This window comes from Hevea brasiliensis, chromosome 16 (assembly GCF_030052815.1).
Source record: "Hevea brasiliensis isolate MT/VB/25A 57/8 chromosome 16, ASM3005281v1, whole genome shotgun sequence".
In the NCBI taxonomy this organism is placed as follows: Eukaryota; Viridiplantae; Streptophyta; class Magnoliopsida; order Malpighiales; family Euphorbiaceae; genus Hevea; species Hevea brasiliensis.
Window position 1 is genome coordinate 43,927,595 of NC_079508.1, and position 72,089 is coordinate 43,999,683.

The 72,089-nt window shown below is 33.7% G+C and overlaps 4 protein-coding genes across 7 annotated transcripts; 3 read left to right on the forward strand and 1 right to left on the reverse strand.

Moving 5' to 3' along the window:
* Positions 1 to 5,901: 5,901 nt before the first annotated feature.
* On the forward strand, positions 5,902 to 10,571 carry LOC110649284 (uncharacterized). Its single transcript, XM_021803797.2, has 4 exons — positions 5,902 to 6,386; positions 8,545 to 9,176; positions 9,470 to 9,985; positions 10,282 to 10,571. Exons 1-4 carry the CDS (start codon positions 6,077 to 6,079, stop codon positions 10,438 to 10,440), a joined length of 1,617 nt encoding a protein of 538 aa, XP_021659489.2. The 5' UTR covers positions 5,902 to 6,076; the 3' UTR covers positions 10,441 to 10,571.
* A 3,656-nt stretch (positions 10,572 to 14,227) lies between these two features.
* On the forward strand, positions 14,228 to 19,000 carry LOC110649282 (alpha-(1,4)-fucosyltransferase). The gene is made up of 3 exons (XM_021803795.2): positions 14,228 to 14,891; positions 17,939 to 18,112; positions 18,248 to 19,000. Exons 1-3 carry the CDS (start codon positions 14,403 to 14,405, stop codon positions 18,812 to 18,814), a joined length of 1,230 nt encoding a protein of 409 aa, XP_021659487.2. The 5' UTR covers positions 14,228 to 14,402; the 3' UTR covers positions 18,815 to 19,000.
* Positions 19,001 to 19,846: 846 nt separating this feature from the next.
* Positions 19,847 to 26,552, forward strand: LOC110649283 (protein disulfide-isomerase 5-2). Its single transcript, XM_021803796.2, has 5 exons — positions 19,847 to 20,212; positions 21,188 to 21,291; positions 21,478 to 21,848; positions 24,793 to 25,100; positions 26,001 to 26,552. The coding sequence occupies exons 1-5, from the start codon at positions 20,006 to 20,008 to the stop codon at positions 26,304 to 26,306; spliced, it is 1,296 nt and encodes a 431-aa protein (XP_021659488.2). The 5' UTR covers positions 19,847 to 20,005; the 3' UTR covers positions 26,307 to 26,552.
* A 12,836-nt stretch (positions 26,553 to 39,388) lies between these two features.
* Positions 39,389 to 45,934, reverse strand: LOC110634215 (receptor homology region, transmembrane domain- and RING domain-containing protein 2). 4 transcript variants are annotated; one of them, XM_058137570.1, is made up of 4 exons: positions 45,549 to 45,933; positions 44,898 to 45,119; positions 42,989 to 43,393; positions 39,389 to 40,372 (listed from the first exon to the last, which is right to left on the reverse strand). In XM_058137570.1, the coding sequence occupies exons 1-4, from the start codon at positions 45,679 to 45,681 to the stop codon at positions 39,771 to 39,773; spliced, it is 1,362 nt and encodes a 453-aa protein (XP_057993553.1). In that variant the 5' UTR covers positions 45,682 to 45,933; the 3' UTR covers positions 39,389 to 39,770. The 4 variants fall into 4 exon arrangements, with proteins under 4 accessions (XP_057993553.1, XP_057993552.1, XP_057993551.1 ...); XM_058137569.1 differs by having other exon boundaries at positions 44,898 to 45,122; XM_058137568.1 differs by having other exon boundaries at positions 44,898 to 45,128; positions 45,549 to 45,931.
* Between the last annotated feature and the right edge of the window lie 26,155 nt (positions 45,935 to 72,089).

Below are 72,089 nucleotides of genomic sequence, written 5' to 3' on the forward strand. Positions count from 1 at the left end.
TCAAGCTGAACAAAAGATACTTTAGTCTAAACCTAGATTGGACAATAACAAACCGAATAAAGGTGCAATGATTTGCTCACCCAACAAGCTGAATAAAACCTATATTGAGCAAATGTAATGCCAATCATGAATTAAGCTAGATTTTTGGGAAATAATCTCGTATGTGAACCTAATTTCTAAGGTTAAGATAATGACTATTTTTCCTAAAAAAGCCTACAAATACTGAAAACAAGGAGGAATCAGGTACGCACAAACTATCCAAATTAATACTGAATTATTCTCTTAATTTCTCCTTTTTAGACTACTATTTTCTGACTTGAGCATCAGAGTGGCTGGCTGAAAGGCCATCGACCTTACTTTTCTTTGTTTTAGAGGTCTACGTGGCAATAGGATTGGATCCTTGAAACTCACAGTAACATCAGAAACTGAAGGAGGAGAGAAGGGGGAAATCGCACACGGAGAGTGACAAAAAAAAAAAAAAAAAGAGAAGGGACTAATTTAATAAGCTTGGTTTAATTCAACCTCAATTGGCCTAAATGCTTTTTTTTTCCCTAATCTTTTTGCTCTTCCTGAAGACACAAAATAAATCCCAAAAAAATTAAAAAAAATTTTCAGAGGCGCAGAAAAATATTTAGAGCATGAAAACCATTTAAAATATGTCATGTGATCTAATCTCTTGAAATAAAAAAATATATATAAAAAATTAAAATTCAAAATTTTAAAAATTTCAAATAAAATGATAAAATTTCTATAAATAGAAATAACATAAAATATATTAAAAATACGAAAGAAAATTTGAGATGTTACAACTAAACCAAAATAATAAAATGAGTTATATTCGGTTGAAGACCCCAACAAGTATGAACACCCTTAACTTTTGTATTTATAAAATTAATATTAAATGAATTTTATACTGCAAATTAAAGTTTAGAAATGATGTTGCAATAATCTAATTTAAGACGCACAAGTGAAATTATGACACCCCTTACTCGTTTACAGTATAGCCGAGCGAAACATGTCACACTCGGTGCCGGAGCATTTAACTTATCTAATGACAATTTTCTAGAACTTAATTTATTTATTAAAAGGCTTTCAAATGCAGTTTATATAATGAATTGGAAATTTTAATTAATTTGTAGTTGCAAAAATTTTACAGAAAATTCGACAGAGTACCATCTAAAAATTGAAAAAACAGTTCTTCAAAAAACCTGTTAAAAACACTTTCCATATCTATATCGTATCCGCAACTCCAATACAATCTCATCAAATCACAATATTTCAAACTCAATATCATAATTTCATTCATAACATACTTAAATTCAATTTCATAAAGAAATACTCATATTTTATTAATTAACACACTTTACAGATAATTTATATGAGTTCATAATTACATGACAAATAAATATCTAACTATAAAATACATAATACAAAATACCAAATACATGACGTAGTCTAGTATCCTACCAAAAACACTGCAGATGTGGAGGTGACACCGGACTCTATGCAGATCAGAACTCTCACCTAGTCTGAGGTTTGCTGGGCTCCCGCTCGGTATCTCCAGTACCTACGCGTGGCAAAAAGCGACGTGGTAAGCAATACAGCTTAGTGGTGCCAATATAAAATAAAAATAAACTAAAATAATTGAATATACAGAGATTGTGGTATTATTTTATGTAGACTAAATTCTTAGTGATTAGTTGTAATATTATTCATTTAATACTTTTTATGTTCATTATTTGGTTATAATTTATTAAGACTTATTTTTGGTTACCCAAGTAACCTATACTAGTGACTGGACAGGATAAACGGGTAAATTGACACTGGGTACCAAGTACCTCGGGCTATCACACCATTGGTCACAAAGTGTTTACCAGGTGTGCAACAGAATGGCTAATAAGCCATGATAAGCATTGGGCATAAAGTCAAGTAAATCAAGTATGACAAAGTGGCCAAAAGCCATAATAACACAAAATGACACTGTATGCCATAAATCATGGAATGGAATGAAGCCATATGTAATACTGTTATCGGAACTCTATTGGCATACCAACCTATCCAAACCAATCATATTAGGCATACTAAGGCATATTACAAAGTTAATTGTTTGATTCTTTGCACTTAATGTTTGGTGGTTACTATTTATCTTACCATCCATGCATAAATGTTGACTTTTTCATACATAATAGATATGTTAATTCTAATTACACCAAAATTCCACATTTTGGATTTTACACTTGTTGGCATTAATTACCAATTTCAATTCAAAGTTCATTAAAAGTTATTTCAAATTTTCAGATTTCATGGCCAATGTTTACTGTTCTATTGGACCAATCTACAGTGGGAGTTTAGCTAAACTTCTTATATCAAAGTTGTTTCTTAATATATCTTCTTTAATTCTCTTTTTGAATCACTCTAATTGGAGTTTTATAGCTCAAGTTATGGCATTTTTACCATGACTAGCCGGATTGGTCATTGTCCAGATTTTCTAGACAAGATTTGATTCTGGCAGTTTTGGTATCCTAACTTTGGCTAGCAATTTGAATTGGTTATGGTCAGAATTTAGGTTTTTATTCTTCATGAAATTTGTTCTAAATTTTCTTATCTTTACATGGCCATAAAAATCAGGTCATTTGGACCTCTCTACACAAAGTTATGACCAATTGAGCAAACATTGTTCATTTGGTCAAATTTCCATGTCTAGAATTATTTTACCCGGATTTAGGCAATTTTTAGGTCAACTTAAGTTGATTTTTTGGGTAAGGTTTCTTCATAAAAAATGTGTCATTATATGTTTAGTTTTACCTCCAATTGGCCTTACACCAATTGAGGTTACACAAATCAATTTATTACTGCCCAAACACTCAAGTCTAGAATTTCTGGCACAAAAGAACAGCACACCAATTCTCAATTCAATGCCACAATAAACCTCATTTTATGGTCAAGCTGAGCCAAATGGTCACTAATTAACCATTAGAACATCAATTCACCATTAAATGCAAAACTCTAATTTTTGTCTCAACCCTAATTCCAAAAGTTCCAATTCACTCTCACATACACCAATTGAGTTGTCAAGTTGGATATTCTTATCAAGTTCATCACTAATCACTTAAATTTAATTGAAATTTCACTTAATCCTAACCTATGTCAAGGCTGCCAAAAATTTGAGGAAGCTCTAACATGCATAATTTGCTTCAAATTTCATAATTTCTAACTTAATTTGATGTTCTAACAAGGAACAAAAGGAGAGAGAGAGGAAAAGTGGCACTAACCTCACTTGAGAGATTTTCCAACTTCCAAATCATTCACTTTTTTGGCTTTTCTTAGCAACCAAACACCATAGCTAGAGTAGGTGGTAAATTTTTGTGAAGAAATGTATGGATTTTGTGGGGAGAATTTAAGGTTTTGCAAGCTTGATGAAGAAACATTAATGGAAAGGGAGAGAGAGATTTTTGGCCAAACCAAAGGAAGAAGAAGAAACAGATTTCCTTTTTAATTTTTTGACTTTTTTTATCTTTTTTAATGAGTTTTAAGTGTGCTTGTTAAATTTTGATTGATAGATAAATTTTTAATGACATCAAAATGATGTCATAATTACATTTTTGTTTCATTTTGTTTTAATTTCTTACTCATTTTTAATTAAAAATTTTCATCAATATTTATTCACATTTTATGTCATATACTTCTCTTACTTGAATGAACAAGTTGGCAAAAAATCATTTCTGAAGGTGAAATGACCAAAATACCATTCATTTTTGCTTAATGAGCTAAAATTATGTGTACCAATTTAGAAAATTTTATTAGCATTTTTTTGGCATTCTATTACCATCTAAGGCTCAATAACTCTTCACTTGAGTCCCAAAAATTATTTCACAAGATTTTCCCACAGGTACAGGGTCGACAACTGCCTTTACATTTGCTTTCTATTAGGTTACCCATCACTGGAACAACGGCTCATTTAACCTTAGTGCATTTCATTGCTTAAATTTTTCTTATCACTATTTCAGTTATTTATGACTCTTCACTTTAGTTTAAATATAGTTCCAGATATTCTGGCTGTCCAGATAGATATTGGTCACTGGAATAATAGAAAGTATGGACTATCTAAAGTGAGGGTGTTACATAAATATATTCTATTAAACAAAAATTACATACCATAAGCTTTTATAAAAGTAAAATTACAATTATAAAAGTTACAACAAAAGTTATACACCTTCTTTTATACAATATAGATAAGATTTTATGTTAAAAGTACTTATGAGACATATTTTTTCATTAGAAGAGCCCATTTCATTCAATTAAAACAAAGAGAGTACAAAATAAAAAATTAACTAAAGCATACTCAAACTTCCAAATAAACTGTACCGAGCACTCTTAATATACTAAATATTTATATAGCTTAAAAAAAGAAAAAAGAAACTTGATTATTGCCCAGTGAGGCACCTAAAACTAGTTGAGAATGCAAACTGAAGACTACCTATGAGTTCTAAAAGGAGGTGGAGTATACAAAAAGTTTGTTAATTTTTTAGTAGGCCGAATCAACCTTTTGAAAATATCTGCAATTAAGCTAGTAGTCTAAGCCACTTTGATGCTAAAGAAGCATCAGTGACCATGGAGGTAAATTGGATGTCGAGTAGATCGGTCAAAAGCATCATCTGATCTAGTCTTTTTTCTCTTCTCAAGCACAAAAATCTCCCTCAAGAGACTAGAGGGGAACTAACAAAAGAGAGCATAAAGCCCTTATTGAAATGGGTAAGACCCATATGAAAACTAAAGGAACAAAAACAAAAGAAAAGAAAAAAAAAGAAGAAAAAGACGAAAGATGCCATATAAAAAGAAGGAAAATGAGGTGAGAAAAAAAGGAGGGAAAAACAAGAAGGGAGGGAGAGAGGGGTTGTAACCAAGGGAACAACCCCTCCCCAAAGCCATTTTTGTGTTAAAAGAGTTTTTAATGAGAGAAAGTCCACCGAGAGAAAGAGCTGCCTATGGCTATGAGACACTTGATTAATACATGAAAGAAAATCATAAATAGAATATATGATTTTATATATTTATATTGGTATAATATGCATATTTGCCTCTTAACTTTATATGAAATTTATTTTTATATGTTTTTATTAATTTAAATTTTATATTTTTAATTTTTTTATAAATAATAAATTGATTAAGTAATAATTGGCACATATACTAAGCTATACGGTGATTTGTGAGATAGGAACTCATTTAGCACACTGGGGAAACACTGACAAAAATATGAATTAAATAAATAATTAATAAAAAAAAAAAATATTGTATTCTATGTAAGATTTATAACTTTTTTTTAAACAAGTAAAATTTATAAGTTAAATCAATAAATTACAACAAATCTCTTAACCTACCTTTCTCTAATTAATTTATTATGAATTAAATAAATAATAAATAATTATCATTTTAAAACCCAATCCATAAATAAGATTTTCAAAATAACTTTGAATAATTATTATTAACTTATGAAATAAACCTACATTAAGAAAATATATCAAAAACTAACCCATTTGTCCCAAAAATAAAGTGCTGATCACTAAAAAAATTGGGAAACAAAAAAACAAATACCATCTGGTCTCAACTTTGATATATGAAGAATTATTGCTTAATTTTTGTTAATTTAATATTTTATGTTTTTTTCATGATTAATATTTTTATGATGATAATAATTAATAATTTAGATTATATTTATTAAAAAAAATAAAAATTAAAAAATATCTCTCGTGTGACAAAGAGTCATATATATATATATATTTTACTTTTACCAAATCCAAAAGAAAATGGCATATGAGCCAAAAGCAAGGCAATGATTGGATTGGACTTCGCTTTCTGATTTCCAAGTTGGCTGGCAGCCAACTCCACTATCTAAACTTTGCTTTAAAGCAACAGGAAGGCAACGCCTTGACGAATGATAAGCCAAAAATTCTAACATGGATAACCTCACCACAAGGTCAATCCAAAATCTCCATCTTCTCCGTCTGCACAGGGACATCTCAGTTTCTTCACTTATTTAAGTCACTCGCAATCTCTCAGAGAAAGCTCTGCTTTTGATATGTCCAAACTCCAATTCAGTGAAGAAGAGAACATGGGTTGTTCTCTGGCTTCTTCTGCTTGGCAAATAATTTTGCTTCAAGTGTTTCTTTGGAATTTGGGTTTAAGCACAATAACTACGCCTGCATCATCATCATCATCATCATCAAGCAAGTTTATATCAGCAATAGGAGACCCAGGAATGAAGAGTCCAAATGTGAGAGTGGCATTTGAAGCTTGGAATTTCTGCAATGAAGTTGGCTTTGAAGCTCCCAAAATGGGCAGTCCCAGGCTGGCTGATTGTGCTGATTTGTATTGCCCATTAATCTCTGGTATACCCTTCTTCATGTGTTCTGTTATTTGATGATTAAAATAATTATTTATTCATTATTTACAGTTGAATAATTGATAAAATCAATTAATTAATTATAATGTAATTAGCCATTATAATAGTAATTTAAGGGTGGATGTTTCTTTATTGTGTGTTTTTGTAGCTTGTTAAGTAAAATCATGTTTTCTTAAACTAATTATGTAGTAAATTGTTCCTTTGCTATAATTGGGGTTATCACTATTATACTCCCATCAATTGTATAGATAGAAAAGGTGAATAATTTTGATTCACTTATGCTTTAAGCAGTTTTTAATGAGAACCCATTTAGATTTTCAAGTGAAATTTGGTTGTTTTGATTTTCCATTTTGATTTTCTTTAAAGTAAATTTAATGAATCAACTTGCTGAAATAGTTTGCTTAGGCTACTTTTGGTCGGATTCTATTGAATTTCAATAGAATATTTGATTATATTCCATTACGTCCTACCAAAAACCCAGTCAACCCTTAATGAATTGTGTTTCAGTTATTAGGTTGGTTCTTTTCTGTTCTTCCCGCTTCCCCTGAATTTAATAACTGTGTAGCAGTACCACTGGAGACGCTATCCTGATTTATGTGTTTCTAAAGAAGCATTGGGTTTTTTAAGTAGCTACTTTTTTCTTGTGATTTATGCCAACTACATAGAATGTTTCTTGGAAAAATATTGTGAATGTAGATCTGTTCCATTGCCAATTGATTCTTGAATCTAGAACATATGTTATGACCTGAATATTTTGAATGCTATAGGTGACTGAACCCAATTCAGTTCGTGTGGAACTTCGATATGATGCATTGAATTCAATGTTGTCACTCTGCTTTCCATTACACAGAGTTGCAGCTTTCTGTGGGATATTTTCACAAAATCTGGAAACATGGTCTTGTTTTTGGTTGGGGTCTTCAATCATGGACAGATCTGTGAAAATATGAACATCTGAAGCAGTTGCTTGTACAACTCAACTCTACCTAGCGTTAGTTCCAAACTAAAAGCCTCAGCCATATTAATATTAAGAGCTGCTATATCTGTTTTCACTAATTTATCTAGCATTATCTTAGGTCTGCCCATTTTTTTATTTTCTCTTGCAATTTCTATGTGCTTAACCAAGTATGGCTACATTTACCGGTCTATGATGCATATGTTCCTGTTTACTAATTGAACACTTCTTGTTCAATTTCATTCCTTGCTTTCTGGGCTACCTTCATGCCAATACCATAATATGCTTCGAAATGTCAGCCTCAGTTAACTTGAAATTGGTAGCATCTTTCCTTTTTTTTTTTTCGTGCAGTAATTTCCCAAAGTACTGCATTACATTTCATCAAGGATTTGGGCCATCTCCATTATCCAGTATTTTACCAATGTCAATTTCAAATGGATCATACTCCCTCACCTTATTTGCTTTGCTTTGATAACCTTTGAAAAGTACATCAACCTAGTCAGTTTTGCTTTCTATTTTCTCCACCTTTACCTCTTATATTAGTGATTACTTCTGCAACATCCTTCCCCTTAGTGTTTTCCTTCAATGTTGTTGATTTCCCTTTTTTCCCCCCTTTTGTTTATTCCTTCCACTTGCTTAAGGGTTGAACTTCATGCAGGCATTTCAAGGTGCTAGTATCTTTATTCCCAATTCCACTATTGTTGTTGTACTTAGCAGAACTCCATTCCTCCAATTATTTATTAATTAATATATTTATTCAATCAAACTATTCCATAAGTGCATTCTATTGCCAGCAAATCCTTTAAAATTTATGCTTTCCTCTATCTTTGCATAGTCTTGCATAATTAACTTCTCTCGTGTGGTGCTGATTTTTAATTTGTCAGTAAATGGAGCTTACCTTTTAGACTCTCATTTTCACATTTTGCATGCTTTAATCATTGCAGAAGGCTTTATTCCCATAATTCCATTATGTTGTATTGAAAAACTTGCATAACTGAGAATGGAAACAGCTCAGTTAATTTTGTGATTTTGTGAACTTAGTATACAAATCAAGCATATTTTTGTTAGCCCTTATATGTAATATATAGCACTAGCAAATCATGTAAATGCATTTGTGTGGTGTAAAATGGAAAATAAATAAAGTCATGACTTTCTCAAGAATCTTTTTGTAGCTTTGTGTTTCAATTTTCAGATTCTCCAAGTTTCAACTACTTTGATACTATAAGCAAGTGTGAAGTGCATCATAAAGTGAACGACTCCGACAACAACTTAGGGGTTGGTGATAAGTTTCCTACCCCAGAATTTGAATCCTATGAAGACCCTGACAAGTTTGCAGTGCAAAAGGAGCTATATCTTGCTTCTCTATGCGAGGTGCATGAATCCTCAAAACCATGGCAATTTTGGATGATTATGCTCAAGAATGGCAACTTTGACAAAAACACTACACTTTGTCCCGAAAATGGGAAGAAAGTCACTAAAATAATAACCGACAGAAACTTCCCTTGCTTTGGTGAAGGGTGTATGAATCAACCACTTCTTTACCATAATTACTCGCAGTTAGTTTTTGATGGGGAAGAAATGGCGTCTCTGACTGGAGGGTTCTATGGGACATATGACCTTAATGCTGACTTGAGCAAAGGTGTAGGGAATAACTCCTATTTTTCGGTCATTTGGCATAAGAATTTGATCACAGGGAGTTGGATTTTCTCGCACAGATTAACAACCTCCACAAAGTATCCATGGCTTATGTTGTATCTACGTGCTGATGCAACAGAAGGATTTAACGGAGGCTATCACTATAATGGCAGCGGTATCATGAAAAAGGTTTGTTAACTGGATAATCTTCTGAATCACTAGAAGTTCAATTTACCTATCATTACGCATGCTTGTTTATTATTTTATACCTATATGAAGAGGATTTGGAATTCCATATGAATTCAGAGTTTATGTTTTCATAGTCCTTGTCTCTTGAATTTGTATTCACTCTATAGGACACTCGAGAATCTTTCAAGTCCAGAAATTTGATCACTAATAGGCATCTTTGTAATGATAATTTTTGTATTTTCTTATTTTGCCATATGGATTGAAGTTGAAATTGCCATCAATTCTTTTTTCAGTTACCTGAGTCCCCAAATTTTAAGGTGAAATTGACACTTAATGTTACACGTGGAGGAGGGGGCAATAGTCAATTTTATCTTCTTGATATAGGAAGCTGTTGGAAGAACAATGGAGATCCATGTGATGGTGATGTTGTAACAGATGTGACTAGATACAGTGAGATGATAATTAACCCGGCAACTACAAGCTGGTGCCGTCCAGATAATTTAGTTTCCTGTCCGCCTTACCATGTCAGTCCTTCCGGTGAAATAATTTACAGAAATGAGACATCTCGATTTCCATATTCTGCTTACCATCTGTATTGCAGCCCAGGAAACGCAGAGTATCTGGAGAAACCATATGATATCTGTGATCCATATAGCAATCCACAAGCTCAGGAATTGGTACAGATTCTACCACATCCTGAATGGGCTGTGCATGGCTATCCTGAAAAGAAAGGAGATGGATGGATTGGTGACTCCAGGACTTGGGAGCTTGATGTGGGGGCCCTTTCTAGTCGTTTATACTTCTACCAGGTATTATTTGTAAACTTTATCTTATTGGCGGAATTTGTTAGAAACTGGAGAAGTGATCCTTTTCTTTATTTGTTTACATATATTTGGTCAGAAAGGGGTCAGGTTTCCCTGCACATTTTGGCAGCTGTAGTTGAAACCATATGCTCATTATTTCTCCAGACTCATTTACTTGATATACAATCTCTAGCAGCTTACAATACTCATTAGCAAATCATTGAACTTGTTATTATGATTTGAGCTTCATTGTTATAGTGAGTGCACTGCAAACTGAGCTAGAGGACTGATATATTGTGCAGGATCCTGGAACAAAACCAGCAAGGCGTGTATGGTCTTCAATTAATGTTGGAACGGAAATATACGTTAGCAAGATGGGTGAAACTGCTGAGTGGACTGTAAGTGATTTTGATGTATTGGTTCCAGAAGATGATGGTTATGGTGGTTATAGATCTTATTAATTTCTTGCCAGAACATCCATTTTCGTCTGGCAAAAAAGCTCTGGTTGAACCACAATTGTGTATATGATAAACTTCTTTGTTGTTCTTCAAAGAAGAAGATTTAAGATAAATATATTTATAGATTTAAAATATTAGTAAAATCTTAATATGTTAATGTTACAAAAGAAAGAAGGTGCAAAAATAAAAAAGTAAAAAATGTGAAAAATGTATGATTGTTGACTGCATTAATTCTTATTATAAACTTTTTACATTGGTAAATCAAAAAGAGAAAATTAAATTTTTTTTTTCATTAATGAAAGGAGAGAAAATACAGTTGTGAAAGAAATGAAAGAAGTGAGTGAAATGACGCTATTTATAAGTGTATATTTAATTTGTTATGTCAATGAGTAAATTCAATCAAATACACTTAATTGAAAAAATACTGTGTATCTTAATATTTTAAAATTACACATAAAGGTTTGGCCGAGTGATAATGTGCGCTTATGCTATCAACTCTTAGATATATGTCTATTTGAAAAACTGAGTTTATCTTCTCATTGCTGTACACGGAAAGATCTAAGGTTTTGTCTTCAATATTGGGATCATGCTCTTCCATTATTGGGTTTTATTTATTTATTTTTTATTATATTTGATGAGCTATTTGACAATTTAAAAAAGTGTAGATTTGTTCTCTTTTTTCATTGGAGACTTTGAATTTTCAATGATGAGCCTAACATAATATAAATAAATAAAAGAAATGAATTTAAACGGTGAAACCTTCTTCCCATTATGAGGTTCCCACACATCTATTTTTTCATCTCATCCGCCATTACACTGTCAATAGGAAACTGGTAAAAGGATTGCAGCCTATAGTCATGACTCAGTTGTGAATATCAAAGATTCGGAGGATCTCACAGAGACTGACAAAGACAAGGTAGAACAAGACAAAGACAAGCCTGAAGGCAGTCCATGATACCAACATATGTATAGGGACGTTGATTCAGACGAAGACACCGAATGTTAACGACACAAACTTAGCACTTGAAAATATATATATATATATAGCACTAGATATCCAAGGAGATGCATATCCCATACCTACAGTGAGTGTTGGTTTACTTCTGGTGACATCCATCGATCCCTCAAAATGAAGAGACAGGCTCTTAGAATTTGGCTCTTGAATTAATCTCTAAATGACTAAAGCCTAGTGTAAATTTATCGAAAATTGTAAAAGAATTTACTGCAACAATGATTGGATTCGTCGAAGAATGGTTTCAAAGTTTGAGAGAATGCAGACAGATACAATTCTCCTAACTAGTAAGAGCTAATATTGTCATTGATGTAATTCATACGGTGTTTATAGGGAATCTCTCTCCCTTATTGATAAGCAGATAAGGCCAAAATGCTTTGAGACCAAATTTTATTTAATAAAAAGAAATGATATTGAATTTCATTATCAGATAATGTCTCCACAGTATCATATTTTAAAGGCTACAATAATCAAAATCTAAGGTATACATACATTATTTCTCTCTCTACAATTTGAATTGTAGAGAACGATTCTTGCAACTCACTGGCTCGAAAAAGATTGAATATAGAAGAATTAAATTATTTATTAAGCTTGGTGGGTAGAAGTAAAAATAATTTCACTTTTATCTTTAAAAATAAATTTGAATTTAATAATCTCGTATTTGTTTTAAAAGAAATTTATATATCCCGATTGATATATATATACTAATTTTAAGATAAAAATATATCAAATAATGCCCTAATATTATCACGGATTTTTCTTAAGATTCAATTCATTATAAACCTAAAATATAAAATATATGATGAGATCCACTAATTAAATATATATATATATATATATTACATATTTATGTTTTGAATTTATAATAGATTAGCATAAGTAAGCATTTTCCTAATATCAAAATCAATATTTTATATTTAAATAGTGTATGATTTGACTTATATTCAATCACATATACTTATAAGCAAAAAATCAAGAGTAGATTAATATTTGATTTGACTTGTAAATTAAAAAATTATTTAAAATAAGTCAAAAGTCTAAAAAGGTATTTAGTTTGAGTAATTATTTTTATTTTTTTTAATTTTTTACTTAAAATGTATTTTATAACTTATAAGTTAATTTAAAAATAAGTAGTTAATTGTTTGATAAAATTATTTAAAGCTAACTTTTAAATATTTTAAGTGTTTTGATTAAAAAGTGATTAAAAGGAAGTTAATTTATCAAAATGACAAAAAATGATATATGATTGAGCGTCTGTTTGATTTAAATATTGAATACAGCTAATAACTGTTAGTTGATAGCCGATAGTCGATGATAGCTGATTTATATTAAGTATTTGGTAAAATTATATTTAGCTGTTACTGTTGATATGTGAAATGATTAATAAGGGTATATATCATATAATTTATTTTATTATTGAAATAAATATAAAATTATAAATTTATTATATTATATTATTTATTTTATTATTAAATTAAATATATAACTATTAAATTAATATATTATATCATTTATTATATTATTAAAATAAATATATAATTATTAATTTATTATATTATATCATTTTATTTTATTATTAAAATAAGAAAATAATTAATTTTTTTAAAAAATAATTTAATAACTTTAAAAATATAAATAAAATAATAAAGTAATTATTATTGTTGATAAAGAAAAAACTTACAATTAATTTTAAGTTCTTAGATATAAATAAATATTTTTTATTTTATGTTATTAATAAAAGAAAATTTTAACAAGATTGAAATGCGTTAATTAAAATACTAAAATTATAAATGAAAAAGATAAAAATATTAATAATATTAATTTTTAAAATTAAATAAAAAAAATAATACAGTCAAAATAAAAAATAAAACTAAATCAGTTATTGCTAATGAGAAACAGTTTTAAAACTAGAATTAATACAAACTGCAGCTGATCAGTACCATATCAATTACTCATTAGCTATCAACTTTATTCTTTTAAACTTACCAAACACTCTAATTCACATGTTTTAAAATCTATTAGCTATTAGCTGTATCTAACAAGTGAATCAAATACCCACCAAATGTTTTGATTGTTAAAATGATGATAATATAAATATTTTCAAAAATTATTAGTATAATATGATTTTTTTAATTGGTTGAACGATAGTTTTAATCAAACATAGTTTTAAAAAATTGTTAAGGTAATATATATTTTTTTAATTGGTTAAAATATAATTTTAAAATAATTTAGAAATCATTTATAAAGAAATTTTAGTTATAATTTATCTGTTTATTTTAAAATTATATTTTAAATAAATAAAATATTATATTATCTTAATAATTTTTTAAAACATTAATCCTATTCTCATTCTATTATTCAAACACTTAATGATATATTTTTTTAACCCTTTCAATCAATTAAAATATTTTTAAAACTATTTTAGTCAAATATTTAAATTATTTAAAAATTAATTTTTAAGTAATTTTATTAAATAATTAATTAATTATTTTTAAATTAACTTATTAATTAAAAAATATATTTTAAGTCAAATATTTTCTTAATGTATGCAAAATTTTAAATATTTAGACGAAATAAAATATTACATTTGATAATTATATATTTATTAAAATTAAAAAAAATTACATCATGTTAATATTTAAATTATATTTAATATTTATTATAAAAAAATTTAAAAGAAACCATGAATATTTATCTGGGTTTAATTAAAAAAAAAAAAAGAAAAGAAAATAATAGACGGCGAATACAATTACGGAAGAAGATTCAAACTTTAAAGGTACTGTATCTATTGCTTGGCTGCCCCATTGTCTTAACTAACTCTCTCTTCTGCGATCTTGTTTTCTCAACATTATGTAATACAAAGTCCAAAACCTCAATTCCAGCATCAAAGCCCACTGATCTCTCTTTCTCTTGGTAGAGAAGGAGAAGTACCCAATCTCAATTCACTCTCGCCATGTCCTTGAAACCCTTCAACACCTATACTATCGCCCTCATGATGTTCTTTACATTCTTGATCCTCTTTTTCTCTGGTTTCCTTGAGTTCCCATCTGTGACAACCTCAATTCCCTCCCCCATCAGGGATAGATTGTCCACCTCATCGTCCACACCAGACCCTTTTGTTGACCTGGTCATTGCTTACAAAAAATGGGACTCTCGAGTGGGTTGTAATCAGTTTAGGGAGAGGTACAGAGATTTGATTCGTGTGGGGTCTTCTGGGTCTAATAGGTCTGCTTCTTTGCAAGAGGCTGGTGGTGATTCTGAGTGTAATGACTTGAAGATGCGCCATGTTAGTGTATTGGTTAAGGGGTGGACTTGGATTCCTGATAATTTGGATAATATGTATTCGTGCCAATGCGGGTTGAGCTGTTTGTGGACCAAATCCCCAGTTCTCGCTGATAAACCAGATGCTTTGTTTTTCGAAACAACCACACCTCCATCTCGGGTATTTTGATTCATCTTTTTAAATTTGAATTCACTAGTTTGGAGATTTTCGATTTAATTGTGTGTATCCTGTTCCAGTTATGAGAGGTGATCAGAAATTAGGTAGATTTGGTGAATGCAATTTTAAGTTGTGCAGAATGGTGTGATGTTGATGTTGGTGTTGTTGATATAGGCACTAAATTTTATAGATAACCGCGTTTTTTTTATGTTTTGTACATCTTTGATCTGCTTTCTTGGTAGCTGATTTGGGATCAAAACATAGAATTGATTTAGATTGGTTTCTCAAACTTGTGGTTTTTTCATTTTTTATGCTTCACACCAGTGATATGATGTACCTTTAGAATATATGCTGCAGTCTATGATGTGCTCTCATTTTATCCAGTCATTATATGAGCACTTTTCCAGAAGCAGTGTGGGAGAGAGTGGGATAGAGACTAGAACATCAAGAGCAAGAGCAAGAGCATCAATTTATCAGAGTATAGGGACTTTTATCATGTTTATAATCCAATTTTGAAGTATACAACCTAGAGTAGTAGGATCATGAATGTTGCTAATCAGTGCACTGTTGTTTTTAACTTGAGTAATTGATAATGCGCTCTCCCACATGGAAACTAATGTAGACACGTGCATATACACACACAAGCTTGTGGCTTTTGATCTGTCATTTCTTAACTTTGGAGCTTGATGTGGACTAGCATCTTTAGAAATTGCAAGAAAGTGATATTTTCAGGCTTCAAAAGTTACAGTTAGGAGTGTGCAAGACTCTTATAGATTTGGTCGTATTAAGAATTTTAGGGGGTTACTCTAGAGGTTCTGTTTATACTTAGTTTTATTATGCCAAGGGATGCTGAAAGTGAAGTGAATGTCTATTATATGATTAAACAGGCTGTGGAAATAAGTGTATGGGGCTTATTGCAATCATAGCATCCTAACTTTGTTGAAGGGGAAGTTCTACAAGACTGAATCTTAATTTTGTTGAAGGGAAAGTTCTACAAGACTGAATTAAGTAAATATGATGTAGGATAGTGAGTTTTGGGAGTGAAAAAACCATGTCCATAAAAATTAGTCAGCTGAGATAAGAAGGCTAAGATGGATTTGGATACAAAAAAGATTACCTAATACAAAAGGACTGAAAGAATGCTTTGGTAAGAAGATGATAATGGCAACCTTTGAAACTAAGTCAAGAGAAACATAATTGAGATGATTTTGACATCTCCATAGTGTACAAGCATAGGCACTGGTGCTAAAAGTTGAGTGTATACAAATTGTGAAAGGGAAGAACAGAAATGGTGGATATAGGATGACTTATTGCAAAGAAGTGAAAATAATTTTAACAACATTAGAACTCACTGTGAACATAGTTCTAAACCAAGTGAGGTGTAGTTAGGATGACTTAGTGCGAAATACTGAAGAAGATTTCACAAATTAAAACTCTTTCAAAACATCCAAATAGAATAGATAGCCTGCTCCAAATAGATTAGAATTAAGGTTCCTTGAGTTAGTTATTAAAACGTCTAAAGGCGAGTGCATTTAGTATGCGAGTCTATATTCACTTGATAAATTAGGTACCTGAGCTTCAATTATGAATGGAGCCTTTTTGATAAATTTCAAAGTCAATTTTATATGTATTGTCATAATTATGCTGGCAAATGTCCACTTTTTTGAAATTCATTTAAAACTCTTTCAGCCTCCACTGGGCGTTGTGGATAATTTGAGGAGTGATTTGTAGGTGTGTCTTACTCCTGGATGCTTTCTTCTCAGTGTTTTAGGGTGTACACTCCATTTAATCCTCCAACCCAAACCAAACCTCCTACACACACACGCACACACACAAAAAGAAAAAAAAAAAGAAGAAGAAGAAAGAGAGAGAGAGAGAGAGAGAGAGAGAGAGAGAGAGAGAGAGAGAGAGAGAGAGAGGAGAAGAAGAAGAAGAAGAAGAACAAAGACACCCTTTGAATATTGTATTCATTCTACGCTTTTTTGTGCTGTTGGTTGTTATTGTGGTCAACTTATTCTAGAGTTGAATTATATATGTGTTTTCTTTTATAGGATGCTGGCCTTAAACAGGTAAATTTTGGAGTGAATCAAATGGAAACCCTTGGGATATATTTTCTGGTCATTGGTAATAAAATATATACAAGGTCACAGACATTAAGAAATGTGATCCAGGACAACTTGGAAATTACAATTTAGGGCTTTCTCTCTTTTATATATTGGTTTGAAAGCTAGTATAGGTAGGAAATTGTGTAGGTCATTTAAGGGGAATGAGCAGGGATCACAGTTTGAAGTGCAAAACAACAACTTGAAAGTAATTGAGGTTTCTCCGGAGCTATTTGATAGCAAAGAAAAATTAGAGTATGGAATTTTAGATGTTTGAAGGCAAGAATTCAGAATAGAATTATGTCAAAATGTGCACGCAGACTTGAAGAAAAATAATAAGATCCTAAACTTCAAATTTAGAAGTCTTTAGGCTGCACACTCAAGGTTTGATAGGCATTAAATTCAGGGTTCAATTGCAACATACAATCAAACAAGAAAAATTGTTGGAAATTTTCTCTTCCCATAAAACATTACAAACATGTTTATTCATGGACTAAAATGAACCAAACCATTGCTTCGTCTGTTTGTTCTTCCATTATGATAAAAGTGTTTCTTATTTTCATCACAAATTGCTGCCCTGTCTTTTATGGATCATAGGGTCATTCTCTTGGGAACATATCCCCTTTCCCTTCGACAAGAAGTGACTTGTTCCCACTCGCATTATTTCTGATTTGTTATGTCATTTTAACTGCATTGAGATGTTGGAGCAATTAACTTTTCAGTGAATTGACAAAGTGTGAGGCCTATATTGGCAGCAATCCTAAATTTTGACAAACAGCTACATGTATGTTATAACAACATGCAACTCATGATTACTCTTGCAATTATCCATTATGAACATGTCTTGATCACTCTGGCTGCAGTTTTTTTTTTGTCATATGCAAATCATATTCATCTCTAGTCTAACCTGATCTGCTAGCATCCCCTATATTATCATGCTTTTGTCAGAGGCGCAATGGGGATCCACTTCGTGTCTATATGGATCTTGAGGCTGGCAGGAAAAGATCAGGTCTTGAGGATATATTTATTAGTTATCATGCAGAAGATGATGTTCAGTCGACTTATGCTGGTGCACTCTTTCATAATGGTCGAAACTATCATGTGTCCCGTCGTAAGAACAATGTAAGTGTCTGGCTTATGTTTCTTGTTGTGCTTGTTTTCCATTAGGTAGTTTTAAATTATATTTTTCCTTTTGTAATCGTGTTGTTGCTGATGAAAAAGAATTAGTCACTGATTTGGATTTCCTTTAATTGTAAGGACACACTTGTTTATTGGTCTTCATCACGTTGTCTTGCGCAAAGAAACCAGTTGGCTAAAAGTTTCCTCACCTTAATACCACACCATTCATTTGGGAAGTGCTTGAACAATGTTGGTGGACTGGATATGGCTCTCTCTCTGTATCCTGAGTGTGCCAATGATGCCAGCGTTAAGCCAAAATGGTGGGATCATCTGCATTGTGCGATGTCTCACTACAAATTTGTGCTTGCGATTGAAAATACTGCGACGGAGAGTTATGTGACTGAAAAGCTATTTTATGCCCTGGACTCTGGTGCAGTTCCAATATATTTCGGTGCACCAAATGTGCACGATTTTGTTCCTCCACATTCAATAATAGATGGGACGAAATTCAGCTCCATGCAAGAACTGGCTTCTTATGTCAAGACCCTTGCTAATGATCCTGTAGCCTACGCAGAATACCACGCATGGAGAAGATGTGGCGTTTTGGGCAACTATGGAAAGACTCGTGCAGTTAGCCTTGACACGTTGCCTTGCCGATTGTGTGAAGCTGTTGGTAGAAAAGGAGGTAGAAATGCAAGAGCTTAGTGGAATTTTCTGGATATATATTCCATCTGGGTAAGCTGGCTGGCCACATGATTCCAAGATTTTGCTAATTGGGTGGGCTTACTCCTAGGTTTATACAGTCAAGAATGGCATGTTGTATAAAGTGAAGATTCTAATTGTGTAAAATTGAGAAATTCAGATAGTAATCTAAACCCCATCCTAAGCCCACATTTTTGTTGATCTATTTTCCAATTTTGAAAAAAAAAAAAAAAAAGAAATTATGCAGGATGGTTTGGTTTATATTAATTGAAAGATCATATAGTTGATATCTTTTCAGATTTTCTTTCAATATAGCAGTTCATTGGTATTATTGATGGTTTTTGTGCACAATCTTCTCTGTAACTCTTCCATTTGTTTGCCAATAAAAACACAAAAAGCTTTATTTCTAGCATCTTTGCGTTTCAAAAAGAAGCAGTTTTACTACAGAGTGAGCCATATGAAGTTGAATGAGGCTCAATTTAGCTTCTTCAATTTATTTCAAGCTCACAAGGGTTGTACTCAAATTTAATTTGTTTAGATTAATGGGGAGGGAGAATAAGTTTGAGCTTTGCTAGGCTTTTTGTATCTATCTTCAAGTGACAAGGATGAGCAAAACAACAATTAGATTATATATTTATATCTAAATTTATATATTTGTTATATATTTTTTTATTAAATTTTTATAAATATAAATATAAATATTTAATTTAATAATTTTTAAATTTGTTTTCATATAAATTTAAATTTATATTAAATATGTTTACGATAATCTGGTGATAACCACTGAAAAATTTATAAATTTAGAGGTATTTTAACATTAATTTTTATATACTGAAATTAAATTCTTTTTTAGACTATCATAAAATTTTATTTTGTGCATTGATTTGATATGTTCATAAATAATTTTAAAATATATTTTAACGAAATCGAATTTTAATTAATAAAAAAAATAATAATATTCTTATTAATTAGAGTAATCCATTTGGCTTGTAATGATTTAAATTTTTGAGAATGGATATTGCTAAACACTGGTGGATAATATAGTAATTTTGGGAGTAATTTGAAGAAGTTTTCTCAAAGACTTCTTCTCACCAGTAAACGAAGCTGTTGAGAAATCATACGTTATAAAAGGAAAACAGCGATCATCTTCGTAATACTAATAATCGTAATTGTTAAAGGAAAAAGGGGAAAAAAATGCGAAGGTTAGCTCTCACGCTCTCAATCTTGTCTCTGCTACTAGCGATTTCGCAATCCTCAGAATCCAATGAAAAATTCAAGATAGATGGGAAAGTGTTGGAACTCGACGAATCGAACTTCGATTCCGCCATTTCCACCTTCGATTTCATCTTTGTTGACTTCTACGCCCCTTGGTGCGGTCACTGTAAGCGACTCTCTCCCGAGGTACATAACCACTACTCTCTCTCTCTCTCTCTTTTGCTTTCTTGAGAAAATTTTGATTGGCTTCGATTTTGTACTCAATCTCGATGATATATTTACACTTCAGTTGGACGTTCAGTGATGAATGTGCTGGAATTGAAGTTAGTGTTTTGATGAGTGGGATCAGATTATCCGTTTTAATAATCTTGAGTCTGTTCTTGTTTTCAGTTAATCACGTTTAATAGTTAGATTCTAGATATCGTTAATTGGCTTTTAGGAATTTAGGTTTTTTAGCTAATTTATTTTACAGGGAGGAGTCATTGTACTTTAGTGGATGCAGGCGATGAGTAATAAGTCCATAAGTCCTGAAAATAGTAAACTTTTCCCAACAGGTTAAAATGCTTCAGTTTTCTGTAGTTTTTTTTTTTTTTTTAATTACTGCTTTTAAGAATTGTGAAAATTTTTTATGGCATCTCAATGTGTGAGAGTCTGATTTCAGCTTTTATACATACAATTAACTATTACGGCATAATAAAGGTATATCTCTGACCTTTGGCCTTGTAGAGATCTTTGGAGAGTTAAGTGTTACATAGGTTGGTCATTGCTGGAAAATGAACAAGGTCTTCCTGAATTGGGGATTTAATGATTTTTCCAGAATGGCGAACATGGATATGTACATTTTATTTTTATTTATTTAGGACAAGGTTTTAATGATGATGGTTAGATAACCTATTGCTTTGTCTAATTAGCAATTGATAGTTTAAGAGAATGATCTCAGCATATGAGAATTGCCACTGGGAATCATTGCCCATGTGTTGGGTGCAGGTCATCAGGTGGATGCACTGGAGTGGTGTTTGGTTGAGATACATCCAGAATTTTGGCCATTAGCTTTTCTGTTAGAATGAAAGATTTTCATTTTTTGCTACTTATTGTGAAATATTGTTGATTATTGAATTCCTCAAAATCTTCTAATTAATAAATTTAATTGTTTTATTGCAGTTAGATGCTGCTGCTCCTGTTCTTGCCGAATTGAAAGAGCCTATAGTTATAGCAAAAGTAAATGCTGACAAGTATACACGTCTTGCTAGCAAATATGATGTTGAGTATGTATACACTACCTTTATTTTCATTCCAGATAGTTGATAGTTTACACTTGTTGTTTGACATGATATTGGAGTTCTATTTTATTGCTGTTAGACAATTTAATGGTTCTACTGATATGCTTATCCTAAATGCTGTATCTCAAAGTTCACTCATTTCAATTTAATGTTCTCTTGAAACCTATGCAGTGGATATCCTACCCTCAAAATCTTTGTGCATGGTGTTCCTGTAGACTACTATGGACCGAGGAAAGCAGATTTACTTGTTCGTTATCTGAGGAAATTTGTTGCTCCCGATGTTGCCATACTTAGTTCCGACCTTGCTATAAAAGATTTTGTTGAAGCAGCTGGCACTAACTTCCCTATATTTATAGGTTTTGGCATGAATGAGACAGTGATATCAACTTTAGGCATAAAGTATAAGAAAAATGCTTGGTTTTCTGTAGCAAATGATTTTTCGGAGGACGTCATGGTACGCTATGATTTTGACAAGGTTCCTGCTTTGGTAGCCCTTCATCCTAGTTACAATGAGCAGAGCATCTTTTATGGCCCCTTTGAAGGTTAGTTTATTAAAGTCTATCAAGAATCATCCATTTATTTGTTTTCTCAATGCCAACACATTTTTTGCTCTTTTCTTCTCAGAATTTTGATTGTCAACATTTGGTTATTTTGTATTCTTCTTGACATTTCATATCCTTGGTTTTCGTAAACTTGGTCATTGTCTTGAGATTTCATTTATTTAAGGTTCAATGTTAAAAAAAGCACAAACTTTAGCACTTTTTGCAATTCTAGCATGGCCTTTTAATTTTACCAATAAAATGCTCCAATTAATCAAAATTACATAATCAAAGCATGTGCTTGGCTGGGGTCTTAGCAATCCTGGAAAGAAGATGACGTGTCAGTAAAATGGGATGAAAAAAAAATATATAAAATGCTCCTCCAGCTAATGTTCCTAATCAAGCCTTGTCTCATCCATTTCTTCTCCATTCTCCACCCAAAAGTTCACTTCTCATATCTTTCTTTCTCTCTCCTGGTGATGGTCATGGTGAAGGTGGAGGGGGGCCTAACTGGGGAGGTAAAGGAGAGAACAACCCAGCAGTGGAAACTAAAACGAGACTTAAGAAAGCAAAACTTCTATTCAGTAAACTCTCCTCACGGCAATGGTTCTGACCTGTTATGGCAGGCTCTAGTCCCCACTCATCCCCTAGTGAGCACATTAATAACAATAAAACCACTTCTCCATAAGCATAAATATGTCTTCCATATATTAAATAATTAAGAAAATTTTACCAATTTGCCATATGCTTCATAAGAATAATAAAAAAAAAAAACAGCTACACTTTAGTTCAGTTCTCCAGTCACACACGTACAAACCCAGAAACAAATAGTTTTGAGAGATGAGCATACATGTTTATTGGAACTACATGTCATTTACAATGCCTTTGCCCTCCATAATTGGAGGCAGTGTCACTATATTGGCTGAATTCCCACCATTATTTCTCTTCTGATCGGAGTCATTGAACCCCAAATCCTCAGTAGGCACAGTAGAAATAGCCTGCAGCTTCCTGTATGACACATTCTCTACTACCATTACTTTCCCCAATCAAATTCGCCCTCTCTAAGGCTACCATAGTAAAAGACCTTGGTTTCTAGATGGTTGGTTGGGATCAGGAAGAGCAGCAGATTGGGGACAGTTGGGGTCCTCAGAATCATCCACGAGGTGATTTTCGTTGTTTTTGTTGTTATTGTTCTCAATGGTGTTGTCTTCGTCTTCATCATCAGGGTCTTCATGTTTGGGGTGTTGTTTTTGAGTGATATGGGGCTTCTGCTTTTGCAGCTTCTATTTGACTCTGCCATTTGGTATAGAGAAAATTGAGAAGTTGAGAATTGTAATAAATAAAGAAAAGAAAAATTAAAATTTGAAGAGGAGGAGGGAAAGGGAAAGGGAAAAGGGAAAGAGGGGTTTTGGGTTTATGGAAGAATTAGACTACCTGAAGGGCAAGGAGAAGCTGGGATTGGAGTACCTCTCACGTTTTGTGTTGTATTCGAGTGATGAGGGAGAATGGAGGAGTGAAAAACATGACTCGATGAGTAACATTAGTTGGAGGAGTATTTTGTAATTTTTTCCCTCCCATTTACTGACACTTCATGTCCCTTTTCATTGCTATAACCCCAGTCAGTCATATGCTTTGATTGTGTAATTTCTATTAATTGGTGCATTTTATTAATAAAATAAAAGCTTGTGCTAAAATTGTGAAAAACACTGAAGTTACTATTATTATTATTATTATTATTATTATTATTATTATTATTATTATTATTATTATTATTGTGTTGACATTAGGCCTTTATTTAAATAGTAGAATTGAATTTAGGAATAGGAAATGGGAAAAATAAAAATAGAAGGGAGAAAATCCTATTATTTTCTCTGTTTATGGTTATGCTTGTGGTTCTGGTGTGTCACTTTGCCTGTTATGTTATTTGCATAAAATTGGGATCAGAGGCAGGGCAGAACAACTCAGGAAACATCAGATGGCTGAGAATTAAAAATTGCATGTCATTGATTTTAGCTAATAACCTTTTTCTGGAGTCATCTGACCTGAGGAATGAAGAGGAGGTTTCACTTAAATTCCAAATTTAAATAGGACATCAGTGTAAGGATTCCTGGAAGTTATTAATCTTAACCCGTGCAATGTGCATCCAGTTCATAAACAAATCACGTCGAAATTGGACATTCACTGAATTAAATTAACAGAGGTGGTAGTTTGCCTCCCAAAAAACTTATTTGGAGTTTCAGCTGCTGAATATGATTTTTCTGTTTGTATCCAATACTTTTTTGCAACTTTCAAAGTTTATCTCCAATTATGTCAAATCCTACCAAATGGCACATCAAAGTAAAGGCTTTCAATATTTGTGGTTGAATTGTTCAGCTTTCAATATCTATCAGGTTGCAGGATTTCTGATTGCTACTTTTATCTGTACATGCAATATATGAAATTTGTTTTCTTACCTCAAAGGAGTGTAATAAAGACTCTCTCAGATGCTTATAAGTCCTTTATCTAGATTCTAAGACATCATTTTTCATTTTCTCCCTTTACTCTCTCTTTTTCCCTCTCTTTCACTCTTTCATGTCAGAAGTTGAGAGGGTGAAAAAAAAAAAAATTATAGTTAAGATGGCATCAGCAAAGTTGAAGTGGAGCAGCTTCAGTAATATCTGCTGAGTGATCTAAACTTTACTGAGCTTGTCCATTAATTTCACCATTCAAGCTAAGCCTTTTAACACCCAAAAGCAGGGCTTGGTGTGTAGCGTAGTATTCCTTGAATTAATCTGCTTCATTGAGCACAAAAGTATGAACTGACTCCATAGTCATTTCAACATTGAAGTTCTGTTTTCTTCAATCTCTCTCAGCTAGTTGTCCACATTTTATCTCTCTTTAACTACATGCTTAATTTTTGTTGGCTGCATAAGTGTAAGCAGTTCTCACGTTCCTGTTAAATGTGCAGAGAAATTTTTGGAGGACTTCATAAAACAAAATTTTCTTCCTCCAGCTGTGCCCATGAACCATGATACACTGAAGATATTGAAACATGATGAGAGAAAAATTGTCTTGACCATCATGGAGGATGAATCTGATGAAAAATCACAAAAACTGATCAAGTTACTGAAAGCTGCTGCATCTGCAAATCGTGACTTGGTATTTGGTTATGTTGGCCTCAAACAATGGGAAGACTTTGCTGAAACATTTGGTGCCAATGAGGATTCAAAACTGCCAAAAATGGTTGTTTGGGATGGAGATGAGGAGTATCTCTCAGTAAGTGATGTTATAAAATTACTTTATATTCTCATTCATGAATTTATATGAAGCAATTATTTACTGTATGTGCTTCATGAAATTGGTTGATATGCTGCATAACCGATGATTTGAGCAGTCTGTTTATCTATAGGAAATCACAAATATGTTGATTGCTTGCTTCTTTACCATTTCAAAGATTTGTAGAGTTATATTCTTAGATGCAACAATGTTAAATTCTTAGAAAATATCATCTGTCATTGACATAGACCAATAAAGCTGTTTGTACTGATTTTAAGTGTATCCTTCTCACAAAGAAAGAAAGTACTATCTAAGCTGAATCAAGATATCGTGTTTCATAATTGCCTGTGAAACTTCTTCCTCTCTCTCTCTCTCTCTCTCTCTCTCTCTGCCTTCTTATTCTTTTACTCGACTTTCAATTGCTCTCTGGTCACTCAAAATCCAGAAGGATTTTGGAACATATTTTCCCTTTAACTTGTTTTGGGTGATATTGGTTGATTTAATCTACATGAGGATTGTTTTCCCTTTTACTTGATTTACGAGAAACATTATAGCTTTCGACTATTTACCATCATAACTGCATTCGCATTAGTTTATTTATCATGGTTAGCAAAATTTTGAAATTTGATTTATTTCCATTACTTGGGATTCTGTTTCCAACTTTTCCCTCTCTTTTCATTGAAGAAACAAAATATTTTGTGTTTACCATAATTACCAGAGCATAATTTAATGCAATTCTATACTATCATTCAGAAATTGTCCCCAAAAGAGTTGTGTCATTCACTTGTTTGCCACCTAAATGTAGCCTATTTGCCTATTAATTAGTTAACTGATGTTTCTGGCATGAGAAAAATAAAATAAACATTTGTACTGAACTTGTGCATTTTCTTTATACTGAAGGTTATTGGTTTAGACAGCATAGAAGAGGAAGACCAGGGATCTCAAATCACACATTTTGTTGAAGGATACAGAAAAGGACAAACGATAGTGAAAAAAGTCAGTGGTCCATCATTTATGGGCTTTATCAGTTCGCTAATTGGCATCAGAACTGTGTACATAATTGTGTTTTTGGTTGCAATGCTAATGCTTATTCAAAGCATTGGCAAAGAGGAACCTCTACGGGTTGGTACTCGAGACCAGGTTGACGAAGTCGCTAGTTCGGAAGCTGAAAGCTCCGAGTACAGACCAGGAGACAAGCAAGATTAGGTTGGATATTGCATTGGTAAGGATACGTTTTGAGACGAAGTTCCAGTGGAGAAAGAGATGGCAGACTGACTCCCCAGCTTCCCTTATCCTGCTGCTATAGAGAATGATTTATGTCCAGAGCACTGTTGTGCCCTAGTAGGACTTTCTGTTTTGAGAACCAATGTTGCATCAGACATGAATTTTTTCATACAACAGTTAATATTATGATTTGTGTTTAGGTTTAAAAGGTCTTTGTATTTATTTTTATCGATGATGCCTATGATAAATCTTAGTAATTGATAGTTGATTGTAGCATATATATCCTGATCATTTTATTTTATTATTAAAATAAATATATAATTATTAATTTATTATACAGCATGTATATAAATTAAAAATATAACATTTAAAATATGATATATTTTTAATGTATATACAATTTTTTTTTATCATATATGAATGAATTTGATAACTAGTTTAATTCTTATTTATAATATTTTATATTTATCAATTATTTCTTATAATTATAAATAATGTATTGATATAAGAAAATAATTTGAAGATACAAATTTTATAATTAATAAATTTCAAAAGGGTAATATAGTTTAAATAAAAAATAAAAATTGATGAAAAAAAGGCTCTAAAATAGATTTGATGTAAATTATAACTATTTTGGATATTTATCAATTATTTGCAGTTTTAATAGGTTTATTAAACAGGTAAATTTAACTATTTGAATGTCCAAGCAATTTTTGATAGGTTTACCAAAAAGATTTGATTTAATTATTTAAATGTTTATCAATTATCAATAATTTGAGATCAGCATTCTATTGTTTAAAACCTTCATCAGATGATAGATCTAGCAAAGTTTTTCCCCACTATTAATTCTAAGTTGGGGAAGCCTTTGCTTAGAAAAAACAAAAGATCGGAAATCTTTGAAAGGAAAGTTGAAAGATGATCCTCCCTGACCACTGCAAGTGGCTTCCTGCATAAGATGATAAGTTTGCAGGGGCAAGGCTCTTACAAGATTGTTTAAACAACAATAATTTTTCAACAGATTTAAGCTCAAACCCCCTCAGGCTTAATTTTCCAACTCTAAAGTTGACATGACTCAACAAAATCAGCCCCGATCGTTCTCTTCTATGAAATGAAAAGAAGGGGAAAAATCTTGGAGGAAAGGCCAGCTGGGCTTTGAACGAACTCCACCTGGGATTATTTATGGTTGTGAATCAGTTGAAAACTCTAAGCTGTGCATTCAAGAGGCCCATAGAATCCTGCAACAATGATCCCAATATCTCACTCAAAAGAAGAGACAAACAAATTTGAAATTTAAGTGCACTAGTGGAATTTCATCATAATAATTGATTATGGTGAATTTTACATTGTTCTCGCTATAATTAATAATTATAATTAAATTATTGTATATATAATAATTGTACAAAATAAAAGTTCGCACTAGTGACATACCCATGCGATGGTCGCGAGTGGACTTTTTTTTCAATATGAATTAAATCAATAAAAAAGTTTAAATATTTTTTCTAATTGCATACTAATAATGATATTATTTTTAATTTATATATATTAAATTATTATTTTAATGGGTTGTATTTCTCATAGGAATTTATTTATATAAGTGATTAACACCTTTTTATATTATATTTAAGAAAAATGGGATTTAAAATTTGATATAATTAATTTTTTTAAAATCTTAATAATAAAAGAAAATAATTCATTATGCAGTTTATAGTTTTTTTTTTACGTTGCATTTAAAGTTAATAGCAATTAAATATTTTACATAAATAAAAGTTTAAATAATATTTTATATTATATTTAAGGCAATTACGATTTAAATATTTGATATAATAAAATTTTTAACTTTTAATAATAGAAAAAAATATTTTGTTATGCAGTCTTTAGATTTTTTTATGTTATATTTAAAGTTAATAGAAATTAAATATTTTATATAAATAAAAGTTCATATTATATTCATTGCTTATTAAAAAAAAATTTTAATAGAAAGTATATTTAATTTTATTAATTTTAATATATTTAAATAATAAAATTATATATATTATGTTAAATAATGATAAATATTTATTAAATATTTTGTATTTAAATATTTGTTTTAAAACAATTTTTTTTTGAAATTGAAAATACAAATATTTTTTTAAGAGTAAAAAGGGAAATTTATTTAAAAGAAAAATTTTAAATAAGATACTGTCTAAAGATCCCAATACGTTCATATTTCTTGAGAAGTTCATCTTTGTTTTTCAACTTCCTTTTCCGTAAGAGATGTTCTGGTTGATTTCTTCAATTCTTCTAATTGGCTCTCATAAATCTCTATTTTGTCATTCTTATAATCCTTTTATATGCAACGTGTGATTGAGCATGTATTTTTTGACAGGTTCCTCGCGTGCTTTATTTTTTGCATCCTCCATTAATGTGGTGCTAAATTGCAGTTTTTCCACCTGGTGAACTGATTCACCCTTAAGTAAAGGTAAAAAGTAACAATAACAACAAAGTTATCATTATTTTCAGGATGAAAATACCAAAAAGTAGGCGGTAGTTGCAAGAAATTTAGAACTTCTTGTAGCAAGATTTTGTGAGATCGAACCAACACAGAGATTTGAAACATATAAATTTATATGTGCAAAATAGATAATATTATAATCACTTAAAGAAACAATAATTTGATTAAAAATGAAAAGATAAAATAATAGTTAAGCATATGAAATTTAACCTTCAAATGAAGATTTCCACCGTTGGAGCTGAACTTTGTTTTTAGAGAACTTGATATTGAAAGGTGTAAATCCTAAGATGATCAGTTGTATTGTGTGTGAGTGGCGTCTCATATTTTATAGTAAGGAAACTTGTAAAATTGGAGAAGTTGACATAAGCATGTAGCAGTAGTTAGCTTTTTTTCAGTTGATGATGCATGACTTGTTGCATATATTTGATTTTATCATAGATGATTATGATAATTTGAATAGAACTCGTATTTGTTTAAGTTTTTATATTTGTTTGCTAATAACAAATATAAAAGTATATTTCTTTTAAAATAATTAATAGTTTAAAAATTGTAAAATAAAAATAACATTAAAATGTTATTTACTTTGAATATAAAATATAATGAATATTGCCATGATTTTTTTAAGGAGGATGCTCCTGCCCTGAACCTCTGAGTGTACATGTCCAGTTTCGATAAAAAAAGACAAAATGCTGAGGAGTGAGCCGGTATGCATGTGTCTATGGTGAAAAACTGAGGGTGAGCCCATTTGTTAGTCGCTTGGTCTTTCGGAACCCTATGTCGGGTATAGATAAAAAATACAAAGAAATACCAATGTTAACTAATTTATTTATTGCTATACTAAATATAATAAATTTTCAATTGTTTTTTAATAATGTGTAAAATTGTAATGAATAAATTAATTAAAAAGGTAATGTATTTTAAAAAATATTAAATTGAAATTATATATTTATGTATGATTACTATTATAAATAATTAATAAAATTTTATTATAATTATTCTTTGTAATTATCGTAATAGATTGGGAATATAGTTGGTTTTGTTTTGCTCATAAATTTATTTTTTTCAAATGTCTATTTTGTAGATGGAGATGTACTTTTATTCTTAAAGAAGTTGTATAAAATTTATTTGCTAAAGACGTCAATATTTTTGGATTATTCATATGTTTTTCTCTTGTAGGTATATATGCTGCTGACTATCACAGTTGTTATTCGAAGTTAATTGAGAGTGTTGTTGTTGCAAGTAACTTCTACGGCAGTTGATCTATTTAATGTGCAAATGGTAGAGATTTAATAAATGCTACTGAATATGATGCGTATGAGAGTTTGAAACTTACAAATATATTTGCCTCTTTTTCTATTTATCTTTGGGAGATGTTTCCAATTTTTGTGTTCTAGTTCAAATCTTTTAGTTTGTTTAACTTATATCCTTTGTAAATGATTGTTATGTAAAGGAAATTTGTCTACAAATATATTTAATATATTATAATAATTATAAGAAAAGAAAATGAAACATATTTGATGATATTGTTACTTTTAAAACTAATTATCTTGAAAGTAAAATGTTTTTTTTTGATGGGATTTATAATACTTTGTAATGGACAAAATTAATAAAATTTATTAGGTTAATTATTAATTAATTTAATCACTTCATGCGATTCATTAATATTTTTTTAAAGTTCTAAATGATGTTCTTGTTTAATAGCTTACATTCATCGTAGTTGTACTTTGAGGATTTTGTTCGTAATAAAAAAAAATTAGAAGGAAGTTTAATACTCTATGTAATTGTATAATGAAATGTTAAATAGTAATAAAATATTTGGAAATACTATTTTTACTTATTCAAAGGTGAATTTAAAATTTTAAGGGATTTATAAGACTTTTTAATGGATTAAGTGGGAAAATCTTGCAAATTATTTCAATTTCTTTTGATTACTCTGTTGTGTGAATGTTTTGAAATGTTAGAAGTCACCTTTGTACACATAACTGTCGCAAAGGAATCTAATTAATATAAACTAACTTGTCAAATATCCATGGTGCAATTGTAGTTCTTTAAATTCTTTAAAAAACTCTCTCTCTCTCTCTCTCTCTCTCTCTCTCTCTCTCTCTCTCTCTCTTTGTTTATGTGTTTTAAAATGTCAGTGTAACATCCCATGTGAAAAGGGAAGGTCTTGGCTGGAGCGGTCCTCTGGGAAGGCAACGCTCGTTGGTGCCCTTGTCCAAATGAGGAGCAAGAATGAATCGAATAATGCATTAAAATGGGGGAAACTAATAACTAGAGGCGCCTTTTGGTGGAATGGCCTGGAGAGTTGGAAGAACTCTGGGGTTAAGCATGCTCGCTTGAGAGAAATCCTAGGCTGGGTGACCTCCTAGGAAGTTTTTTATTCCACCTATGGGACAGAACCGTGAGGCTCAGGATGGGGTGGGCCAATGCGGACAATTCCTCTAGTGGTTGGAGTAGGGGCGTTACAGATGGTATCAGAGCAAAGTAGGGATGGCAATACATAATGAGTATGATTCTTGGGAACTCTCACGCGTAAATTGTGGCAAAACGTGGCTCTCCGCCTAGGGGCTTGCAGGGATGGCGATATGTAATGCCTGCAAGTGCTTTGATTTGCTACCAAAGACAGTGAATTATGGTATCAGAGCCTAGGCTCAAGATTAATGGGAAATACGTGTCTAAGGCTTTAAGAAGAGTCTAATTAGGAGTCACATGCGGAGTATAGGATTCTGTTTCGTCTTCTTCTGTAATTCCTTATTTCTAGATTCTGCGTTATTCCTTGGGTATCATAAGAGTGCTTCAGTTTAGCATCTCAATTTTTGTGGAGTATCTAGTGATGTGAATTAGAGTTAGCAGGCGTGTTATGGTCTGCCATGGGAATACAAACTCTAAGAAATGTTATGTTTTGTCAGTATATGGTTAACTAGCGTGCCTATCTAGTGCAACGCATAAATACTTAAGGGTGAGTTATGATAGCATAACTACCCTAGATAGGAGTGAAGGTACCACTGCTGGTAGTTATCAGTGGATAGCCTGGTTAGAGTAAGTTATAAACACTTTTGTCACATAAGAGAAGAGACCGAGTTCACTTTCTAATGTTAATAAATGGTACACTTGGCCCTTAGAGGGAACTCTATATAACTAAATGCATAAGATGGGCAGAAGTTGGTCTAAGAACCTTAGTGATGACTCAAAGTAGATTTGAAGTATCATAGGATTGAGAAAATGCACAAGTGTTGACCATTGAGGTTATAGGATAAGTAAGGATTCTGAATAAGATACCTCTAACAGGTGCTACAAGAAAGCTTCTCATAGGATATTATAGGATAAGGAACATAAGTCATATCTTTAGGGAGCAAAAATTGTTGAAACAGAGAAGTGGGGACTGAAGCCACCAAGAAACGCATTAGGGCACAACGGAAGAGAGGTAAGCACCAAAGTTAATGGATGTTATGAGATATCAAGTCAAGCACAATGGAGGTATAGTGAGTACTTGAGATGTCAAAAAAAGGTCAATGAATAGTTAGAGGTAGGAGTTCCGTTACAGAATGATAATGATAGCCAGGACACTACAGTAGAGCCAAAGAAGCAGCGAATAATCACCTTCTTTTCCTCAACACTTTTTATTAAAAATTCGGGGATGAATTTTTCTTAAGGGGGAAAGAATATAACAACCCGATTTTTTTAATTTAATATATATATATATATAGAAAATTATTTTAAAATTTTGATTATAATTTAATACTATTTTATTTAAGGTACTAAATTAGTATTTTCATAATGATAATAATAAAAAAAAAATAAAACAATAATTAAGTTTCTTTAGGGAATATTTAATTTCATTACAAAAGTTTTATTAAATTTAATCATAATAAAAGAATTTTAGGCCTAATTGTAAACCTCAAAAAAAAAAAAAAAAATTTGCCCAATCACATGTAGCCAGCTCCCCCCTTTCTCTTTCTTTCCTTCTCCCTCCCTCTCGCAGCCCCTCCACCTGATGCCCTTTCCCCCCCTGATTTCCCCCTCTATCTAGTGACTCCCAGATGTCGGTGAAGCTTCAGTCAGCTTCAGGGTGACTGGCCGACCACCAGTGAACAGGAAATGGCGACGATAAGAATTAAAGAGAGAGAGAGAGAGAGCGACGACGAGGACTTTCAATGCTGTTTTCGGCCAGCTCCAGTGACCATTCAACTAGGGGAGGGTGGCGCTCAACTCCTGGGACCATCGGCTTCCCATCCCGACTGACTGTGCTCCGTTCCATGGAGGTTTCCAATGAGTTTTGAAGAGAGAGAAAGAAGAGAGAGAAAAACGATGGCAGTGGCTTTTCAGCCATTTTTTCAATTATCTGACGGTCAGATAGGAAATTTGAGACCACCGATGGACTCAGGGCAACGAAATCTTTGAGATGAGACCGACCCTGCTCCGATGGGACACCATTAGAAAAAGGTAATTATCGGACGGTCCAAATCGCTTTGTGAGATTTTTGAACTTTTTTAATTCCCAAAAATAAAAAATAATTTTATGATAATTATTAACAATTTTTTAGTATAATTTAGGTGCGATCGGATTAATAGTGGCTTACCGGCGCTGGGACCACATTTACGGCCAGATCCAGCTGCCCGGCGGCCCATCTCGGAACATAAGCGATATTATAGTCAATCCTAATATTTTTAGAAGTTCTGGATGCGTTCCAAGTGTCAGATTTGGCATATGTAAACCCAAATTCTAAATTGCTCAATTTTTTCCTCATACTGGGTTTAAAATAAAATTCATAAAATATTCGTGGATAAATCAGAAAATTTTGATTTCCTTTGCAATAGCCTTGTAATATTATTAAGGATCGTGGGGCAAGTTTATAAAATTTTTAAAGTAAGATTGGATAGTTCTTGAAAAATATTAGTTTTAAGCCTTATAATTGAATTGTTTGATATTGTGATTATTGCCTGGTTTAGAGGGCTCAAGAGGGGCCATATGATATTAATGAGATATGGGTTGAGTTTAGAAGTGTTATTTGAACCATTTTGCAGGTTGGGTAGGTCCTAAGTATAGGAAAAACTTTGTCGGATTTTCGACATGAATTAGGCTGTCTGTTGTCTTTTTAGAGTCATATTTTGAATTAGTACTAATAAATTTATAATATAATTAATTAGGTGATTGAGGTTAGCTATTTTTCCTCCACCCAGTAGCCATAATAGTCCCTAGTGTACAGTGAGTAGATATTGATTTTATTCATAATTTCAATATTATTATATATTCAAGGCATATGCTCATACATCACTTATATATATATATATATATATATATATATATATATATATATATATATATATATATATATATATATATAGTTAAATATTAGGCATTCCTTTTATTGCATTTGTACTCGTTGACATTGCTATAGTTGTTATTTTATGGCGATCTGGAGTTGTGTGTGTGAGTTGGTGTGTATGTGGATATGGGTAGGACTGGTAGACGCGACTGGAGCTTGACTCGCTGGGACCCGATCCTTATTATGGATAAGTTGGGGTAGACACGGTTTTGAGTTGATCTCGCTGGCAGATGTTAAAATTAAGAGAGCTGGGTAGGGGGATCAGCTCCCTATATATGTATGCGTGAATGCTCTAGATTGCCTTTGATGTGATTATTATGTGACTTTTCTGAATTGTGAGAAAATGTTGTATTTCATCCCTAGGTATGCACTGGACTTAGATAGTTATAGAAATTATACTTAAAATCAATATCTTACTCTATGAGTTGAACGTTCACTCCTGTTTACCCTATTTTTCTAGGACACAAGAGGAGTTCTTTTTCAAAATAATCTGCTTTCTCCCTCGTAGGTTTAACATTAGTTATTTATTGCTTTATTATTTTATAAATTTAAATCTAGAACTCCGCATGTATTGACAGTAGCACAGGCCTTGTTGGAGACTATGTTAATTTAAGTTTTTGATATCAATAAATGAAAGTTTTTATGATATTTATATAGTTTATAATTGATTGATTCAGGGTTGAGATGGACTCCCCTGGCTTTAGATTTTAATAGTTATCGGGTTAGGTTGACCAGAATAAAAATATAATATAATATTTTATCTTATTTTATTTGCATGATGGGCCTCAGTTTTGGGCCTTAATTATGGATTTGGGATTAGTAAGGTTTACTACGGGCCTCTAGGGCTTTATGCCTGCTCAGGTCCTAGTGCCGGTCCGGCCCGTGGGTTCGGGTAGTGACAATTATCAGAGCTAGACCCCCTCTAGTAGATGTGTGGTTTGAGGACGAACCAGGCGGAAGTTGGTGGGCTTATAGCATCTCGTGAGGAAAGGGAATGTCTCGGTTGGAGTGATTCTCTGGGAGGGCAAGGCTTTCTGGTGCTTTTATCCAAATAGGGGGCAGGAATGAACTAAATCATACATTGAAATGGGAGAAACTAATCACTAGAGGCGCTTTTTGGTAGAATAGCCTAGAGAGTTGGAAGAACTCCGAAGTTAAGCGTGCTCGCTTGAGAGAAGTCCTAAGATGGGTGACCTCTTGGTAAGTTCTCTGTTCCACCTATGGGACAAAATCGTGAAGCTCTCTCTCTTTAGTGGTTAGAGCAGGAGCATTACAGTCAATGTTCTCTCTCTCTCCATTATTTTTAGTAGTAGTAATTATTAATATAATCCAATATTAAAGATGGATTTTTCACACATTTGCAATCCAATCTATACATGCTTTAAAAATCAATTAAAATATGTGTGTAAAATATAAGATGATTCCAAGTTTGCAAGGTAGGCATATCTTTTAACATATTCTGTTTATGTATTTTGTAGTGTGCGCATGTTTTTTCTTTTTAATGGAATTGAATTTTTTATGGATCCTAGGCATGCCTTTAACATATATTTTTTTTTAATTTCCATTTGAGGAGATCAATTCTATTGGCTTTTTCTTTTAATGGAACCGTTGAAACTCAAATGGTTTGTAAATAAAAAAAGGGATTTTTTTGGAGAGTACAACCCATATTCAACTAAAGCTGTTCATGAAATAATAAATTTTTAAGAAAAAAAAAATGCATATACTAGCGTTGGAAAAAAAAAAGGCCAAGTTAAAATCTGTATAATAGATATCAATCAATTTACACCGTATATCAATATCCATTTGTGTACATGGGGAGGCTAAATGCATATCAATATCCACAAATGCAAGTCCCTTTAAAAATTCATTGCATATATACAACATAGAATGAAAGGGAAGGAAAATAAATAGGTGATATTACGCAGCTCGAACTAAGCATAAAATCGTAATATATAATATCAAATAAATCTTAAAAAATAATAGCATGCATAATATTCAAAGAAAAAGTTCATACATGATACTTGCTTTCTTTTCTTCCCGAAACACTGCAAGAGCTATAAGCATTTAATGATCAAAGATTGAAAACAATGCAAGAGATTGTAAAATGAAAATTGAAAATATGAGGGAATCACAATATTTATAAAAAAACAGAAAAGAAATTTAAGAGAAAAAAAATCAAATAATGCCACACTTATAAAATATATTTAAACTACACTAACCAACAAAGAAAAAAAAAAGAAATTTCCCTTTGCTCTTCGCTATCAACAGTTTGAAATTTAGAAGTGCAAAGTTTGAAAGTGGAAAGTAATTATCAACAGTTTGAAATTTAGAAGTGGAAAGTTTAGAAAATTGAAGCATGGACAATAAATAAAAATGGCAAAAGAAAGGCTACGCACCTAACAACAGCAAAATGGAACATTGAAGAAGTAAAACACAAAAAAAGAAAGAGCAGTATTATATATAACATGAAGAAACCTCCCATGCGTAGCCTGCTTTCTACATACAATCACTATCATGGTGGGTAGGAAATTGAAGCTATAGAAGTATAATGTAAGAATCTCTACAATGGTTCAAGGTTGAAGATACAAAATGATGGTGTAAGTAAATGGTAAGATGGTGCAAGAAGATGCTTAAAACAGCACAAAAGCATGACTAGCACAAAAGTATATTGGATAGAAAGAGAGATGGCTTGAAAAGAAAAATACCTTTACTTGGAGACAAAAGAAGGGTGGAAGGAAGTCAAGAGGGACAGTACAAAAGCATGGCGCAAGTGGAAAAGGGCATCTCATAGGCATGCATAAAGAGCAGGATTTCCACACATGCATAAATAGATACATGCAAAATTATGGAAACGCCAAGTTGAGGCACAATATGGCTTCGTTTTGCATGGAGAACGTGGGTTTAAGTAGTGGAATATGGTGGCTGCATGATACAAGGGTTTTTTTTTTTTTTGGAACAAAGGAAAGAGAAAAAGGAGATTGTAAGAGAAGACTTGGAAGTTGAAGTATTACAATATTGCCAAAGAAAGCTTACCATGCTATATACAGAAAACTTGTGAACAAAAATAATGTTATATAATGTATCGATCCCTTGTCTGTTCTTGCTGTTACTAAAGGATAGTCTAGCAGAGGAAGAAGAAAGAGACAATAAGAAATTTATAACATAAATAACATAAACAACTTCCTTAATCTTACCTTGATCATCCTGGCTAATCCAACAAAAGGGTTCCATTCCACTACAAGTCATTAAACAACTCCAAAATGTCCTATCAAGAAAAATAAATAAATAACACATAATATCCTGCTATTTTGCATTATTTTTCCTTATTTTCCTAACAACCAAGCAGAAGAGGTCAGTGGAGACAGTCATTCAGTAGCTGCACTAGTTTAATAAAGTATTATATTATAAACTATGAAAACTTCTCTTTTCTAACACTTCATTTGAAATAAATTATATAAAAAAATTAAATTGAATTTCTACATAATTATATATAAAAAAAAATTAAATTCTCTCATTTATTATATTTTTAAATGTGATAATTTAATTAAATTAAATTTTTACAAAATTTTAATTTTCAAATAATTGCTGCAAGTAACATGAGATTAATATTTTATAATGTCTGTTATTATATTTACAACAATTAGTTCATATTAATTTCAATTTCACATCTCAAATTCAACCTAGGCATTTTATACTGAAATTTTCTGTGGAGATTCTTTATACCAACAACAGTCAGGTGGAAACTGATCCTTCTATTAATTAATTCAACAAATAAAAATGGGAGAAAAAAAAAAAAAAAGAAGAAGAAGGAGATTAAACAGTTAGTGATCATTCATCACAATCAAGAGGGAACATTCCAGCTGATATTACATTACATCACTGTCAGGTGTAAGGGAAATTTTCAAATCATCAAATCAAAAGCGAAAGGATTTATTATTAATCATTTCTCTCCAGTATTGTCTCGACTTATTAGAATTTATGAGCCAATTAATGACAATTTTTATTTTATTTTATTTATATCGTTAATCTGAACTCTTTGGACTAATATATTCTCTATTGTGAAATTCATAGGATCTGTTATCTCTATATTCCTTTAATTATGTTCAATCTTATGTACTTTTTTATTAAATAAATTATTTATCATTCTATTTAAAAAAAAAAAAACCTTTTATAGTCGAAATATTTGGATTATATTCTGTTAAAATGAACCCCTCTAATAATCAAAATATTCAGTTATACTGGTACCCCTTTACCATCCCTTGAGAATTTATATTTTTAAAGTCTATAAAAAATTAATGGAAGGAAAATTTATCATTTGGTCTCTCTGAATTTTTTCTTATATTATATTTTAATTTTTACATTTTTAAAAATTAATTATTTAATATCTAAATTTTATATTATATTATATTTTAATTTTTAAATTTTAAAAAATTAATTAATTAGTTAATCTATATATTTTATATTATATCATATTTTAATCTCTATAATTTTAATATATAGAATAATTTAATTCTGTCAATAGATGAAATTTGTGTAAACATTAAAATTTTAAATATTAAATTATTTTATATATTAAAATTAAAAGATTAAATAATTAATTTCTTAAAATTCAACTAAAATGTATTATTGTACAAATTTGAAGACTAAATAATTAATTTTTTAAAATTTAGAAACTACAATATAACATAGAACATAATATAGGAATCAAATTGCAAATTCCCTGCAATAGAATATAAAAATTTCCTACAGTGTCATATTCATTGTATTAAGTAGATAAATAAAAAGCAAATAAATTATTAAAAATATGATTATAAAAAATAAATGAACTATTATTATACAAACTCAATAATAATAATAATAATAATAATAATAATAATAATAATAATAATAATAATATAAAAAAATAATAAATGAAAATATGTCAAACAAAGTTGAATCGTTAGAATAATTTGGAAGTCATGATAAGCATCCCATTTTAGTCACAAGTTGAAAATATCCGGTTTTGACTTCTGAAGTTCTGCATTTTCTTTTTCTTTTACATATATATTCCCAGTTACCAACTTTTGTTTGCTATATATATATATAAAAAAAAAAAAAAAAAATCCATTCTTTTGAGAGAGGGAGACACAGAGAGAGGGAGGGAGACAATAGCAAGATGAAAAATATTGCAGCAAAACAAGAGTCTGGTATTCAGGTCAATGAGAGCCAGAAAAGAAAAGCCAATTCATCAACATCAACAAGCAGAGAGGACCTCCAACTTCACACTCTTCACATATAAAGGGTTAGTGCCTTCAGGGTTAAACTATAATCGACCAATCCAAACTATTCAAACATCAATTTCAACATAGCTTGATACAACACACTCATAAAACTGTGTAAAATTTTCTGAAACCTCAACTGTAGTTATCGCTTGGAAATTAATACATGGTGCAGAATGGTATGATACAATGTACAACTCAGTCATCAGCATCTCATGTTCCAGGTATTGTGCAACAAGGCAACCATCATTTCAGATGAATCCAATCACGAACTTATACCCTAAGACATCATGAGGTTTGAAGGATGCAACGACTGTTGATTTAGTTGGGCACATACCTAAAAGCTCCCAATCATAAAATGAAATCTCAAATTAACATTCTGGGAGTGACTGTGCAGAGGCAAATGGGGAGAAACTTGCAGCAGACTCGCTACAATGAAGTGGGCGCGGTTGATGACTTGAAGAACTTATAAAACTAGGCGAGGCATTGCTTGGGCTAGGCATATATGGAGACAAGTATCTCGAGTTAAGAGGTGATATTGATGGGTAACCCAAGGAGTGGGGTGAAACTAAATGAGAAGCAATGGATCTTTGCGAAGAGGCATGCCTAAGATCTGCTGAGCTGCGACTTACGCTTAGAGAAGGTGATTGATGGTATGACCTAAGAGACTGCTGGACATATGGAGTGCTAGAAAGAGGAGGAATACGGGAAACTGAAGGGGATCGTGATGATGGAATATGAGAAACTGATGGGGACTGCAATGATGTAGGGGCAATTTGTATGGCCAGCGACGATGTAGATCTAAAGGATGACAACACAGAAGAAGAAGCCACAGAGGCTGGGCTGGATGAAAGTAATGGTGTGGATTCTGAGGCTGGCAGATCACCATTGCTAGTTCTTGCATCACGCTTGCATACTGGGCAAAAGGTTCTCCATGTGGTAAGCCAGGAGTCCACACAAAAAGCATGGAATTCTGTACAGGTTCCAATAAATATAATTCAGATACTAAGCAAATATTTATACAAAGAAGATAAATATTTTTCTTCAAATGCTTCAAGATACACGCATTACATATGAATGGTAATTTATCAATTCACAATTATAGCAAGAACACACATACAGGGCATTTCTACTCAGCTTCTATAAAGATGCATGATGCTTTAACTTTCCTATGCTAGGCGGCATAATAAGTTTTATAATGACCAAAACCATGAATACCTTGCCAATGCTAACCTGACCCCTAAATTCTTATTAACACAGAACAAGCTAAAATTTTATCAAATTTCAGAAATAGCATTGCAAATACCATTATCTTGGTCTGGCCAACTAGTCATGCTTGCTTGTTCCAGATGCGAAAATCAGGATCAATTACTTTGTTTTAAGATCATTCATATTCACTTTTGAATATATATTTGAAAATAATAATAATTGGTTTGACCAGGAACATTATTGCAGGTACTCTCCATTCTAAGTGCTAGACTGCTAGCAACGATCTTGACCAACAATATTTATAGTTTCAAACAGAGAAATGATGATTTTTTTTTCTTCCACAAGTCAGCATCCTGACTTTTGTGCAAGTCGATCAAGGCTTAGACATGTGTTCAAAGACATGATATTATCATTGTGGCATTAGACATGGGCCTGGTCAGGGTTTGGACTGGAAGCAGCCCGGTCAAAACCACATTGGAACCAGTAAATCCCGGATTTGACCATAGCCGTCTTGAACTACGTTGATTTTGACCAGTTCGGTCCGGTTCCAAATCAAGACTGGATTTTTCACCTTAACCAAAAAAAAAAAAAAAAAAAAAAAACACTTTTTGACTGTCGGATTTGATGGAACTGGATTGAACTGAACTGAAACTGAGAGGATCCCTTCAGTCTGGTCCAGTTCTAGTTCCGGCCGGAAACCAGACTGCACCCATGAGTTCATGGCATCACTGTTTACCTATCTAGCAGGGCTACCATACCATGCCTTCTTAAAGAGCTTCTTTCATTTAGCAGAGCAGTCAAGTGATAGAAATTTAAGTGTTGGCTTACCACCTAAATGATAATAGCAAAAGCTAATACTAAGCGCGCCTTTAATAACTATGCTACCATGCCTTCTTAAAGAGCTTCTTTCATTTAGCAGAGCAGTCAAGTGATAGAAATTTAAGTGTTGGCTTACCACCTAAATGATAATAGCAAAAGCAAGTATTAGCAAGTCAGTAAACAAAACATTTGAACATAATGTGATTCCTTTATTTAACGACTGAGAGCAATTCTAACAGTTAACTTATGGGCACATGGAGGAGCAATTTAGTATATAATTAATACTGATCTCACCCCTATCAATTTTACGAAAGTTGTTGAAAATAAAGGCTACTTTTAATCATTTTATTACAATATATGATACGACACCATGTGATTGGCCATAATCAGGTTTGGTTGGTGGGTCTTGTTTATGATGAGGAAATGAATTATTATTGAACGTAAATAAATAGAGAATATAATAAACCAAGGTGCCAAACTCTTCTGATTGAATATGATAAAGCCTGTAAAACAACAAGCTACTATCATTGGTTGAGATCTTCAAACTAAATGCACAAATAGACAGCATAGCAGCCACTGCAACTTAAATCCTTAATTGCAAACTACTTAAGACAAGTAACTTGAACTTTCTTTTTATAATACAACCAATGACATCTTTCATATAATAACCAAAACTTTGGTCTAGTGCCTACACCTTTGAGAGCTTTTTTAATAAAATCACTCTTACATAATGATAGATAAGAAGTTCTACATTGTAAACGAACAAAATCTTTGACGAACTAATAACCAAAACCTCCTGCAGTTAGGGGCAATGCTCAGCCTCAAGGCTACTAGCCCAAAGATGACACTCACATCTTTATCCTACTAAAACTAAAATACTAAAAACCATATATCAAATTTAGCTTGCTTAACCCAAAACCCTCCAACACAATTCTGATCTGTGATCAGCCCCAGCTTGCTGTTGATCATTAATCCCATAATTAAAATTATCTGAGAGTGTTAAATTTCCTTCTAGTTCAGGAATTCATGTCGCTATTGTCTGTATCTGGGTTTGGCATGGCCTGGAACAGTGCTCCACCAACAAGCTTCAACTGTTCCATAAATGCTATTATATGGTAACTGGAATGGTGAAGGGCCACCAACCTTAAAGTGCCCCCCCTTTCTTCCTCACTGGACTGGGGTGGGACCACACAAAAGGCATCTTTATGCTTCCAGTAAACTGTAACAGCTAGAATAATAGACAGCGACGGCTAGCTAAGATAAGATACCAAGTTATCAACCCAACTTATAGAAGTATTTAGTGCAACAGGTCACTTATCATAATTCTACAAGTCCTCGAGAAAAGTTGGGTTCATATTCGAAATTATAATCTAAACAGCAAAAGCCACCAATATAACACCTTGCAAGCACCGTACCACAACAATTAAAGCTCTCTTGCAAACTGGATATATATGAAACAGCATGCTGCTGTATAAAAGCATACACATTGAACATAATATGTAAGCATGAAATATCATTTTTATATGGTTGGGGAGGGGAGGGAAAGAGCCAGAAGACTTACTGTGTTGACATGGCAGAATCCTGAGCTTCTCTCCAACACTATAGTCTTCAAGGCATATGGCACATGTTCTTGAAGTACAGTTATCCTCTAGAACAGCTGTGAATATTAGGCTTGGCATTGCTTTCACCAAGCGGCGGCTCATTCCATGGAACTCCCGGACACGAGAAGAACGAGGCTGCTCTCTTCTTATACGATGCCTACGAATAAAGAAACAAGTAGCCAGCACTGCAGACATGGCCAGCAGAGAAATAAAAGATATTGCCATGATAGACCATGCAGAATTTTCAAAGCTTGGGATTAACCAAAGCTCCATGTCTCTCAGCCCAGCATACTTCTTGAGTGTTTCACCAGAAGATTTAGAAACAAATACAGCATGTATTTTTATACCAGTTGAAGTCCCTGCCACTGCAAATTTTGCAGGATGCTAAGTTAGGATTTGCATAGCAATGGAAAAAATTTATAAATGAGATTGACAGAGAGCGCAGATTAATTCTTGTCATCTGTATATGTGTGTGTGTGTGTGTGTGTGTGTGTGTGTGTGTGTGTGAAAGAGAGAGAGAGAGAGAGAGAGGAGACACTCAAAAGAAATTAACAAAATTAATGGCCACGTTAGCATAGCTTTTTAAAAATAACCTGAATGTTCTTTTACCTCAAACTTGTATATTTTCTTAGTAACTCAAGCAAAATTGTCATCACATTAAGAATCACGACAATGACAATATTATACGTCATTCGTCTACAGATGAACAAGAAATCTACTCATTGAGCTAGTAACCCCCGTCACATAGTGCAAGAGATTAGAGTAACCCCTGCATCCTCCTTCCTTTGAATAGTTGGGGAAAAAAATCATAAAACATATCTACATGCATAATGCAGAGGATTTCTAAAATGCATAAACTAGAATACCCAAAAATATGAAGAAAACATGTAACAAATAAATTAGTGTTCTATTAAATGTTTGCAATACATGAGTTCAAAAGAGAAGAAATTCTCACTATTTCAGTTTGAATCACAACTCCAATTCAGTTCAAATTACTCTTTTCCACTCATCTGAAGCAAAAATAGTGAAATGACACACAGGCATGAGAACAACTTCTGCACAGTTCTGATCAACAATTGAGTTCAGGTTTTTCACTCTTCCTCTAAACCTTTTTAAAGTTGAGCAAGAACAATCAGCCTGATCTAAGAAAAATGTTCATCCCTTCAAATTTCACACATCATTTTTTCCCAGTTGGCTGATTAGCCCACTAAAAATAAGGCTCCTAGTCAGCTAAAGCTGTTTTTATGCGGCTAACCACCAAAGAGATACAAAAACCTGCTCATCACTGATGATTGACAGCCAGCGTCCCATATTCACCAAGCTGCTCAGATGACAGTTAGATGAAACTGGTATATAATTGTGATTAATATTCCATCAAAACTAGATGCAAGGAATAACCATAAATATTAACTTTTAAACTTCCATGGTTTCCACCATAAGCGTCAAGATCAACCAAGGTTTACTTTTTTTTGGTTGATTCACCTAAAATAATAGCATAAAAATAAATAACCAAAGGCTTAACCAAAATAAGTTGCTAGCATACTTCCAAAAAACCTAGGTCCTGCTACTACAACAGAAAGCATGCCATGAAAGAGGAACCAATCAACTGTTATTTATGTAAAAATGAAGATAAAATCTCCAAAATTTTGCACATCCATCATGCAGGTAGCAATACATCATCCCTACCAAGCAAGCTTACTATCCCAAGGAATGACTGTATGATGTACTAAAATGTAAGTAATCAATATTGCTATCTAAAAGAAAAAGTAAAACTTATTCCAATGAAAAAACGAACTCACTATCCTTCACAACAGACTATTTAAGTGTTACGATAATTAGTAGTAAATTCACATGGGAAAGAGACATTACTTGAAACCAAGATGCCATCATCTTCATTGTCATACACAATTGCAGCTTTGAACCCAGCCTTCTGTGCTCTTCTAACTTTATCCTCAAAGCTACACCTTCCTCTTATAATTAAAACATATGGGGAAGTAATATTTGAAGCTTTTTCAACTTCATTTGTCAAATCTGAACACGCATCAAGGGGCTCTGCCAAATACAATAACCCACATTCACCGGAGCTCTTAACTGCTGGAGCTGAACATCATCAGCAACATAAGGAATCCGAACATGTATTTATGTACAGACATATTAAAAAAGAGAGAGATAGAGAGAGACAGAGAGAGAGAGAGAGACAAAGGATTTCACATTTTAACAGAAGCTCGTTTTCGTTTTAACATGAACCCATTAAGCTATCAATAACAAACTAAAAAAAAAAACGTATTTAAGTAACTATAAATCCAATTAATCTATCAAAGCAATAAAACTTCAACTTTCAACTTACACAACTATATATAATAAGCTTAATTGCATAGACTTCTCAATTTTCTCACTTCCTTCAATATTTCCAGATAAAAAATACAAAAAAAAAAAAAGCAATTTTCTTTCATTTCTATCACTTTCTAACGATAAATCATTAAAGAGAAAAGGGGAAAAAAAGAAAAAAGAAAAACTCACCGAAATTAGCTTCAACGTCATCGAAAGACAAAGTAACATTCCTGCCAATCAAAACCACACTCGCCGAAGTCATCAAACAGCATGCGGATAAAGAGAAGAAGAAAATCGCGACAAAAACAACACCACCTTTCATTTTCGATTCCCCAAAGAATCTCACAAAAGCCCAAAAAGAATTATAGAGAAAAAGAGATTCAGATATGCAATTTTAGGGCTTTGATTTGGAAGAAGATGGATACATCGGCTTCCATTAGAGAGAGAGAATAATTCTCTCTTGATTCTGATAATGGGTTTTGATGCTTTTTTGCTGTTTGATCAAAAAGCTGTCAAAATCCTAGATGGAGTCCAAAGATAATATATATTTTTTTATTATTAATTTATTACCATGAAGTGAGTGATGTTGTGATTATCCTTTGCCTTAAGAAGGATCGACACTAGTCTTGTGTGGACTGTGGGGTTGGAGAGTAGAATAAATAAAGAAAAAGTATCTTAATTATCAAAATAATGCTTAATAATATGTATTTTTACTAACAAATATGCAAAGAAAATCATAGTCAGAATAAGAATGTCAATGATTTTGATGAAGTTGTTTCTTCTAAAGGTCCCATGGCATGTATTGCTTTGCTTGTGAATCCATTCGAGAAGTTTGAAATTGAATTGAGGGAAGTTGATGGGTTGAAAGAGGTGGACTCTTTATCAAAAAAATTCCATTGTCAAATTCTAGCTCATTTATCAAAAAAAATTCAATTTTCAAATTCTAACTTTGTAGTTTAGAGGCTAGGAGACACAATTTGAAGAGAGATTATAAGATTATAAGGAGCACTTGGTATATATATGCATTTTAAATTTTTAATTATTATCTAAATAATAATAAATTATTATTATTAAATTAATTTTTATTAAATTTTTTCTTATTTAATGTAATAAATTTTCATCTATTATAATAGTAATTTTTTAATTAATTTATGATATAGTTAATTAAAATATCTTATTTAACTTTTTCAAATAAAAATTAATTATAATTTTTATGATTATTTTGTTTAAAATATAATAATTATTTTATTCAGAAAAATAATTTAAATATTATGAAATTTTTATATTTTATCTTATAAATTTATATAAAGTAATATTTATTTTTTTAGTACTTTAAATAAATATATTAGATTAATTAAAAAAATAATATTATTTAAATATTATGAAATTTTTATATTTTATCTTATAAATTTATATAAAGTAATATTTATTTTTTCAGTACTTTAAATAAATATATTAGATTAATAAAAAAAATAATATTATTTCAATTATATATAAATATAATATTTTTTATAATTAATAATTTTTTAATTAATTTATGGTATAGTTAATTAAAATATCTTATATAATTTTTTTATATATAAATTAATTATAATTTTTATGATTATTTCATTTAAAATATAATAATTACTTTATTAAAAAATAATTTAAATATTATGAAATTTTTATATTTTATCTTATAAATTTATATAAAGTAATATTTATTTTTTAAGTACTTTACAGAAAATATAATAAATTAAAAAATAATATTATTTTCAATTATATATAAAAATAATATTATTTTTTTAGTACTTTACAAAAATATATTAGATTAATTAAAAAAATAATATTATTTTCAATTATATATAAATATAATTTTTTTGTAATTAGTAATTTTTAATTAATTTATGGTATAGTTAATTAAAATATCTTATTTAATTTTTTTAATATATAAATTAATTATAATTTTTATGATTACTTTATTTAAAATATAATAATTACTTTATTCACAAAAATAATTTTAATATTATAAATTTTTATATTTTATCTTATAAATTTATATAAAGTAATATTTATTTTTTTAGTACTTTACAGAAAATATATTAGATTAATAAAAAAAATAATATTATTTTCAATTATAGATAAATATAATATTTTCGTAATTAATATAATAAAAAATTATTTTAAATTAATAAAAATAAATTGAATTATTTAAATTAATAATAATAAAAATATATTACATTATTATTAATTAAAAATAATATTTTATTATATTATTTTAAAAAATATTATATCTTTATAATTTTGCAAAGTGTTAAAACTATTTTCCTACTAATATGATATATTTTTTGTAAAATAAATTTTTCACAAAAATTATTATCGCTCTATATATATTCATGACATAAAATATAAAAATTTCATAAAAAATAAATTTTAAATAAATATATAATATATGTATATCATCATTTCTATTAATCTAATAAATTTTACAAAAATATACTCATGATTTTGATAAAATACCTTTTTTTTTCAATTAACTTTACTTGTAATTATAATCATATCTTTTTTTAAAATTTTACGACTATATAAAAATATAATTGAGAATTGAGAAATAATTTCTATTAAAATTATATAATTATTAACTAAAATGGGAAAATAATTTTGTTAAAAAAATAATAAAATGATATATAATCAAAATATTAGTCTGAAGTGTAGTTACATTATTCTTAAAATAATTCTGGCACAAGTCAATATCTTTTAGAATTTAACGGATTCTTTCTAATATTATAGAGAATCAGTAATAAAGAATTAGTAGAAATATATAATAAATAATTTTTGATAACCGAGACTAATAAATATTAATTAAAAACAACAAAATTAAACAAGTTGGAGAAAGAATTAAAGAACAAAATATGAGAAGAAAATTTTTTTTCCTAGGGAATTAATAATTTTATCGCAATTGAAAGCAATTGAATAATTATAATAAAAAAATGAAGAAAATTTAATGAAATTAAATTAATTATATTCTATAATTAGAGAAGTAATAATTTTATAATAATTGAAGACAATGAAATAATTATAAAAAAAAAAATAGATTTGTAAAATAATTTTTCAAAAAATTGTTATCACTTTACATAAATTTACGATATAAAATATAAAAATTTCATAAAAATTAAATTTTTAAATAAATAAACAATATATGTATATCATTATTTCTATTAATCTAATAAATTTTATAAAGATATAATTATAATTTTAATACTATAACTTATTTTTTCAATCAATTTTATTTGTAGTTAATTATAATTATATTTATCATTTATCTTTAAAATTCTACGACTATATAAAAATATAATTGAATAATGATTTATGCATAAAAATTTAATTATTAACTAAAATAGGAAAAAATTTTCGTTGAAAAAATAATAAAATGATGGATAATTAAAATATTATTTCGGGGTGTAGTTACACTATCTCTAAAATAATTCTAGCATAAGTCACTATTTTTTAAAATTCAATAGGCTTTTTCTAATATTATAGGGTATTTGGAATCAGAAGAGATTTTTTAAAAATCAAATTTTAAAGAAAATAATCTTTTAAATCATAAAAATTAAGGTAGTAATGTAAATAATAAAAAAGGAATAAAAAATTAAATAATAATTAGTATAAAAAAAGTTATTTATGGAAAGTGACACGTGGTAATTCTTCAAAGAGAGTATCACATGGCAGTATTACGGGAATGCATATATATATATATATATATATTGTCACAATTCAAATTCTGGGCCGGACCGGTACGAACACTTGGGTCAGTATAAGGCCGCCAAAACCTGAAGTAAGCATAACTATTCCTAACCCAACTATAAGGCCCATAATTATAATCCAATTTCAAGAAAATAAACGGACAGAGTTCGATTATAAATTAGGCTACCCAATGGGGGAGCAATACCTCACCCAACCTGTAATCATAATATATCTCAATTTGAGAAGCTCAGCTCACCCTCATAATCCCCAAAGAAATACATATAATCTAATAGGAGCTCAGCTTCCTCATCCAAGCACAACCACATAATAACCTTTACAACATCCAACAGAATAAGTTATTATAGTCCCAGAAAGTTTAATACACTAATGGTACATGTGGAGTTTCTAAAATATAAACAAAGAAATAAAAACGTAATAAATCTGCTTTTGGTAAACCTGCGAGGATGAAAGCAGGTTAAACTCAAAGAATTCTCCTATTACCTGAGGAAAAATAGTTGAACAAGAGTGAGCGCTCGACTCATAGAGTAAGATATTGATTTTAAATACAATTTCTATAATTATCTAAGGCTAATGCATCCCTAAGTATGAAATGCAACATATACAAATATATTCAACCAAATTCAAATAATACTCGCACAAAAGATAATTTGTAGTACTCACATACCTGTATGTCATACCACTGTATATAAATATGAGAGCTGATCTCATATATAGCTCTCTTAAACTAATACCTGATAGCGAAATCAACTCAAGCTGGATTTTCTCTTAATAATCCAAATGGGGGGTCAGCAAGATCAACTAAAGGCCGTACTCACCTCGACTTATCTACAAAAAGGATTGGGTCTCAGTGAATCAAGCTCTAGCCGTTCTACCCATCTTACCCATATCCAATATCACACCACACACACGCCGATACATGCACATAGCTCCAAATTACCTTAAGGCGACACCCATAATAATTTTATCAAATAAAGATACAATACAAATTGTGCTTAAGATTTAGCTATACATATATATTTATAAGTAAATGCTTGGGCATGCCTTGAATATATAATAATATTGAAATTATAAATAAAATCAATATCTACTCACAAATTCACCAGATATCACTACAGTGGCTGGGCGGAAGAAAAATACTAATTCTAATAACCTAAACAATTATATTAATGCATTCATCAGTATCAACACAAAATAATTATTTAAAAATTTGGGGTATTACATTCTTTCCCTCTTATAAAAAAATTTGTCCTTAAATTTTACACAAGGTAGAATAAAAATACATAATTATATATTAAACAAGTACAGGTACTTACTACGCATATCTCGCTCTGACTCCCAGATGTATTCCTTTACAGATTGGCTCCTCCACAAGACTTTAACTATAGGGATCTACTTTGATCAAAGCTGTGTCATCTGATAGTCCACTATGGCTACTAACTACTCCTCGAAGGTTAAATCCTCATTTAACTCCACTGTAACTAGTTGTAGCACATGAGAAGGATCGAGAATATACTTCTGAGCATGGAAATATGTAATGCTGGGTGGACATGATAAAAATTTGATGGCAACTCCAACTGATAGGCAACTGCTCCCACTCCGTCCATGATCTCAAAAGGTCCTATGTAACGGGGTGTCAACTTGCCTTTCTTTCTAAATCTCATAACCCCTTTAATAGGAGAGACCTTTAAGAACACATAGTCACCTACTACAAATTTTACACCTTTCCTCCTCAGATTTGCATAACTCTTCTATCTGCTAAAAGCTATCTTTAAACGTTCCCTGATCAAATAAATCATTTCTAAAGTGTACTACACTAGATCTAAATCATGTACTTTTGCCTCTCCAATTGCTGTCCAGCATAGAGGGACAGCAATTGGAGACCTACACTTCTTGCTATATAATGCCTCATAGGGTGTCATTCTAATACTAGAATAATAGCTGTTGTTATAAGTAGACTCTACTAGCAGTAGCTGATCATCCCATTGACCTCCAAAATTCATGATGCACATGCGAAGCATGTTCTCTAATATCTAAATTCTCCTTTCAGACTGTCCATCTGTCTATGGGTGGAAAGCCGTATTAAAATTTAGCTGTGTGCCAAGTGCTTTCTGAAGTTTCCTTTAGAACAGAGAAGTGAATTGAGGCCCTCTATTAGATATTCTGGAAACAGGGATCCCATACAATTTGACTATCTCATAGATGTACAACCTTGCATACTGAACAATAGAATATATGGTTGGTACAGGTAAAAAATGAGCTGACTTGGTCAGACGATCCACAATCACCTATATAGAATCATACCCTCGAGTAGTATAAGGTAACCCAGTCACAAAGTCCATGGTGATAATTTCCCACTCCACTCTGAGATGGGGATCTCCTATAACTTCCCTAACAGCCTTTGGTGTTCAAACTTTACTTTCTGACAAGTTAAGCACTTGAACATAAAATCTGCTATATCTCTCTTCATGCCATTCCACCAATACTTATCTTTCACATTATGGTATATCTTTGTAGATCTTGGGTGAACACTGTAGGGTATATAGTGTGCCTTTTGTATAAATTCATTTCTTAGGTTATCCACATCTAGCACACATACTCCAGAGCCTTGCACAAGGGTACAATCTCCATTAAACCCAAATTCATAGTGTTTCCCTTGCTATACTCTTTTCACAATCTACATTAATTGTAGGTCTCTGTATTAGGAAACCCTAATTCGATCCTGCAGATCCAACCTTACTTTGAAATATGCCAAAAGTGCACCTGAATTAGTTATGTCCAAGATCAAACCCTGATCCATCAACCCATGCAACTCCTGAATCAACAGTCTCCTCTCTGCTGACATATGTGCTAAGCTGCCAGAAGATTTTCTACTCAAAGTATCCGCTACTATATTTGCTTTACCTGGGTGGTATTGGATGATGCAGTCATAGTCCTTCAGAAGCTTCATCCATCTCCTCTACCTCAAATTTAAATTCCTCTATTGAAAGATATACTTCAAGCTTTTATGGTCGATGTATATCTCACACACCTCATCATACAGGTAGTGCCTCTAGATTTTTAGTGCAAAAACAACAGCTGTCATTTCCAGATCATGAGTGGGTTAGTTCTGCTCGTGCTTCTTTAACTGTCTTGAAGCATAAGCTACCACTTTACCATGCTACATCAAAACACACCCTAATTCAACTCTAGAAGTATCATAGTATACCATATACCCTTCTCCACTCACAAGCAAAGTTAACATAGGAGCTAAAATTAAACAGTTCTTAAGCTTCTGGAAGCTTTCCTCATGCTCATTTGACCAGAAAAATAGGACATTCTTTTAAGTCAATCATGTTAGAGGAGCTACTATCCTAGAAAAGATCTGTACAAAGCGCCTGTAATAACCTGCTAGGCCTAGAAAACTTCATACCTCAGTGACTATAGTAGGCCTAAGCCAATTAGTTACTGCTTCAATTTTCTTGGGATCCATTTGAATGCCTTCACTAGAGACCACATATCACAAGAATAAAATACTTATCAGTTAGAACTCACACTTGGAAAACTTAGCATATAGCTGATTTTTCCTCAAGGTCTGCAACACCATCCTTAAATGCCAAGCATGTTCTTTTTCAGTCTGAGAATATACTAAAATGTCATTTATGAAAACAATGACAAAGCAATCTAGATATGACCTAAACACCCTGTTCGTTAAATCCATAAATGCTGCTGGTGCATTACTGAGTCCAAACGACATCATTAAGAACTCATAGTGACTATACTTAGTCTTGAATGCTATTTTTAGCACATTCTCACTCCTTATTCTTAGCTAATGATAGCCTGATCATAGGTCAATCTCAAAAAAGTATCTTGCTTCTTGAAGCTGGTCCAATAAGTCATCAATCCGAAGGGATGAATACTTATTCTTAACTGTTACCTTATTCAGCTTGTCGATAGTCAATGCACAATGTCAATGACTTATCCTTCTTCCTTACAAACAAAACAGGAGCACCACAAGGTGATGTGCTTGGGCCTGATAAAGCCCTTGTCCAAAAGCTCCTGCAACTATTTTTTCAATTCTTTTAACTCTGCTAGTGCCATCCTGTAGGGTGGTACAGAAATGGGGATTATACCTGACACAGTATCTATGTAGAATTCAATCTCCCTATAAGGTGGCATCCTAGGAAGCTCCTCAATAAAAACATCCATAAATTCCCTAACAATAGGTAGATTTTCCACACAAGTACCTTCAATAGATGTATCCCTTATTAGTGCCACATAACCTTGACAGCCATACTTTAACATCTTTTTGACACTTATGGCTGATACTAGATCGTATAGAGCTATACTCCTGTCATCATCAAAGCTAAATTCTTTCACTCCAGGAATATGGAAATACAATTTTTTATAATTTCTTAATTCTAACTTGATTTCTGACTCCATTACTTTCAAAATTCTAACTCTGTGATTGGTTTCTACTAGCACATCCACCATATAGTATCATACTATAGTACTAACCTACTACTCATTTTATGAAACACAAACCATTCACTATGGATGATTCTTCCTATATCTCCTTCTTAACATGACCATCAAAACATTATCGTTGTAACACCCCGAACCTCCTAGTTATGAATAGTACCATTTTTAGTTCGTGACTAGTACTATTCAAAAACACCTTAAGGACCAAAAATAAATAGAAAATTTAATTGAGGTAGACATAATAAAAATTCAAGTGACCCAAAAATAAAAGAACTCAATGGGTATATTGTAAAAAAGGGATTATGACTCGTTAAGGGGCATTTTGGTCAATTCACTTCAAGAGTTGATTTTTGACCAAATGTCAATTTAATTAAATGAAAATAAAAATAAAATATTGAATTATGAAGAAATATTGAGGGAAAAATTAGAGTAAAAGTGAAAAGAAAATAAAAGAGGCAAAAATCTAGAATTTAAATTCCATTTTTTACCTAATAAAAATTTAAGGGACAAATGGGCTTTTGACAATTAAACTTAATTAATTAATTAAAAGAAACAAAATGGGTATGAAAGAAGACAAACCCCTCCCTTTTATTCCCTATGTGCCGCCACCCCTCTTCACTCTCCCTCTCTCTTCTTTTCTCTTCTTTTCCTATCTTCTTCCACCAATGTTTTCCTTTTCAAGTCTTGATTCACTTGAATTCCCTTCATAAATCCCATAACCCACTAAAAGAAAAGATTAAAGAGAACTTTGATTGAGGCATTGGAGCAAGTAGAGCAAGAGAAATTGGAAGAAAAATTGAAGTTGGAAAGAAATCACTTGAGGTAAGTTTCTTTTCATGTTAGATTAGTTGTATAAGCTTTGAATGAAGTTAACTTATGATGAAATTTCATGAGGAATTGAAAGGAAACATTCATGGAACCTAAACTAGGGTTTTGGCCAAATTGGAGAAAAATTAGGGTTTGATGTATTTTAATGAAAATGATAATGAAATCAAGCTTAGTTGAAGTAGTGTGCATGATTAGAGTAAAGAAATTGCATGAAATCTGTATAAATTTAATTATGGGAGATTAGGGTTCATGGAAAATTGGAGCTTTGGTGCTAGAGAGTGAAATTGGAGTGTGTAGTGTTAAATTATGATCATTTAAGGTTTATTTAGTTTGAATTAACATTGGGTTGATGAATGGAGGTAATGAAATGGTAGGATTAGGGAAAATTGTAAACTTTGGTGTTTGAAAATTGTGGGGTTTGTGCTAGGAAGTGCCATTGATATGTCAATGCTAAATTATAGTCATTTTGGGTGAATTAAATGTGAATTGAGGTTGGTTAGTGGGAATAATTGAAGAAATAAAAATTGGCACCTAGGGCAGAATTTGCACACTTAGTTCAGTGTGTTTGACAGCCCATAAATTGAGCTACACAACTCCAATTGGTGTGAAACTAATTGGAAATGAAACTTAAGACATATGGCTAGAATTTTAATGAAGATACCCAACCCAGAAACTGCCCAGAAATTGCCTAAAACTTGGCTTGAACTTAGAGACAAAATTCTAGAACCTACAGAACTTGACTATATGAATAGTAAAATTTGCATAGCCATAACTCTCTCTAGAAAACTCCGATTTAGGTGATTCTTGAACCGATAGAAACTTAAAACATAGTGAAACATTTCATATGAAGAACTTGAGGCCAAATTATGGACTTAACTCAATCAAATTGCTAAGCAAATTTGAATCACCGAATCTGCAGAAATCAGGAAATCTGCAGATTTACTATATGAATAGTAAAATTTGCATTGCCATAACTTTCTCTAGAAAACTTTGATTTAGGTGATTCTTGAACCGATGGAAACCTAAGACATAGTAGAACATTTCATATGAAGAACATTAGACCAAATTATGGACTTAACTTGATCAAATTGCTGAACGAAGTTGGATCGATAAATCTGCCAGAACAGAAACTGTAGGATGAACAGTGATGTAAACAGTAACCGTGTTTTGGCCATAACTTAAGCTACACAGCTCCGAATTAGGCGATTCAAAAAGGAAAATAAAGTTAAGACCCAAATGAACAATTTTCATGAAGAACACCTCACCAAATTTTGATCGAAACTAGGTAAAAATTGGGTTTAAAGATTGGGGCACCAAGTTGTCCAAAACCAAAATTTTCTAAAATTTACAAAGCTAACTTGGGATGCATTAGACATGCATGTAATAAGTTTTTGGCAGCAATTGAGATTCGTATTGAGGTATTCTATTTGTGCATTTTCAGTAGAAAAAGAAGTTGGAACGGATAAGGAATAGTGAGTAAAGAGAAAGGAGAGCATTAAAAGTTTATGCACAACTAACATTTTCTTTGTTTTTAAACTTGTAAATTATTTGGAATGTGTTTATTTGAATGAGTTTGCTTTGAACAAGTTTACTTTGACTAAAATATGGTTTTTCTCTTACATTTGAGAAATTTGGGTGTTGCCACCTTTATTTGGATATTATGATGAATTTAAATGTGTTTATTGGTTTATAAATGTGATTGCTGAGTGGGAAATTTTTGGAAACTGTTTTGAAACCATAGTTAGCATGACAGTCCCTTTCGGAACTTCCCAGTAGTAACGACTAATTGGGGTTGATAATTGATATTGATTATGTCTCCCATTAATAACGATTAGTGGGGTAAGACTACATGAGTACTCATTAGCTAGCTAGCTAGCCCTTCCCTCATTAATAACGGTTAGTGAGGTTGAGATTGCTTTGTCGTGGTGTACAACACGGCACTGATCGTGAAATTTTATGTCATAGCCTAAACTGTGTGTTGACGTTGGCAACATTAATGCTTTGTGAATTGTGATTTATGAAGTGAGATTTCTCATTTGAAATGTTATTCCAATAAATGGCTCTTATGAACTATCATGATGTTTTAAATGCTTAAGAAAGATGTGATTTATTATGCCTTGACTAGTTTTACTTTATTTTAAGTTTTAAAGTTATTAGTTGTGCACCACTGAGTGATATACTTAGCGATAGCTTATTTATGCTATAGCAGGAAAGGGAAAGGAGAAGGCTGCTGAGTGAGAGACTTGGGAGCAACATTTTGGTTTTGATTGTGGGCATATATTGTAGGTATACCCCTGTAATTTGCTTTTGATGTATTGTGTACCTATATGTATGGATGTACGGGCATTGAGCAGTTTGTATTTAAAAGCATTGCATTGCTATCACATTTTGAGTTTGTAACTATTTTGTATTTTACTTTGAGACTTATGAAAATGTAACTTTTACAATATTTAGTCTATCATTATTTCCAATGAATGTTTACATGGAATTTTAACTGTTCTTATGCAGTTTTCCGCAAAAGAATTGATAAGATAAAAAGCTATGATTTGTTTTAAAATCCTTTGTAGCATAACTAATGGGTTATCGGTAGGTGGAGTTTGGTAATTCATTACGTATGCTACGGGAACATATCAGGCCTTACCAGGGATAAGGTGTGATATGTTTTAGTGGTATCAGAGCTTTGATTTTTATACAAGTTTTGAAATAACATGTTTGAAAAAATTTGATAAGTACAACTGCTCAACTATCATTAATTGATACATATAGTGCATTACATCATAAATATGGACTAATGGAGAGAAATCTCCTTGTGTTGGTTGTCTAGGGAGTAGAATTCTTTGTGATTCAATATGGAAGAGGGGGATCACACAGGATCACACAGTAGAGCAATCAGTAGCAGCTGAGGTACAGGGGGAGGCCCTAGCTCCTCAGAATGCCAGTGGGTCAGCTACACCCGTCCCGCTTATGCATTTTTCTGCTTAGTTCGCTCAGCAGATAGCTACACTATTTCAGCAAATGGCTGACAATATACCAGTCCAAGCTTCTGTGTAAGCACCTCCAGTGCAACCACCATCCCCAGCCAGACAATATGAAAAGTTAATGAAGTATGGGGCAACAGAGTTCAAGGGTACAGTGGACCCATTGGAAGCTAAGCAATGGTTAGAATGGATAATTTGAAGTTTGAATACTTGGTCTCTCTATTGCATGGAGATGCATATGAGTGGTGGAAGACCATTCCTCACAGTTTGGTTGAGCCCACTGTATTGACATGGGATGACTTTCTAAGAGAATTTAGACAGAAGTATATTCCTGACACATATGTAGATATGAAGCTACAGGAGTTTCTTAGTTTGAAGTAAGGGAATAGGATTGTAGCCGAGTATGAGAGAGACTTTTCCTGCCTCAGCCACTATGCTGGAAGCCTACTCATTACCAGTAGAGACAAATGCAAAAGGTTTGAGGCCGGTTTGAGGCCTAGTTTGAGAGTGGTTGGGTTTCGACATGACAACTTCTCTGGGTTGATATCACAGGCCCTTGAATCGGAAAGGATAGAACTGGAAGGGGCATCTGAGAAGGTAACCATTGAAAAAGAGAAGAGCAGTAAGCCTGTAGGTCAGAGTCTGAGTAACAATTCGGGTAAGAGAAAGAGCTTTGGGGGACCAAGTAACAGAGGATCTAGTAGGGGAAGATTCTCAGGGCAGAGGCCACCTAGATCCAGACAGCAGACATCTAGGGGTTCCTTTCCTACTCGTACCTGTGAAACCTATGGCAGGAATCATGGAGGAGTATGTTATAAGTCCATAGGAACCTATTACAACTGTGATAGAAGTAGGCATTTTGCTAGAGATTGCACTAGTGCTCGCAGGTTTGGGCCACCTACCACCACTGAGGGATCTGTTTAAGGTTCTATTTTTAGAGGACAATAGATAGCTAGTAGAGGTCGAGGCAGGGGTAGAGGTAACACTTCTGGCAGCCAGGGCACAGCGAGCCAACCAGAGCAGAGTGGTGCATTAGCCAGGGTGTACACCATGTGCCAAAGGGAGGAAGCTGAGATATCAGATGTTGTGGCTGGTTCTTTCTCCATCTTTGGTAGAGATGTATATATGTTATTTAACCCTGGTTCTACACATTTTTATGCTAGTGCCAGTATTGCATGTTCTGTGGCCATTCCTTGCTTTAAAATGGATTATGATGTGCTAGTGACTAGTCCCTTAGTGCAAGAGGTTAGGGTGAACAAATTGTATAAGGATTCTCCTTTGGTGATCCAAGGACATACATTCCTGTCAGACTTAATTAACATGCCCTTCCGAGATTATGATATCATCTTGGGCATGGATTGATTAGCTAGGTATCATGCCATGATCGACTATAGACTGAAGACAGTCACTTTTGGTCTTCTCGAGTATGCGAACGTAGTGATATACGGGGAGAGGTAGTTATTGCCATCCAACATCATTTCAGCTATACTTACTAGCAAGATGATTAGAAAGGGATGTGAAGCTTATCTAGCTCATGTGATAAACACCCAGGTGGGGAGTCCAGATCTTAAAGATATTCCTACGGTATGGGATTTTTCAGATGTCTTTACGGAAGAATTACAGGGATTGCCTCTGGAAAGAGAGGTGTAGTTTGAAATTGAGACTATGCCTGGTGTAGAGCCAATCTCCATCACTCCTTATAGGATGGCACCTGCTGAGTTGTAAGAGTTGAAGATGCAATTGCAGGAATTGTTAGATAAGGGTTTCATCCGCCCCAGTGTGTCACCTTGGGGAGCACCAGTATTATTTGTGAAGAAGAAGGACGGTGCTCTCCGCCTATGCATAGACTATAGATAGTTGAATAAGGTGACCATAAAGAATCGATATCCTCTGCCACAGATTGATGATTTGTTTGATTAGTTGAAGAATGCAACTGTATTCTCCAAAATTGACTTGAGATCGGGCTACTACCAGTTGAGGGTGCAGGAGCAAATTATTCCTAAAACTACCTTTAAGACTCGGTATGGCCACTATGAGTTCTTAGTAATGCCATTCGGGTTGACTAATGCTCCAGCTGCTTTTATGGGCCTGATGAACACTATCTTCAGGCCATATTTGGACCAGTTTATTGTGGTGTTCATTGATGATATTTTGGTGTACTCAAAGAATGCAGAGGAATATGACAAACACTTGAGAATAGTATTGCAGACTTTGAGGGACAAGCAGTTGCATGCCAAACTGTCGAAATGTGAGTTTTGGCTAAAGGAGATTACATTTTTGAGGCATATTGTATCTGCAGAGGGTATCCAGGTGGATCCTAGCAAAGTAGAAGCCATTCTTAATTGGAAGCCACTTAGAAATGTTACGGAAGTTCGGAGTTTTCTTTGTTTAGCCGGGTATTAATGAAGGTTTGTGAAGGGATTCTCCATGCTAGCATCTCCACTGACCAAGCTACTTAGGAAGAATGTAAAATTTCAGTGGACTGATCGGTGCCAGGAAAGTTTTGATGAGTTAAAGAGGCGTTTAACTGAAGCTCCAGTCTTAACCTTGCCCACTTTGGGTAAGGAGTATACCATATGTCGCAAGGGATTTTGCGGTCGCCTGGACGATCACTCACCGAAGTGGGAAAGAGCGAGGAGTCGCCACCTTAGTTTTGAGGGTAACTAAAGAAAACCATTTGTGAAGATAAATTGAAATAAAACCACTTCAAAACAGAGATTCTAGGTTCGGGGTCCGTAAACGGGTGGGGAAGGTGTTAGGCACCCCACCTCGTCCCTTAATAAGGGTAAGTAGATTTAACTTTGCATTAGTTAGAAAGGCTTGAATGGACATGTTGATCCTTTTGACTAAAGGAACACTTGATTTTTCACTAAATTTGGATCACCCAGATACATAAGTAAATGAGACAACCTTAGTGACTTGACGTCGTGAATCATTTTTGGGTTTTGGGATTATCTTTCGTACAGGTTAAGATTTGGTGTGAGAATCGGATAAGGACTCTCCTCCGATCTCTCTTGAGGTATTTAAAATTTAGGATTGAGAATCGGATAAGAACTCTCCTCCGATCTCTTTTAAGTATTCATAAAAATTTTAGCTTAGGGATCGGATAAGAATTTTCGTTCGATCTCTATTTAATGTTTTATTAAAATTTTGATTTGAGACCGGATAAGAACTCTCCTCCGATCTCTATTAAGTATTTATTTAAAATTTTGATTTGAGACCGGATAAGAACTCTCCTCCGATCACTATTAAGTATTTGTTTAAAATTTTGATTAGAGACCGGATAAGAACTCTCCTCCGATCTCTATTAAGTATTTATTTAAAATTTTGATTTGAGACCGGATAAGAACTCTCCTCCGATCTCTATTTAATTAAAGTTTTGAGTTGAGAATCGGATAAGAACCCTCTTCCGATCTCCCTTTAAATTAACAGGAACCTTAATGGGATCTTTCCGATCTCCCAAATTTTAATTTCAGCTACATGTCATAAGGTCCTAAAGCTAAAGATTCTGACGTTCTAAGGTGTTGGGGGGGGGGGGGTAAGGCTTCTAATTGATATTTTGTGACTAAATAAAATAAAAAAAAAACTGGACTAAATTTTGCTGACCTCCCCTAAGGTCACTTTACCAGTGTCTATTAATGTCCGATCTATTCTGTTTCTTTTACTTTGGTTTTATCCCACTTTATGGCATCTTGCCGAATTGCCGCCACGCCACCTAATATTGTGGCTATTTTCCTGAAGTGTTATTCAGGCTCTCTCTCTTAAAAGAGACCCGTAAGTTGCAGTTATCTACATTTTACCCTACCACTTACACGCTACTAGGAACTAGAAAATTTGCATTCAGAAACGACGAAGGTTAATAAAATGATAGACTGATCACTAAAGAAATAAAACTCGAGAGTAACATTCTTTAAGGTTCTTTGGCACTAAATGAACTTGGAGAAAATCACATGCATAAAAAGGCAAAGAAAATGCGAAAAGTAAACGTAAACACTTAACAAAACGGCAATATGAGCTCTTACCTGTAAGGAGCTAAATCTATTGAAATGACTACGGGGTGACAAATAGTAATAAGACAGCAGACTGATTAGCTTGAGGGCTGATGTTCTTTGTGAACTGAAGGGTGCTTAGCTAAAATGCAATAAGGTTAAGATAAAAACCGAGTGAAATGAAATTGAGCTTGAGTAATGGGAATGAAGACAGAGATGATAAAGGGCTGAAAGTGAGAGTGTGACCAGATAATGAACAAACTGAAAATGTAGAGTTCCAGTATTCAGAATCCTTTTCAAGAAAACACTTCAGAAAACTAGTTTCAAAAGTCTTTCTAATCAAAACTTCAAAGTAGCAGAGTAACAAACTGAATCAAGTTTCAGAGTTCTTCCGCTATAATAACTACCTCTCTTTTTTGCCCGTCCCTTGAACAGTTTTTCATGCAGGTATTTATAGGAATCGGGTGCTCCCCATGAAGGGTCAGGATTTATTTTGAGGGAGATGGAGGGTCAAGATTTCGAAGGACATGATCGGATGTTCAGGAATTAAAGAGAATCAAAATGAATGGCTGAGATCACTCTTCAGAATTTTTGTCCTTTTCTTCTTTCAATCTGACGGTCCCAAATCTTCTCGTCCGGAACGATCTGAGGGCTAAGAGCGAAAGACGCTGGTATTGTCGTCTTCTCTCTTGATCCAAGGGTTCCGGGTTTGTCCTTACCAGTGAGATCAACGGTGGGGATTGGGATGTACAGGACTGTCATGACATACTCGCACTGCAAAGATTAAGTGGCGATTCTTAGGCGCGGTGGAGATCTCGTCGCAACGCTTTAACTACCTCGATTCTCGATTTACGGTTATTTGGGATTTGTCTTATTCCTTTTGTCTTCCGATCCCTCTTCTTGACACGCTCCTATTCCGATCTCTCATGCTAATCTCCCATCTTCCGATCTATTATTCCGATCTTTCCCTTTCTCTGGTTCGGTCTGGTCAAAGCATTAATTTTCCCTCGATTCCCGAGGCGTTCGCTTCGTTTTTCTGCTCAGCAATAAATGCCCGTTTTCCCCTATATATACCCCTGATGACAGAGACATTTCCTTCATCTGATTTTTCTCTCTTTCTTCTTTCTTTTTCAATTCTAGCTGCTCCGGCGGTCGTTCCGGCCATGATTGTGGTTTTTGATCCCTCTCCGATGGACTTCCTTATTCCTCGACTGAAAATTTACGACCCCGGTGATCGCATAACCTTGTCTGATGCTCCGCTGACCCTTGGCGGTTGCTTCCTCAAGTTCATTCGGCTTCTCTCCACATTGAGTGTTCCGACAGCGGATTAAGCTCCGACCGGCGACACCCTTGGGATCAGTTATAAACCTAGGACTCTTTAGATAGGATGTTTCATCGGTCTCTAGAGATCGCCCAAATGATGTAATCCTTCAATGTAATCAGATCTCTAGAGATCGCCCAAATGATGTAATCCGATCTTTTGGAAATAAAAATCTTGTTTCTCCAATTATTATCTTATTGATTATTTTCCGATCTCTGATATATTTGTCCGATCTGGTTCCTAACAAAACGACTCTTAACTAATCCTTCATTCAAAATATTCAACTTATTATGCCGATCTCCATTTAACCGATCTCCTTAGAATGTTCGAATGAAGTGTCAGAACAGCTGGCGAGTCCCACCAATCGATGCGTTGCCTAGAACCTCGTGAGCATTAAATGCTCGGACTAGTATAAATAGGGGTGGGGGGGTTAGCCAGTTGTTCTCTCATTCCATTTTCAGTCCCCTGCTCACAACTTCGAAGTTCTCTCATTTTCTCAAGTTCTTCCGACGCCGATCAGACTCCGGTAAGGGCTTTGATCTTCTTTTTAGTTTAAGTTCTTTATTTCTTTTGAAAATGAGCGGTGCCGAAGGTCAAAGAGCGGCGAGTCCTCCCTCTATTCAGTTCTCGTGGTCGTCTCACGAAGAAGAAGTGGTCGGGCCAAGCGCACAAACAGAACCTCCTAGGGCCTCTGTTCCAGCTCGGGGGCGGATCGGACCATCAAGGCACGTACCTTCTTCAGGGAGGGAGAATCTCCCTATGGATGAGCTGCCATCGATCTTACAAGAGTCCGATCTACAATCGTTTAGCCAGGAGTACAATATTCGCTCTGATTAAATGCGAACTTATCGGTGCCACGGCGATCATCGAGTGATCACTTCTTTGAAGAGAATGACACGGTTATGGTATACGAGGAACGATTAAAGGCGGTCTTGGTTCCCTCTGGATGAATTCTTCAAGGATGTCCTAAAACTTCAACGGGTGTGCATTGCTCAATTTCATCCTAACTCTTGGAGGATCTTTGTAGCCTTACGAGGTGCATGTGAGCTAAGGGAATCGACCTACGACTAAGGTGTTCGCCGAATCGCAGAGCTAACTCGCGAAAGGGACGACGAGCATCGGTTCTTTCAGGCGAAGCCTCATTGCGAGCTCTTCACCGATCTGCCCTCCTCCCTTAAAAATTGGAAGAACCGCTTCTTCATTCTGAGGAGCAAAAATCCGACCTGCTTTGAGGACTTCCCCCGTAGCTGGTGGCACCAGGGGCCCTTCAAGCGCATTAACTGAACCAGAGGAAAGCTTAATAGTGATGGATCTCAAGAATCACGCCACTCAAAAGTATTCTGTTTAGATCACGGCCGAGCTGCACCATTGGACCCTACAGCTGCTCACCGGCCAAGATCGCGATCTTCCGCTCTCTGACCTCGGCACTGGTATTTTCTACATCTCAGATCTCAGGACCTTAGCGATCTCACTGACCTCTTCTTTGTGCAGGTATGGCGGGTGATGAGGGTTCTAGGAAGCGGAAGAAAGAAAGAGAGATCTCCCGGAAAGTAAAGGAGATGAAGCGTTCGGAAATGCTTTGAACTCCCGGCCATGAACCAGGGGAAACGCAAGGAGGTCCGTCCCGACCTTCGGGTCCGCCGATCACTGAAGCTGTCCGATCTCCTCCTCAACAGGAAGAGCCGGATCCACCCCCTCCAGTTGCTCCAAGCACAGAAAGGGGTCCTTCTCAATCTTCTGTGAAATCCTCTTCTCGTGGCGCTCAAACGTTGATGGAGTCCCTGAAGAATAACCGGACTGTTCGGGAGAACCCCGGTTTTGCCAAAGTCTTGGGGTCTTCCATCTGCCTTCGGGAGGATCGGGATAGGCTATCCCCGGACATCCTTGACGATATCTTGACTCGTGCCATGAGCCTGAACGTGGAGTGCCTGGTGAACCAGACCATAGTTCGGGAAAAGGCTCATCGCCTGGGCAAGGAGGTTGAGAAGAAGAATCAGGAAATGGCTTCCCTCCGATCCCAACTCGCATCCACTCAGGATTACATATCTCAAGTTGAGGGGCGGGCGAAGTTCTATGAAGGCAGTGGCGAACAGAATCATGTTACGGTGAAAGGGATCGTGCTCTCAGGGAAGTCGAGGCGCTCCGGGCCAACGAAGCTTATCAGGTCGCCCAACTTATCGAGGAGCTTAAGGCGAAAGACGAAGAAATGGTGACAGGGATAGCTGGTGCCTATGTGAACGCTCACAAGGATCTCTTGGCCGAGCTCCAAAAGCGTTACCCAGAGGGGGACTTCTCTTGGATGGCCGACCTGGCTCCCGAAGGCGAGGAGGAAAGCGAAGAGGAGGCCGAGGGTGAGAGAGAAAATGAGCAAAATGTAGATCAGGCTGGGGGTGATCCCCCAGCCGAATGACTTGTAAAAATTTTTTGAAATGAAATGAAGTGGAATGCCCTTTTTGTTCAATGAATGGTTATGATCGGAAAATTTCTAAATTATTAAACACTTGATTGTCTGAGTATGTTGAAATAACTGAAGATGATTATTAACCTAAGTGTGAGAGATCGGAAAACACAATGAGCATGAGATCGGTAGGGAAGAAATGCTGAACGGGACTTGATTAAAATTTGGAAATTTGACTTGAACACTTAAGATCGGAATCCTCATTAAACCGGACCAAAACCTTAACTCTTAAACTTTTGAAAGGGAGATCGGCAATAAAATTGGTAAGAAAAGATCTAGTTCACTTCGTTTATACTACAACGGGTCGGAGAGATCGGTGAGCGATTTAATAGACTGGTAAGGCTCTGACTGATGTGAGGACTTAGCATTGATTTAATTCTCTGTGAGGAGAGATCGGAAATGTGACTGTCTATCAAAGAGAGATCGGAAATGTGACTGTTTATCAAAGAGAGATCGGAAATGTGATTAGCTGTCAAAAGGAGACTTAGTACTGAGGTCAGTTCCAAAGTTTTATTGATTTTGGGGATCGGCCAAAATATGGTGTCGACAGCTGCCCCTCTTTACATAATTTCTATTAAAGGGAAAATTTCCCGTGTAGGAATTATGTAAAGATTCAGACTCATATTTTGGACGATTAGGTATTCGAAGTTAGGGAGCTAAAGCACACTTAAGTTGGTGACCTAGAAATCGACAACATAAGTTAAATTAAAATCAACTTGGATCAAGGAACCAGAGGTTGATAACAGGAAATTTAAATTGCAGGAAATTAAAATCAACTTAGATCGAGGAACCAGAGGTTGATAGCTGGAAATTTAAATTGCAGGAAATTAAAATCAACTTAGATCGAGGAACCAGAGGTTGATAACAGGAAATGTAAATTGCAGGAAATTAAAATCAACTTAGATCAAGGAACCAGAGGTTGATAGCAGGAAATTTAAATGCAGGAAATTAAAATCAACTTAGATCAAGGAACCAGAGGTTGATAACATGAATTTTAAATGCAGGAAATTAAAATCAACTTAGATCAAGGAACCAGAGGTTGATAACAGGAAATGTAAATTGCAGGAAATTAAAATAAACTTAGATCAAGGAACCAGAGGTTGATGACAGGAAATGTAAATTGCAGGAAATTAAAATAAACTTAGATCAAGGAACCAGAGGTTGATGACAGGAAATGTAAATTGCAGGAAATTAAAATAAACTTAGATCAAGGAACCAGAGGTTGATAACAGGAAATGTAAATTGCAGGAAATTAAAATAAACTTAGATCAAGGAACCAGAGGTTGATGACAGGAAATGTAAATTGCAGGAAATTAAAATCAACTTAGATCAAGGAACCAGAGGTTGATAACAGGAAATGTAAATTGCAGGAAATTAAAATCAACTTAGATCAAGGAACCAGAGGTTGATGACAGGAAATGTAAATTGCAGGAAATTAAAATCAACTTAGATAAAGGAACCAGAGGTTGATAACGGAAATTTAAATGCAGGAAATTAAAATCAACTTAGATCAAGGAACCAGAGGTTGATAACGGAAATTTAAATGCAGGAAATTAAAATCAACTTAGATCAAGGAACCAGAGGTTGATAACAGGAAATGTAAATTGCAGGAAATTAAAATCAACTTAGATCAAGGAACCAGAGGTTGATAACAGGAAATTTAAATTGCTGGAAATTAAAATCATCTTAGTTCAATGAAAGAGAGTTTGATAATGTAAATTTAAATGCATGAAATTAAAATCATCTTAGATCAAGGAACCAGAGGTTGATAACGGAAATTTAAATGCAGGAAATTAAAATCAACTTAGATCAAGGAACCAGAGGTTGATAACAGGAAATGTAAATTGCAGGAAATTAAAATCAACTTAGATCAAGGAACCAGAGGTTGATAACAGGAAATTTAAATTGCAGGAAATTAAAATCAACTTAGATCAAGGAACCAGAGGTTGATAACGGAAATTTAAATTGCAGGAAATTAAAATCAACTTAGATCAAGGAACCAGAGGTTGATAACAGGAAAATTAAATGCAGGAAATTAAAATCAACTTAGATCAAGGAACCAGAGGTTGATAACAGGAAATTAGATCAAGGAACCAGAGGTTGATAACAGGAAATTTAAATTGCAGGAAATTAAAATCAACTTAGATCAAGGAACCAGAGGTTGATAACGGAAATTTAAATTGCAGGAAATTAAAATCAACTTAGATCAAGGAACCAGAGGTTGATAACAGGAAAATTAAATGCAGGAAATTAAAATCAACTTAGATCAAGGAACCAGAGGTTGATAATAGGAAATTTAAATTGCAGGAAATTAAAATCAACTTAGATCATGGAACCAAAGGTTGATAACAGGAAATTTAAATTGCAGGAAATTAAAATCAACTTAGATCAAGGAACCAGAGGTTGATAACAGGAAAATTAAATGCAGGAAATTAAAATCAACTTAGATCAAGGAACCAGAGGTTGATAACAGGAAATGTAAATTGCTAGAAATTAAAATCGACTTAGATCAAGGAACCAGAGGTCGACAACAGGAAAATTAAATGCAGGAAATTAAAATCAACTTAGATCAAGGAACCAGAGGTTGATAACAGGAAATTGCAGGAAATTAAAATCAACTTAGATCAAGGAACCAGAGGTCGATAACAGGAAATTTAAATTGCAGGAAATTAAAATCAACTTAGATCAAGGAACCAGAGGTTGATAACAGGAAATTTAAATTGCAGGAAAATTAAAATCAGCAGGAAATTTAAATTGCACTCACAAAGCAAGCCTGATCCGGACATAAGAAGTTCTTCTCCAATGAAGTGTACTTAACAGAATCTCGAAGACCAATGACGAATGGAGGACGAGTTGCAAGACTTGACCTATGGCCTTGTTTCATGAAATGCCCTATTTTGTTTTTCAGATTTTCCCCCGAAAAGCACCCTCGCGGGTCTTCACTTCCCCTTCATCTATATGACCAGAAGCGCCTTTCCAGGTTTTCACCTCTAGTTAGTTTTTTTTTTTTTTTTTTTTTTTTTTTTTTTTTTTTATACATTCCCTGAAAATCTCATAGTAAAGTACGTGAGGTTATCAATTGTCAAATCTTAATCTTATGGCAAAAATTTTAACTGATTTAAATAGCGCATTAAATAACGAGATTGCAGAAAGATAAATATAAGGGAAACATAGAAACATGGGGAATGAAGTGTGATTTTATTATGGTTTAACATAAACAAGAAAGAGTTTCAAAGAAGAAGGGTACAAGGATAGATATCACATATTCCCTGTGGCTGATTTTGAAATCCCTTAACTGCCTTTATTTCGAGTTCTCTGAAGCCTCATGCCGTGATAGTTCCCTCTTCATCCTGGTTTCATGCCCCCCTATTCCTTATTTCTCCCTTTTTGTTCTCGGGATGCCCTTTCGGGTTTTCACCCCTAGATTTTTTTTTTTTTTTGACTCACTTCTCAGGACGCCCTTTCGGGTTTTCATCCTTCACTCGTTTTACAGAAAGCGCCCCTTCGGGGTTTTCGCCTTCTTTCACACATTTTGCTAGGAGCGCCCTTTTTGGGTTTTCACCCCTACTTTTATTTTTTATTTATTTTTTAGGCATAGTATTTCTTGATGGTGTCAGCATTCACAGGTCTCGGACACTCTTCACCGTCCATGTTGGTCAAGATCAAGGCTCCTCCAGACAATGCCTTCTTAACTACATAGGGCCCCTCGTAGGTTGGTGACCATTTGCCCCGGGGATCATTTTGATTCGGCAGTACTTTCTTCAGAACTAAGTCCCCGGGTTGGAATTCGCGCGGGCGAACATTTTTGTCAAATGCTCTAGCCATTCTCATCTAGTATAACTGCCCATGACATGCTGCTGCTAACCTCTTCTCATCAAGCAAGTTTAACTGATCCAACCTTGACTGGATCCATTCTGACTCATCAATTCCTGACTCCTTCAGAATCCTTAGGGAAGGAATTTCAACTTCTACAGGTAATACTGCTTCCATCCCATAAACCAGTGAGTACAGAGTTGCCCCGGTTGAGGTTCTCACGGAAGTTCGGTATGCGTGGAGAGCGTAAGGAAGCATATCATGCCAATCCCTATACGTGACTGTCATTTTCCGGATTATCCTCTTGAGGTTTTTGTTTGCAGCTTCTACCGCTCCATTCATATGGGGGCGGTATAGGGAAGAATTGAGGTGTCAGATTTTGTATTGATCACACAATTTCTGGATCTTCGGGCCATTCAGATTCTTAGCGTTATCGGTGACGATTTCATTAGGGAGGCCATGCCGGCAGATGATATTATTTCTGAGAAATCTGAGAAACGTATTCTGTGTGATATGCGCATAGGATGTCGCCTCAACCCACTTGGAAAAATAGTCGATGGCCACAAGGATGAATCTGTGCCCATTGGATGCCTTGGGATTTACGGGACCAATCACATCGATGCCCCACATTGCGAAAGGCCATGGTGAGACGAGGTTGAACAACTTGTGAGGTGGCACATTGATCGGATCGGCATAGATTTGACACTTATGGCATTTTCGGAAATACTCAACGCAATCCTTTTCCATTGTGGTCCAAAAATACCCACGTCGCATGATTTGCTTAGCCATCGTGTGCCCATTGGCATGGGTTGCACAATTTCCCTCATGAGTCTCAAAAAGGATTTTCTTCGCCTCCTTTGCATCCACACATCTCAATAATTCGCCGTTGGAGCTCCTCTTGTATAGGGTTTCTCCACTGGGGAAGTATCCCAATGCTAATCTTCGAATCATCTTCTTTTCATTCTTGCTCGCCCCCAAAGGGAATTCTCTGGTTCTACAGTAGACTAGGATGTCATGATACTAAGGCTTTCTATCGGGCTCTTCTTCAATCATGAAGCAATATGCTGGCTCGCTTCTTGCTTTAACCTTCAATGTCTGAATCATCTGACCCTCTTCGATTTGAGCCATAACAGCTAGAGTAGCTAAGGCATCAGCAAATTGATTCTTGTCCCTACTAAGGTGAGTGAAAGAGATTTCTTCGAATTTCTTGATCAGCTCTAATAAGTACTTCTGATACGGGATTAGCTTGGGATCCTTGGTTTGCCATTCTCCCTTGACTTGATAAATAATCAGGGCTGAGTCTCCGTATACCTCCAGCTTCCTGATTTTCATTTCGATGGCGGCCTGTAGACCCATCACACAAGCTTCGTATTCCGCAACGTTGTTGGTGCAGTCGAATCTCAACTTAACGGCTATCGGGAAGTGTTTTCCATCTGGGGATATCAATACAGCTCCAATTCCATTCCCGGACAAATTGACAGCTCCGTCGAAATACATTTCCCATACATCGGCTGGCCCCTCTTCTTCGCAGTCCACTTCATTAATATGTTCATCAGGGAACTCGAAATCCAGAGCTCCATAATCCTGGATAGGATTTTCTGCTAGGAGGTCAGCAATCACGCTACCTTTCACCGCTTTCCGGGTCATATAGACTATGTCATATTGGGAGAGTATAACCTGCCACTTGGCTATCCTACCTGGCACGAATGGGCTTTCGAATACATATTTGATAGGATCCGTCCTGGAGATGAGCCATGTCTTGTGATTCAACATGTAGTGCTTGAGGCGATTTCTTTGTCGAGCAGCTGACAAGTCTTCTCTAAGAAAGAGTACCTTGACTCACAATCATTGAACTTCTTACTCAGGTAATAAATAGCCCTCTCCTTTCGCCCGGTATCATCATGTTGTCCCAAAACACATCCCATCGAGTTCTGCTGGACTGCCATATACAGGATAAGAGGCCTTCCTGCCACGGGTGGGACCAATACTGGTGGGTTTGACAGATATTGCTTGATCTTCTCAAAAGCCTCTTGGCAAACTGAATCCCATTGGGTGGTGTTGTTCTTCCGGAGTAGCCTGAAAATTGGCTCAGCTTTGGCAGTGAGATTGAAAATAAATCTCGAAATGTAGTTCAACTTTCCCAGAAAACTGCGCACCTCCCTTTCTGTTCTCGGGGATGGCATCTCTTGAATAGCTCGAACCTTGTCTGGATCAACCTCTATTCCCCTCTCGCTTACTATGAATCCCAACAACTTTCCCGATCTAGCTCCGAATATGCATTTGGCAGGGTTCAGTTTCAACTGGTATTTCCTGAGTCTCTCGAATACTTTCCTCAGTACCTGCACATGACTTTCTTCTCCCCGGGATTTAATGATCATATCATCCACATACACTTCCACCTCTTTGTGCATCATATCGTGGAATAATGTGACCATTGCACGCTGGTAGGTAGCACCAGCATTCTTCAACCCAAAAGGCATGACCCGATAGCAAAATACTCCCCATTGAGTGATGAAAGCAGTTTTGTCCTTATCTTCCTCGTCCATCGGGATCTGATTATACCCTGATGCCCCATCAATACACGAACACCTGCCCAATCCCGCAGCATTGTCAACTAACACATCAATGTGAGGGAGAGGGAAATCGTCTTTCAAGCTCGCTTTATTGAGATCCCTGTAATCGGCCCTCACCCGAACTCTCCCGTCCTTCTTCATTACCGGGACCACATTAGCTATCCATTGGGGATATTTGACCACTTCCAGAACCAGTCATCTTGTTTCTTGACTTCATCCGAACTTTGAGCAAAGGTGTGTGGGATTCATTCTCCTTAACCACGCTTTCTGGGTTCCCACGGAATTAGGGGAATTTTGTGCGTCACTATCTGGGGGTCCAAACCCACCATATCATCATAGCTCCAGGAAAATACGTCGAGGAATTCTTTAAGCAGACTGATCATATCTCCCAATTCTTCACTTTCCACTACCTTGAGTTCCCTTTTTACTTCTTCTGTGCCTAAATTTATGGTGCGCATTTCATCTCCACAAGGCACGAGGGAGGGCTCATCCTTTTCACTGTCTTCTTGTGTAGGGTCTTCCTCAGAATCATTTGAAGTAATGGCAGTTATGGGGATTTCAAAATTAA

What these genes read in the sequence shown, in the direction of transcription:
- LOC110649284 (XM_021803797.2), top strand. Translation starts at nt 6,077, where the DNA reads ATGTCCAAACTCCAATTCAGTGAAGAAGAGAACATGGGTTGTTCTCTG. An exon ending in GTATTGCCCATTAATCTCTG is followed by an intron (nt 6,387 to 8,544) that starts GTATACCCTTCT and finishes TTCAATTTTCAG; the next exon opens with ATTCTCCAAGTTTCAACTAC. An exon ending in GTCGTTTATACTTCTACCAG is followed by an intron (nt 9,986 to 10,281) that starts GTATTATTTGTA and finishes TATATTGTGCAG; the next exon opens with GATCCTGGAACAAAACCAGC.
- LOC110649282 (XM_021803795.2), top strand. Translation starts at nt 14,403, where the DNA reads ATGTCCTTGAAACCCTTCAACACCTATACTATCGCCCTCATGATGTTC. An exon ending in CAACCACACCTCCATCTCGG is followed by an intron (nt 14,892 to 17,938) that starts GTATTTTGATTC and finishes TGCTTTTGTCAG; the next exon opens with AGGCGCAATGGGGATCCACT. An exon ending in TGTCCCGTCGTAAGAACAAT is followed by an intron (nt 18,113 to 18,247) that starts GTAAGTGTCTGG and finishes TTTAATTGTAAG; the next exon opens with GACACACTTGTTTATTGGTC.
- LOC110649283 (XM_021803796.2), top strand. Translation starts at nt 20,006, where the DNA reads ATGCGAAGGTTAGCTCTCACGCTCTCAATCTTGTCTCTGCTACTAGCG. An exon ending in GTAAGCGACTCTCTCCCGAG is followed by an intron (nt 20,213 to 21,187) that starts GTACATAACCAC and finishes GTTTTATTGCAG; the next exon opens with TTAGATGCTGCTGCTCCTGT. An exon ending in CTTTTATGGCCCCTTTGAAG is followed by an intron (nt 21,849 to 24,792) that starts GTTAGTTTATTA and finishes TTAAATGTGCAG; the next exon opens with AGAAATTTTTGGAGGACTTC.
- LOC110634215 (XM_058137568.1), bottom strand. Translation starts at nt 45,681, where the DNA reads ATGAAAGGTGGTGTTGTTTTTGTCGCGATTTTCTTCTTCTCTTTATCC. An exon ending in TGATGGCATCTTGGTTTCAA is followed by an intron (nt 43,394 to 44,897) that starts GTAATGTCTCTT and finishes CAAAATTTGCAG; the next exon opens with TGGCAGGGACTTCAACTGGT. An exon ending in GATTCTGCCATGTCAACACA is followed by an intron (nt 40,373 to 42,988) that starts GTAAGTCTTCTG and finishes GAACCTGTACAG; the next exon opens with AATTCCATGCTTTTTGTGTG.